General features: G+C 38.7%; 3 protein-coding genes and 1 non-coding gene across 4 annotated transcripts; 2 read left to right on the forward strand and 2 right to left on the reverse strand.

Annotated features, from left to right (window-relative positions):
- Positions 1-10,350: 10,350 nt before the first annotated feature.
- On the reverse strand, positions 10,351-55,263 carry LOC133814199 (uncharacterized). Its single transcript, XM_062247192.1, has 3 exons — positions 54,873-55,263; positions 10,945-11,387; positions 10,351-10,542 (listed from the first exon to the last, which is right to left on the reverse strand). The coding sequence occupies exons 1-3, from the start codon at positions 55,261-55,263 to the stop codon at positions 10,351-10,353; spliced, it is 1,026 nt and encodes a 341-aa protein (XP_062103176.1).
- Positions 55,264-58,885: 3,622 nt separating this feature from the next.
- LOC133820162 (small nucleolar RNA R71) lies at positions 58,886-58,992 on the reverse strand. The gene has a single exon (XR_009886591.1). It is a non-coding gene; the product is annotated as a small nucleolar RNA R71 (small nucleolar RNA).
- Positions 58,993-59,008: 16 nt separating this feature from the next.
- Positions 59,009-60,133, forward strand: LOC133814200 (uncharacterized). Its single transcript, XM_062247193.1, has one exon. The coding sequence runs from the start codon at positions 59,009-59,011 to the stop codon at positions 60,131-60,133; it is 1,125 nt and encodes a 374-aa protein (XP_062103177.1).
- A 17-nt stretch (positions 60,134-60,150) lies between these two features.
- LOC133814201 (uncharacterized) lies at positions 60,151-60,671 on the forward strand. Its single transcript, XM_062247194.1, has 2 exons — positions 60,151-60,262; positions 60,325-60,671. Exons 1-2 carry the CDS (start codon positions 60,151-60,153, stop codon positions 60,669-60,671), a joined length of 459 nt encoding a protein of 152 aa, XP_062103178.1.
- The last annotated feature ends 11,418 nt before the right edge of the window (positions 60,672-72,089 follow it).

Raw genomic sequence — 72,089 nt, forward strand, 5'->3', positions numbered from 1 at the left:
ACCAGAAATATTAATCAAACCTTATGTTATAATTAATACTCTTAAACTATAAGTTAAACTTATAAAATCTATAACTGTCGCTATGAGTGTCCAACTAATTCCCAGCTTGAACCGAAATCTACGGAATCTAACATACTACTAACTAATACTAACTACTACTACTATCTAGCTAGCTAAGTAAATATTCTGAGACTCTACAGAGCGAATAATTGTCTTTCTATTTTTTGATAAGTCTAACTTAAATAGAAAATATTTAAATTAAAAAAATAAATTCGTAACCAATTTACAATTTATCTTTTAATTAATTAATTATCTTATTAATAAAAATATCCAAAAACTAATTTTTGAATTTTCCATTTATTAATTAATTAAATAAATAAAATTGAAAAATCTATCCCTGAAAATTATGTAGAACACGCTACTGTGTGTGGTCGTGTACCATCCTATATTTTAGGGATATTTGATTTTTCTATTTTTATTTAATTATTTATTCAAACTACTTTGTCATATAAAAATCTAACAACCTCACAACTAATTCAAATTTGAATTAAATATCTTTTTAATTAATTATCAAATATAATTAATTATTTGAATAAATATCAATCTTTTAAATTCAAATCTAATTTGAACTTATCAGATTATAATCTCCCACTCAAATAAAGATATTTAATTAATTCTACCAATTAATTAAAACCAATAATAATTTCGAAATTTAATATTTAATTTATTATAATTTCAAAAATTAATTTAATTATTTAATATTGTTTACCCAAAAAACGGCTCCTGATGATGTGGAAAGATTGACCTACACGTGGCAGGCACATGGCAACTTTAAGAGAATGAATCATGTTTGATCATCGACCAGAGAGTTATTGATTTATCAAGCCTCACGCTTAGGTGCGACCAGTCTGGTCGCATACTTTCATTTATTTCCTTTTGGATATGAAATCTTGTAATATCTGCATTAATTATATTTTCTTTTATTACCATGATACACAAGTCTTAATTGTAATTAGGGCCCATCGACCCATGTAACCTTCTTGAGCCTATAAATGAGAATCAAAGGGGTCAATGGAGGGGACTTTTTTTTTTGGAACTTTTTATCTCTGTATCCTGAGAAAAGAATATAGTGTGATTTTCACCGACGTTGTACTCTTCCCAAGGCTTGTGAAACTTGTGAACCCTAGTTCATTGATCACGGTGTTGGGATTCAATATCAATAAGAACACTAAGTGGACGTAGGTCATTACCATCCAATTGGGGCCGAACCACTATAAATCGTTTGTGTTGTTTGCTTTCCATTTGATCTTTTCTTCTAGTTTTCGTCTCATTTTCCGTCGTTTATCTGAATCTATGTCGTTGACTAATTTGTGGGTCAACATTTTGGTGCTTTCATTGAGGGATTAATAAATCGCTTTAAGAAGATTAAATGGCAAAGACATCCAAGAAGACGGGGCAGACTGTGGGCGCAGCATCCACCCAGCCTCCTCCACCAAATGTGGCTGAAGATGAGCCGTAGTTGGATTTTGAAGAGGAAGAAATGGATTCTGAAACCCTGAGGCCAACGCTGAGTATGTTGCAAGAGGAGTTGGCAAATATGAGGGCTAATCAAGAGAATGCGGCTGAAATGTTGGCATTGCAACAGAGGGAAATCGAATGCCAGCGCCAAGAACTGAATGAGTGGTAGGCGGACATCGACCGTCGGTAGAGAGATGCCACTGCCACCCTAGATGCAGCCATTTAGTTGGCCCGGGGGCAAGCTACACCGACTTCTCAACCAGGTTAGCCGCCAAACGCACCACCACAATGGGCCCTAAACCTGAATCCTTCGCTTCAGCCGGCGAGCCCTCAAAGGCCGGAGCAACCACCTGCTGCTCAACAGGATATCCCAATTCAGGATCTTGAGTAGCAGCCACCTTCTCGCGCTGGTCGATATAATCCCCAGCGTCAAAGGAAGAATAGGGCCGGGCAGCCTCCGCGAAGCCCTAGACGCCCAATGGCTGATGAGCTAAATCCACCGAGCTGGGGGCAACATCCTTCTACTAATAGAAGGTACAACGAGTCAGGCTCTACAGTCAGGGGACCCCCACGACATGTTAATGCCCGAGGACCTATCGACCAACGCAGGCCTTATCCTAACGCTCGGGAGGTGCCAGCTTGAAGGGGGAACAACGCGACCAGCCGGTCGCACCATAGTCCGTCGTAGTTCAGGGATGGCTAAGACTATAATGAAGCTGACTCCAATTGAAGGAATGCTAGTCAAGGGCGAGAAGAAAGAGGTGGAGAAAGGAACCCCTGGACCAAGATAAAATAGGCCTGCGAGCCAGAACGCTGGGGGGCAGCCTAGGTAGCCTAACATCTTTGATCGGTTGGGCACTAGTGAGCAAAGACGCAGAGATGATGACCTAAGGGACGTGCTCAATGACAGGCGTGAAAGACACGATGAGTACGCTCCTCCAGCACCAGTCGTCCCAGTGATCCCAGATGCCGTACAGACCCAGATCAATGCATTAAACCAGGCTGTCCAGCAGCTGGTAGAGAGTCGGACATCCCACATCAAGTATGATCAGAGAAGAGGCACTCCATTCATACAAAGAATAGCTGTAGCAGAAACCCTCAACAAATTCAAGATGCCAGTATTGCCAAACTTCGATGGGTATGGGGACCCAGTATCTCACGTGAATAAGTTCGAGATACAAATGGACATCCAGAAGGTGTCAGATGATGCTTGCTATAGAATCTTTCCGACCACCGTATCTGATACTGCTCAAGAGTGGTTTTTTAAATTCCCTCATGCCAGCATAGTATCATGGGAAATGTTCGTGAGAGAATTCTACGGAAAATTCTACGCTGGTCATGTGCACCCAACTAAAGCCAATCAGCTGGTCAAGATACGTCAGAAGGAGGGAGAATCCTTAAAGGAGTATGCCCAGCGTTTCATGCGAGCAGCTGATGGGGCCAAAACGGTTGGCGATGAAGGGAAAATGATGGCCCTTACTGCTGGAGTACGATGCCATTCTCCCCTCTGGAACAACTTAAGAAAGAATGGGGTGAAGAGTACCCAGGAATTTCTTGATCGAGCAGATCGATACATTAAGCTCAAAGATGCAATTGCCAATGAGGGGAAGTCGCCGACGAAAGCCAAGGGACCAAAAGAAGATCCTGCTAAAGCCGCCAATGGGTCAGATAAACCCAATGGCAACGACAAAGGCAATGGGACAAGTAAAAACGGTGGAAAAAAGGCAAACGCTGAACCATCGACGTCCAAAAATAAGCGCCCTAAGGGCAACAGGCATGAGCCAAGGTTCACCAATTACACGACCCTTGTCGAGAGTAGAGCAGAGGGGTACCCGGCGACCAGCTCCAATGTCCCTTACAAGCGACCAACGCCAATAAGGAAGGATATCTCCAAGAGAGATACAACAAAGTTTTGTCATTTCCACAACAACTACGGTCATGACACTAATGAGTGTAACCAGTTGAAAGACAAGATTGAGTTCCTTATCAGATAGGGAAACCTGAGGAGATACATACGAGCCACTGGAGGTTCTCAGTGAGAGGCTCAAGGAGGCAACGAGCAGGCGCCTCTACGCCAACGCTCGCCACCTTTACAGCCAACTCCTGTGGCAGGTATGTTGCTAACCATCTGTGGTGACCCACACCTTGCAGGAGATAGTGGGAAGGCGAGGGAATGATACATTTGGACCTTACGCCACGGCCAAGACATCGAGATGCTAAATGTGGAGGAGTGAACTCCCAAGAAGGCTCGAACAGAGGAAGAACTAATAACTTTCTCCGAGATTGATGCTCAGCATGTCTGATTTCCTCACTCAGACCCCCTGGTCATGGATGTCCAGATAGCCAACATGATGGTCAAGAGGGTGTTAGTTGACACAGGGAGCTCAGTAAATATCTTATACAAGTCTTCATTAGAGAGAATAAAGATATTCGTGAAGGACCTAGAGCCCTGCAACCAAACTATTTATGGTTTTTCTGGCGAAGGGCTCGCGCCAACAGGATCGATTAGGCTTTCGGTTACAGTAGGAACTGCTCCCGTGAACAGGAAATTACTCACTACTTTTATAGTAGTTGATTGTCCTTCCGCGTACAATGCTGTAATTGGAAGGCCTATTCTAGTCGATCTGGGAGCTGTAACCTCGGTTTGGCACCTTGCCATGAAATTCCCAACTGACGCAGGGGTAGGATGCGTATTGGGAAACCAACGAGAAGCGAGGGAATGCTATAATTCCTTGATATCTAAGGCAAAGAGAGGTGGATTGAGGGAAGACACCAGGAAAGAGTTGCAGATGGCCAATGAAACACAAGCCCAATCAGGTGAGGACATCACCAAGTAGAGTGTTGCCCAAAGTGAGGATAGGGATTTGGATCCTCACTTTGGGGATTTTGAGGAAGAAGTAGGACTGATCGAGGACCTCAAAGAGGTCCAAATCGATGAGGCAGATCCGACCAGGGTTGTGAAAGTCGGTAAAAACTTAAAGACAACAATAAAGCAAAAGCTGGTGGAATTTTTGAAGAAAAACCAGGAAGTCTTTGCCTGGTCGCATAAAGACATGGTTGGGATTGACCCAGTAGTTACCAGCCATGTCCTGAATATAGATAAAAGCTTTCCACCGGTGCAATAGAAAAGAAGGCTGCTCGACAAAGACAGATCGAAGGCTCTAAAGGAAGAAGTCGAGAAGCTAAAGGAGAACGAATTCATCAGGGTAGCATTTTATCCATCGTGGGTCTCTAATTCCATACTAGTACCCAAGCTGAATGACAAGTGGAGAACATGCGTGGATTTCACATATCTTAATAAAGCCTGCCCGAAAGATTGTTTCCCTCTCCCATGGATCGACCAGCTGGTCGATGCCACTTCGGGGCACGAGATCCTATCATTTATGGATGCATATTCTGGATACAATCAGATCAGTATGCACCCACCTGACGAGGATCACACTAACTTTCGGACTGATACAGGGCTTTACTGTTACAAAGTAATGCCCTTCGGTTTGAAAAATGTTGGTGCAACTTACCAGCGACTAGTCAATCACATGTTGAAAGAGCTGATCAGAACAAACATGGAAGTATATGTTGATGACATGCTGATTAAGTCAAAAAAAGGCATAAGAACACGTAAGGGACTTGCAAGAGTGCTTCAACGTCTTGAAAAAAATATCAGATGAAGCTGAATCCCCTCAAGTGTTCTTTCAGAGTTGGATTAGGGAAATTCTTGGGATTTATAGTGAACTCACGAGGAATTGAAGGTAATCCTGAAACATCAAGGCCCTGGTCAACATGAAATCGCCAACAAAGATAAAAGATGTTCAAAGTTTAACTGGAAGGATTGCCGCTCTAAGTAGATTTATTTTCAAATCAATGGACAATTGTGTCCCATTTTTTAATCTACTTAGGGGGAATAATAAATTCGAGTAGACAGAGGAGTGCGAGTAGGCTTTCCAGGCTTTAAAGTCTCATATGTCGTAACCACCGATCCCATCAAAGCCGGTTGAAAAAGAAACTTTGTTCATCTATTTGGCGGTCACAGAATATGTTGCTAGTGTTGTCTTGGTAAGAGAGGAGGAAAATGTGCTAAAAGTTGTATATTATATAAGCAAAAGGCTAATGGGAGCAGAAATGCGGTATCCGCCCATCGAAAAATTAGCTTACTACTTAATCTTAGCCTCCAGAAAGCTACGGCCATACTTTCAAGCTCACCCCATCACAGTACTAACCGATCAGCCCCTACGACAAGTTTTGTAGAAGCTAGAAGCCGCTGGTCAATTATTGAAATGGGCGGTTGAACTTGGGCAGTTTGAAATTTCTTACCTACCACGAGCAGCAATAAAAGGACAAGCCCTAGCAGACTTTGTTGCAGAGCTCACTGGGCTTCCAGACAGCGAACAGACAGAAGAGCATGAGCCTCAAAGCCAAACTCCCTCTTAGCAGTTGTTTACAGACGATTCTTCTAATGAACGTCACGCTGGAGCCGGAGTGATTTTGGTAATGCCTGAAGGACATCGGTTCCATTACGCAATCAAATTTGAGTTCATGACATCCAACAATGAAGCCGAGTACGAAGCGCTGCTCACTGGTTTACAATTAGCCCTTGACATGAACATAAAGTCACTTGAAATCTATAGTGACTCCCAGTTGGTGGTTAATCAGATTGCTGGAGAGTATCAAGCCCGGGGGCTGAAGATGGTTACTTACTTGAACAAAGTAAAGGGTTTGTTGGCACAATTTGAAAGATATACTCTCCAGCAAGTACCTCGCGACCAAAATTCAAACGCTGATGCCTTGGCCAAGTTAGCGAGTGCAGAGGATGCAGACACGCTGAATATAGTGCATGTTGAACGGTTGTCCGCACCAAGCATCAGCACAGAAGAAACTTCTCTGGTAATTCAGGCGGAAAATACATGGATGGCACCTTTCATTGAGTACTTGGCGCATGGAGTGTTGCCGACGGACAAAAACAAAGCAAGGACCCTCCAGAGGCAGGCTGCTCGATTTATCCTGGTCGATGGAATTCTATACCGAAGGGGGTACTCAATGCCACTCCTAAGATGCGCTCAAAAGAAAAGGCCAAAGGATTAATGCGAGAGGTCCATGAAGGTTTCTGTGGAGATCACGCTGGGGGGCAGAGTTTATCAAAAAAGATCCTAAGGCAAGGATACTTCTGGCCTACAATGCATGAAGACTCAGTGGAATTTGTTCAAAAATGCGATAAGTGTCAAAGATTCTCCAAGATTCTGTGAGCAGCCCCCAACGAACTAAAGCAGATGCAAAGTCTGTGGCCTTTCGCAGTATGTTGAATAGACTTAATCGGGTCTTTGCCCACAGGAAAGGGCAGCGTCAAATATGCCGTGGTGGCTGTTGATTACTTCACGAAGTGGGCCGAAGCTAAGCCACTTGCAACCATAACGACCAAGAAAGTGCTGGATTTTGTGGTTAAGAACATAGTGTGTCGCTATGGATTACCAAGAAAAATTGTCTCAGACAACGACACTCAGTTTGATAGTGACCTCTTCACGGATTTTTGCGAACGACATGAAATTATCAAAAGCTTTTCTTCAGTAGCTCATCCACAGGCAAACTTACAAGTCGAGGCTGTCAATAAAACACTAAAAGATACTCTGAAGAAAAGGCTTGAAGAAGCAAAAAGGCCATGGCCAGAACAGTTGCTTGAAGTCCTCTGGTCGTATAGAACGCCGCATTGAATAGCAACATGTGATACTCCATTTTCCTTGGCTTATGGATACGAGGCTATGTTGCCTATTGAATTAGATCTGCCATCACATGGACAGATGGCATACGACCAGGACACTAATAGCCAATTATTAATGGAATCTTTGGATTTGGTCGATGAAAAGCGCGAGCAAGCCCAACTCCAAGTAGCAGCTTACCAGCAAAAGGTCGCCCGGTATTTCAACTCTAAAGTACGTGAAAGAAAATTTAATGTGGGAGATCTGGTACTTAGAAGAGTTTTCCTTAACACCCGCGATCAAGCTGCTGGAGTTCTTGGACCTAACTGGGAAGGACCATACCAAAGTCCTCCATCCAGGCACTTATTGTTAGGAGTATGTCCTAAAAGCATGTAAAAGACATTTATTATTTCGATGAATAAATAAATACAATGGTTTATTGTTGTTATATTTAGATTATTAAATTATTGTTTGAATAATTTTGTAAATATCAAAAAAATTCCATATTCATTATTGAGGATGTGATCTTATATTAGTACGAGAGAATTAAGATCACATGAATGAATAAAAATAGTCAACAACAACAAATTAAAGTTATGGAATTCTTTAATTGGGGTTGTAAGTATAGTTTGTTGAGTATCATGTTGATACAAATAATCTAGATTTGAATTATTGATGTGGTAAGACATCTCGGTAAGTGTGCTTTATATAATATGATTATATATGACATGGACTGATATGAATAACAGTCTTTATCCAAAAATCATTTAATAATAAATACTTGTAATTCATATCATAATTGATGATCATTTATAGATCAACCTAAATCCTGAGTGTTCATGAACTCCTGTTCATGTTTATTAAATCTTTTGATTCATTCATTAAGATCTCTTCATAGAATGAGGCTAATGACTTTTGTTTTGGAGATTTAATATCATGGATGGCTGGGAACATGTATCAACAATACAAAATCTAATCTTTCCTAACGGATTGTATATTAGTTCCCTTAAGGGTTAATTATGGAACTGAATGATTTTGAGCTCAAATCTATAATTAGATTATAGATTAATTATTCACTAGTGAATTAATGGTACTTAAGGAATAAGAAGTAAATTAGAAAGGTAAAATGGTAATTGTTCCATTCTAATTTATAAACTAATTAATTAGAGGGTTGAACTATTGAAAGATGGTTATATCAATGGGCGACTTAGAATAAGATTTCTGTAAAATTATATCTATAACATAAAGAGTGCAATTATGAATTTATAGTGGAGAAATATCATAATTAATAAATTAACTATTATAATTGAAGAGTTTAATTATTTAGTTACAATTTATTGGAGCTTAATGTTATAGGTCCATGGTCCCCGAAATGGCTCAAACAAACACTGACAAAGGTAAATACAAAAATGGGCAAAATGACTTATTTGATAAGTAAAATATTTTTCTATGCATTAAACATAATTATTGTATAATTATGTGTAATAAATTAATTGAGAATTAATTAATTATTTGATTTAACAAAAATATAATTAATTTTGAATTAATTTATTTTTTGGATTTTTGGTATTTAAATAATAAGAAAAAAATAGGGAACAATCACATGCCTTCCTTGGCATGTGGTACACGTGTAGCACAGTGCTCAGTCACTGTGCTACACACATGAGAAGCTCTTGGTAGTTTCTTGGTTCCACAATTTTAGTTATTTAAATATTAAATAAATAATGAGATATTGTAATATGATTAAAATATTATTATTTAATCAAAATCTGATAACTGATTAGTTATTTTCAAATTGTTTAAAATAACCAATATTTTATTTTTAATATATTGGATATATTAAATATAGGATATCAATTTTTTCGAACGATACTTTTCAGGGATAGAAAAGATATCGTGAAATCTATCTGAGAGAAAGAGAACAGTGATACAAGCATAGGTCATTATTCTTCACAAACTTAGGTCCAAACTTTATCAGATCTCATGTGTTGAGAATATCTGATAAATAGATTTTTCCTATTATTTTGTATAGCGAGCCCACACTCGTTCTTTGTGTGTTGAGAACATTTTGGAAGATCTTGGTGTGAGATCTCAAGGATTTTTTCCATACAAAAAGATAGCAGCAAGGAAGGACTTGAGGTAATTTTCTATTCATATCTTTGATTCAATATATATATATGTATGTGAAGAAGTAGATCTATAAAAACCAACACTTATAAGCTTGCCCGCTTAAATGGAGATCTCATTCCTCGCTATTGGAATGGAGAACACCTGCGCAAGTACTATCAATAAACAATTCTTCTTAAAGAATTGGCTTATTAATTTTACTTTTTACAAGTTTATGAACAAGGGTTAGTCAATCTTTTGACTGATCGCTTATAAGTGCAAGATCATATTTTTGATCACTCATGCAGACACGATTGTCCATCTATTACGAGAAATAAAAGGGACTGTGCATAGCCAGTCAATCTTGCCAATCATTGTATTTATTACAAGTATTTGCTCATTGCGTGTGTTGTTTTGCTATATAATCATTTTTTATATATCTCTATTACGAGCAGAAATGTTCGAACAGGTCTTGGTCAAGGCAAGTGACCAAGGACCTAAAGCTCCTCAATCACTTGGAGGGCATATAAGGTATCTAGTAAGCAAAGCATATCAACAGGTATGTAAACACACGAGCAAAATAAGTTAAAGCATACTACGGTACTTAGATTATTTTTCAAAATTTTGTTAAATCGAAACAAAGTGCTATGCTAAGTTTGATTATGCAAACAGATGTTATGATAAAATGCAAATATTATAATATCAACAGAGAAATCCTTTACACCGCGAGCAGTTACTGCTCAGATGTAATTGTCTGTTAAAAGGAATAGCTGCCCATGCAGCAATAAAAATATAAATTATTTCGACATCACATACCATAGTTCGTGTGTCTTAAACTACAAGTTAGAATTAAAGAAAAACAAGTAAAATTATGAAGTGGCAGGAGGATCCTGAAGAGTAAAATTACGGTCGACAGAGGCCCCAACTTCCTCTTCCTCGCCATCAATGCTCGTAGCCAAGGAGATTTCAGGGGAGGCTGGAACATTCGCTCTCTCCTCTTCTTCAAAGCGAGCAAGGCACTTGTTTATATGAGAATGCCTCAGGCGTTCGGAGAGATAGATGAAGTCAGCCTTGCGGTTATGCTTCCAGAATTGTAAAAGCAGTTGAAGGTGGCACCCTTATATCTCTCCAAATTGCTGGCATTGGTCTCCTCGAGCTCTTTTATGCACTCCTCCAGCCCCTCAGTCTCCTTTCTACTAATGACAAGGTCATCTTGGAGTTTAAAGGCTTCCTGGAAGTTAATTTTAGAAGACTCATTATACTTCTATTTCGTCTCTATGACCTTGGCCAAGGTTTCCTGATGCTGCTTCAACTCTTCGGTTAGTGTGGTTTTTTCCTCGAGTAAGACATCATTTTTCTTCTCAGCTACCTCAAGCTGCTCGGAGTATTTCACCTTGGCCACCTCATATTGCTCCTTATATTTTCCCTCAGCAACCTAGAACTCCTCACCGTGTCTTTCCTCGGACGCCTTAAGTTGCTCGCCAAGCTTCTTCTTATACTAAGCAGTCTGGGCTCCCGAGCGACGCCAGCTGGCGGTCATAGTCAGCATTCCCTGTGATCAAAGAAAAAGTTAAACTGCTGGCGAAAACTGACAAGATAAACAAATGAACCTCAGCAAGAAATGGAAACTTACACTGCCTATTTCATTCAGCGCACGGTTAATTATCTGGTCGACCTCCATGGAGTCGGTGCCAATGATGGCCTCTCGGCTGCGTCGATGCCTTGATATTTTTTTCATCCTATCCTTGGCTGAGCTAAGCACGATACTCATCAGGGCATCTCCTGTTTGATCAAGAGGTGCCTGGTCAACAGGTGCGAGAGGAGGTAATCGGTCGGCAGGTGCTGCATGAGGAGTCTGATCGACAGGAGCTGAGGGAGACGTCTGATCGAAGGGGGCCGGAGGAGGTGTGGTTTCCCGAGAAGGAACTGGCGCTGGAGGATCCCTAGTCCGAGCTTTTTTCGTCGGGGGGTTCTTGCTTCTCTCGCCTCGATGTGGCCTACTCCCTTTCTTCTTGCTCGAAGGAGCTGCAGGTACAACTTCACTGTAAAGCTCGAACAGATCTTCAGATGACATGGCTGCAAAATAGAAGCGAACAATCAGATAATGTGGATGGAGGTATCTACTAAATCAAGAAAATAAGTTCTTGGAAATTATAAGTAAAATACCCGAGCTACAACTACTAGTCGCTACACTATTTTCTGTACTACTGCTACACTCACTCTCTAGCTTGAAGAAGTTTGAATTTAAATTAGGAGTGTATTTAAAGTTGTCATCCCCGTCAAAGTTGTCGTCCCCGTGATATGCAACGACAGCTGTTCTTGGTCTTCAAGCAACTGGGCAAGCAAGTCGCCGTCGATCGACCTCTCACCTCCCCACGGGTCGTGCATGAAAATCTGTGAACAAAGAAGGGGAGATGAGAATCTACGACCAAAGTACCAAGAAAATGGAAAAGTTGGAATAACGTTGCTCGTGTATAAAACCTAAGCTTTTATATGACCAGCAGCATTCTAACGAAAACACTAAATCCTATACGAATAGTTTGGAAAATGGATTAAAAAGCAGAAGTGAAAAGTTTTTCAAGAAAAAAATTTCAACTCTGAAAGAGCGAGAAAAACCAAGTTTTTCTACATGTTTAAAAGTGGAATTTTTACTTCGATTTTACGCCCTAAATTAATAATCCTACCCCCCAAACCGATTCCTAAGCCTCATGTAGTGTTATTCCCTTATACTATCATGCTCGGACTTACGTACCCATTTACCCCAAAATAGTTTCTTTCAAGAAAATTCAAGAAATCAAGGTTCGAAATAGATATAGAATAGATATTGCATGGCATCTCAACGACTGAAAAATTCGAGAAACTTACTTGGATGATTGAAGTAAACCTCTGAGACGCTAAGTCAAGTGGATGGACGAAAGCTTCGCGGATAGTCAAGATCATCTAGGTTTCTGGATTTTCTACGCCTTGTTCTTCGGTTTTCTTAAGGAGAATGTGAAATGTAAAAAGTGATTTTGAAGGGTTATTTATATTGGTCGAGGTGCAATTACCTAGGTAATCATAAGGGGTAACTTTCCAAGGCATGGGTAAGTGTAATAGCCGTCAAACCATTTTTGGGAAACTGCAATGATATGATTGGTTGCCTTTTTCGAGAAGGTATGGACGGCTCTGACAGATTTGACAAGGCATATGAAAGGTCAGTTGTCTGAGTTTACTTTATGCTGGTCGTAGTAAAATAAACTTGGGGGGCAAATGTTTACCCAAAAAATGACTTCTGATGATGTGGCAAGATCGACCTACACGTGGCAACTTTAAGAGAATGAATCCTGTTCAACCTTCGACCAGAGAGTTATTGATTTATCAAGCCTCATGCTTAGGTGCGATCAGTCTGGTCGCATACTTTCATTTATTTCCTTTTGGATATGCAATCTTGCAATATTTGCATTAATTATATTTTCTTTTATTACCATGATACGCAAGTCTTAATTGTAATTAAGGCCCATCGGCCCATGTAACCTTCTTGAGCTTATAAATGAGAATCAAAGGGGTCAAGGGAGGAGACTTTTTTTTGGAACTTTTGATCTCTGTATCCTAAGAAAAGAATATAGTGTGATTTTCACCGACGTTGTAATCTTCCCAAGGCTTGTGAAACTCGTGAACCTTAGTTCATTGACCACAGTGTTGGGAGTCAATATCAATAAGAACACTAAGTGGACATAGGTCATTACCATCCAATTGGGGCCGAACCACTATAAATCGTTTGTGTCGTTTGCTTTCCATTTGATTTTTTCTTCTAGTTTTCGTTTCATTTTCTGTCGTTTATCTGACTCCGTGTTGTTGACTAATTTGTGGGTCAACAAATATAATTTCAAAAATTACAAAATAATTAAATATTAATTAATTTTGTTAATTACAACTAATTTTTAATTAATTAATTAATCACTATTATCATATAATTGCATATTTGGCCCGAAGAACAAATTTATTCTTAAATATGTCTTTCAACCATTTTTCCCTTTATATCAACTCTTGCCTTGAATAGTGTTGATAGAGCCGCTGTGGGGACCTATGGACCTATAATGCAAAGCTCCAATAAATTTGAGATTATTAATTAAACTCTTTAATTAAATAATCTTAATTTATTAATCTTATGATTATTCCACTATAAATATGAGACTGCACTCTTGTAATTATAGATATTTCATTTACTAAGTACTTTATAAAATAAAGCGTCCATTGATATAATCATTACATACAAATTAACCCTTTAATAATGGTTCATAATTAATCAGGAATAAAATACCCGTTTTACCTTTTTAATTATATATTGTTTCCTTAAGTACCATTGACTTTACTAGTGAATGTTAATTCGTAACTAAATTATGAATTTGAGCTCAATAACCTTTTCAGTTCCAAAAGTCAACCCTTAAGAGAACCATTATTCAATATCTTATGAGAAGGTATAGATTCCATTTCTGTATACTATGTCCCCAGCCATTTACATTAATGAGTTCTCAAAACAAAAGATTCTAGCCTGATCATTCTGACAAGCCTTAACGAGTGAATCAAAGAACTTATATAACATAAATAGGAGTTCATAGTAACTTCAGGATTAAGATCTATTTGTATATGATCATCAGTTGATATATTTAATTAATACTTCGAAACAGTATTTAACTAAGTATTAATAAACATATCTGGCCCAGTTCTATATATTCTCTAATATATAAAGTACCTCCACTAAAGTGTTCTACTACACTAGTGATCCGGATCTAGATCACATGTATTCATAATACTAGTGGACCATACTTGCAATAATTAATCTAAAGATTCCATAACTTTATTTTACTGCGAACGATTCAAGTTCATTTATCTCAAACACAATCCTCCCGTACCAATATGTGTTTGAGATCACATATATGAACTTAGGAATTTTTCTGATATTTACTTAATATTATCACAAAATAATATAGTCCATAAAATATATGCATAACAAATTCAATTTATTTATTTATTTCTTAAAACAATGTCTATTACATATGCTTTCAGGGCACAATTCTCAACTTATTAGTCATCTACCCCAGAGAGAGAGAGAGAGAGAGAGACTCATCAGTCATCTACTTAGAGTGCAGGACTCCATAATCATTTATTAGTACTTGCCTGCATGCGTGAATAGGGTTATGACTGCAGGCATACTTATTATGATTTGGTGGCATGTTATTGTCTGCTTATTAGCATGTTTGAGTTTTCTTGTTGAGCTTCGGCTCAAGGGTGCTATGTGGTGCAGGTAAGGGTAAAAGAAAGCTGGACCATTCTTGAGTTGGAGAGCTTACGTGACAATGTGTACATACGCGGCTGCTCGACCACCACAGCCGAAGGTTAAAGAGGAACTAGAGTTAAACCCTATTTTACCGCTTAGGTCGGTTGGTTGTAACTCTTTTATTGTAATTACCTTTAAAATATATTTTGGGATCTCAATGTAAATAGTAAATGTTTTAGTGAAACGTTGTATCTTTAACCAAAATATTTTTAACCCTACATCGTTAATCACATTTAGTTACACGATTATGGCCAAATGACTCGTTTAGCGAGTTTAGCACTGTTTAAAATGCACAGCAAACGGTCCCTGGGTAGTAAGGCGTTACATTTTATATAGAAGAGATATTTATATATATAATGTATTTCCCAAATTATTAATCATTCATTTGTCAATTCTCATCTATGTAAAACTACATCAAGAATAAATTATGGCGAATTTTAGAGTGCACCCCCAAAAAGATGTATCAGGGCACCTTATTTATGTTTTCAGCATGTAAATAATTATAATATTAATTTTTTTTAATATGACGGTGTACATTGTAATTATTTATAATATTTTGTACATTTTTTGAATTTTTTTTTAAAACTCTAAATAATATATCGTACTGAAAATATAACTCAAATAGTTTGTTGCACACATAACTTTTTCTTTTATATATGCGTGAGAAATAAATTATTATTTGCGGGATGTCCTAAATAATTATAATGTATACTGTCATATAAAAAAATTAGAACTATAACTCCTTAAGTGTCGAAAACATGAAAGGGGCACCGATATGTTCAATTTTAGGGGTGCACACTAAAATCCCCCGATATATATTACAAAGAAACAATTATTTATTTTAGTCTAATCATAATATTGGATATTGTGCTAAAACTAATACATGCAACCTCTATTATTGTGGAGATTAGTTTAATACCTAAGACCATCTTCAATGGGAGATATAAATCGTGTGATATATTTGACACAAAAAATCAATATATTATATATTTATCACAATTTTTTAGCATTATGCTTCAATGCACAATTGTAAAAATTGTTGTAAAATTTAATATTTTATTAATGCTAATTTGATATTTATTGAAAATATAAAAAAAGTAATCATTTTTCTTTATATTTTTTTTGTTGATAGTATATAATAATAATAAAATAATAAGGTAAGAAGTATAGCATTTAATGCAAATAGATTAACACAATACTAATTTAATAAATGGCATAAAAGTAAATAAAAAAGGTGTAGCATTTATGGTGATGCAAAATATGCACCATACTATATTGTGTGCCAAATTTGGCCCAACTTTTAGCATGTGCCAAATTTGGCACAATTTTTGGCACATCATTGGAGCAAGTTTTTTGTAAAATAAACTATATTTTAGCAATGCATCACCAATTTGACACTCCATTAAAGATGCTCTAATATTATTGTACGCCCTGATTTTCCCACGGGCTGATTAACGAGCTGAGATACAGCCTAATCATGACTACCACGTGGACATCCCCAATACCGGAGCTGCCATCGTGAGATCCTACCTCCTTAGCTCGAGGTAACCCAAGGGTTCGCCAAGATTGCTTAAGGACTGAGTCTGAATTCTGAAGGCCGTAGGTCGAGGTAAGCATCCAGCTCGTGGTGCGAGCTAGAGTTGGAGGCTGTGACCTTTTATGAAGTCAACCACGCAAGGTAAACGTGCATATATCAGACATCACGTGTCTGATATATCCCTGACTTCTCAAACACGCAACGCGAACGTACGTATTCAGACACCCACGACTAGGTTGGGCCGTGCGGCCCATTATCCCCTTACCTATTGATTTGACCACACTTATGTGTCAGGTTTAGGAATTAATCATGAATGTCACAGAGTTGACATGATGGGTAAGAAGGTCACGGGATGACCTTCTTACCAACTCTCAGGTGCCTTCTCCTATAAATATGGAGACCCTGGGAGTTATAAGGGGTTGGATTCTATATTGTAAGAAATACCCTGTAAAAGAATACCCAGTATATAGCAATAATACTGACTGGTGGAGTAGAAGGATTTTAACCTTTGAACCACCTAAAAAACGTATTTGGTGTCACCATCTCATTTCTAAGATCATTCATCTATTTCGGTTCAACATAAGCACTAATCCCTTCCTCTTTATTTTCTTAATTACCTGTTGGCGAAGAACTGCGTCAACAATTATCAATCTCTATCGTTTCACTAAATTGTTAAAGGTTAAATTGATAGTTTTTAATATATGATCATTATAACAAGATATGTGGACATTTTACTGTAGTGCACCAAATTTTTTTTTTAGATTATTTAAATTTTGTGCTTTATTTGATTTAAATGTTAAGTGTGATGAATTGTTTTATTTAAGTGTTGTTATTTTATTTAATTGTTTATTTGTTTTATTTGATTGTTTGTTATTTTATTTAATTGTTAGAAATGTTTTGGTTAATTAATTTAATAAGTGAATAATTGTGTAACATGTTATTTTACTATTAGTGTTACATTTTATTTAAGTGTGAAAAATGAGGTAATTATGTGAGCTATGGTGGAATGCACTAAGGTGCATGATAGATAGTAATGCACCCTAGTGATTTAGTGTGTGCTAGTGCGTGGTAGCATGGTGCACATGTGTAGATTTTCTACACATTTTATGTTTCCTTATTTTAGATTTTATTTAGGTTAATTTATTTATAAAAAAAAAAAGAAAAGAAAGGGGAAATGGGAAGTGGGCGTGTGACCTAGTGGGAATGGAATATTTCCTTAAGATGGTAAAAAAAAAAATCAAGACTTGAAGACCATGATCATTTGGGGATAGGCATGATCATATCTTATCCCTTTGTATCTTTTTGAAATAAAGAGAAATCAAAGAAAATAAAAGAGAAATGGAAACTTACCTTATTATTGTTTGGGGAGACTTTATGGGAGGATTTGTGATAAAGGGGCTATGAAAGGAGAGAAGAGCCATTGCTCTTGTGTGTGTGTGTGGCTGCCGTGACCTAGAGAGAGAGAGAGAGAGAGAGAGAGAGAGTGGCGTGTAGAGAGAGAGAGAGAGAGAGAGAGGAAGAAAGAAAGAAAGGAAGAAGGAAGGAGAAAGTGAAGAGGAACCCCCTAGAGTATGTCTTCTTGTTTTTCTCTTTGCATAATCTTTTTTTGATAATATGATTTTGATTTGTGTTATTTTCTTGTGTGTGTTTGGGTTCTTCCTCCTCCTCATGGTGGCTTTCCCATAAAAACCCTAGGCTTGAACAAGGGTGTGGAGTTTGGGGTATTGATCTTTTGTGTTCTTGATTTTTACAATCAAGAGAGGTAATGGTCTTTTCCTTAGCCTTATATTGTTTTTGGTGGGTTGTATATGAGGTTTTTGCTAATGGTGCTAATGGTTGATTTTGGTAGGATTGATGTATAGGATTTGGATTTTGTGAGAGTATGATTTGTGTTTAAGGGTTGTGATGTTGATTTTGCTATGCATAAAAAAAATTGTAATAATCTATGAATACTTGTATGGTGATTCCGGCCTAGGTGTACCCAAGGGTGTTCTTGATATGTTGTGTGATTTACAATATGTTTGATCCATGTTTTAGGATCTATGATATATGGGTAAGAGAATAAGTGGTAATCTTGATATTTTGATCATGAAATCTTGTTAGATGCATGTTATATTTTGAATGATTAAATTATAAGATGCATGAAAATAATGATAGAAATATGCTAGGTTAATATAAGACATATGTGAATATGGTGCTTATAAATTTACTATATGCTATTTTTATTGTTAATGTTTTGTTGGTTTTCATGGAATTGCAACAAATGATTTTAAAAGGATTCATGTGATTATGTTAGTAGAATCATGCATATTATAAGAGCATAATGAGATTTTAGGCATGAATGATTTTATGTAATTTTTGAGACAAAAGTTGAGTTTTACAAAGAATTAAGCTTGCTGTTTTTTTTCAAATAATTGGGTAAAAGTTGATAAAAAGATGAGTTGCATGCATAAATAATGTTCTTGATGAATATGTTAATTTTTATGAAATTAAAAGAGGATTTTAAGTCTCATGTTATGATATTTTACTCAATTAATATCCTACAGAATTTTTATTGAATTTTGAGAAAAAATGAGTTTATAAAATTGAATATGGTGATTTTAATGATAAAAAAATGGTTGCTGGAATTTTGTAATAAAATATGAAGTAAGTTTCACTAAAAATGAATTTGATTAATTTTTGGAATAAATTATTTTTCCTAAGTTATGGTAATATTGAAAAATGATATTTTAATGGTATGAAATGCATATTTTGATAAATAATGATTTTTCTTTATTTTGATTGAGAAAAATATTTAGACTCTATTTATTTGTGATTTTTGAATAAAATAAATAGCGGCTGAAAGTTTGTTTTAAAAATGTTAACAATTGTTATTAAATTGTCACATATGTATTTTTACTACTTAAAATAAACTAAGTCTTAAATAAATTAAATCAAAATGTATTTTTCCACACTTAAAATATATTTTTCACATCGTTTTTGTAACACAATAATAAAATACATTTTTCTAAAGAAACATGTTAAAATAGGTATTTTAATTAAACCCAAGCTTGTTGGTTAATTCTTGGTAAATTAATATTTATTAAATGAAAATGTCACATATTTTATTTTGAGCTAAAATAAAATAAAGTTTCGAGAAATTTAATCAACTTAGAAATTTTAAGAAAAATAAAGCATGTAATATGGCCATTGATTTTCAAACAATAGAAGCAAGAAATGTTGAGTTATCGTTTTTGAAAACGTCTTTATTACGCAACGTTCCCACGTATGCATGTTACATGCAAATCAACTTTTACGTCCAAAATCATGATTATTATTCAACTATGTAATTTTTATAAAGCAATCATGTTAGTAAAATGGGTAGAACGGGCATTATTCTTTTGGTGATAATTGCATGTTTTAGTGTAACTGTTATCATGAGTGCATGGCCCATGCACACATGAGTTGTATGGAAGGGCAAAATAGTAATTTTATGAACCTAAGAAACGTTATTTTGATTATGATATAGGCTCGTTGAAAGATTGTGAAATTCTTAGCTTGGACCTGAGGTAAGGAAGTTAGATAGATTTTTTTATGATTTTATGCTATGAATGGTAAGGCTGTTATATGAATGAACTGTTATGAAATTATGAATGCCTTAATATGATGATCTGTTGAATGTGATATGTGTATGGATGTTAGATACATCAAACAGAATGCGATGTTAGATACATCAAACAGATTTCGATGTCAGATACATCGAACGAGTTACTAAGGACATTGAGACGTGACTCCTAGGGCGGACGCGCCGAGGTTATTCAAGGACCAGTGATCTCCTGTTTACCTCATAGGGTGACATGGACAACTAGCGTTCCATGCTCATCATGTATGCTGTATGATTGTGATATGATGATATGTCACATTTATGTTATGATATGTTGGTATGTCACATTTATGTTATGATATGTTGATATGTCACATTTATGTTATGATATGATGATATGTCACATTTATGTTATGATATGTTGATATGTCACATTTATGTTATGATATGTTGATATGTCACATTTATGTTATGATATGTTGATATGTCACATTTATGTTATGATATGATGAAATGTTACGATTATGTTATGATATACCATGACGTTTTTAGATGAATGTTAGTGTTTGGTTGTTTGTTGTTTTTCTTACTTGCTTATTTGCTTGTACTTCCTTACTGGGCTTTTAGCTCACCCCTTTACTTTCCTTCCAGGTAGCAAATAGGTTTTCTCTATGGCACGCGTGGTGACGTGAGGAGTTCTTTCATCATGGGGTGCATGGCGTGGGGCAATCCTATGGACGATAAAACGATCAACGTAGAACGCCATTTAAATTATGTTTTGTTTTAAGGGACTTTTTCCTAAATTATCAGTGGGACTCTGTTATTTAACTTAATTGGTTTTTCTTTGAACTTTGCATAAAAACCTATGTTTTATTTTAAACTTATGGCGCCAACTTGCATGATTTTAAATAAGTTCCCCTGAGACTTTAATAATGGAACGGTATTCTTTTATAAGCTATGTTATGCGAATATTTTGTAAGTATTAGTCTAGGGCGTTCTTTACATTTACATCCCATTTTCATTGTTTTGTGTCGGTATTATCTAAAAAAAATAAGAATTTTGTAGTAAGTACCCAATAAATAAATAATATAACAAATATATATTAGCATTTTTAATATATGGTGTAAATTTTATGCTAAATTTAGCACAAGAAAGAAGACAATATTGTATTTGGTCCAATATTTATAATTATAGAAAAATACTGATAAAATAACCGATCGAGAAAAAGATTTAGTGGATGCAAACTAAGAATAATAATAATCGACATATGTCACACCATGGGCGTGCGACAACCGTGAGCGACGCCTTCTTCTCAGAGCGACAACCTAGGCGAACGACGACATATATGTAACTTGTTGGGTTTTATGCCCTTATAAAACCACATTTTTTATGTAATTCATTCATTATCAATAAAGTAGCAGAAATCATTTTGTTCAATCAAATTGTGTTGTTTACATGTTTTATTACATGATTAATTATTATTAATACAAACGTTTATAAAATCCCGAACAAATGTATAGTTACAATTATAGTGACTCGGTCACAGTGGATTATAATTGTAATTATATGTTCAAAAGTATTTTGTCCTAAGATTAAATCAGTACTCTGGATTTTTACTGATTGAGTAATCTACGATAAGATCTACTTTCACATCTGGTGTGATGCATATCCAGGACATTGACCAAGTAGATAAGATCAGATGTAGTAGATAAGACCAAGTAGATAAGATCAGATGTACTAGATAAGACCAAGTAGCTTGTAGTATTTTAGTTTTCATGGTTATTGGTTCAAGCCGGGATTTAGTTGGAATCATAAAAATAGTTATGGATTTTATAAGTTTAACCTATAGTTTAGAAATATTAATTTTAACATAAGGTTTGATTAATATAGCTAGTCCTAGAAATATTATCTATTATAACCTAAGGTTTAGATAGAATAATTAAGAACGCGACACTTGTCACATGCAAGGATTTAAGGATTTTAGATGAATAATTTAATAATTGATGAATCTAGAAGCTTTAGAATCTTCCAGCAGCTGTTAGGATCACGTTTTACTCAGTCAAAATTGTTTAAACAAATTCAAAATATGTTGAAATGTGCAAAAACCTGTTTGATATATCAGCATATGTCGATATATCGCAGCTATAGGGGTCAATATATCGCCTATGGATGATATGGAAAACACGCCGACTTTGCACGAACAAAACAACGAAGGCTCGGGACATAGGGGTAGGCGATATATCACCTAGGGGAGGGCGATATATCGACTCTTGGTGCCATTTTTGAAACTTTGTGGAATCGAATTAGAAATAGCCCTCAACAACTTAGATTTGCTCCTGAACGTTTTTGACCGAGTTCTGGGCATATGTTCAACAGATAATTCAAATTTATTAAATTTATATTCATTTATTTATTCTATTTAAAAGGGGTTAGTTTCACTCCTTGAACTCTATAAATGGTACCTTGCACTCATCCATTTCACTCATCATTCAAGCATTCTTCAGAGCCTCCAAGCTACTAAGTTTATTCTAGAGAGAAAACACTAGGGTTTTGGGAGTTAAAAGCTTTTCCAATCTAAGCTTTTCTAAACTCTTGGGAAGTAAGATAGAGTGATATTTCAGTATTGAGGGGTAGATCGGAGTTCTAGTCTATCCAAAGGTATTCTTATCCTCTGGTTAATTCATTATAGTTCTTCTATTTTCTTTCATTTTCTTTCAAATCCTAACTCATTATTATGGCTTTTGGTTAGGTGTTTAAGTTTATTGAAACTTAAGGTTTTCGGTAAGTTTCTATCTTGATGGTTTAGATCTCTTTTCATCTCCATTTCTTTAGAAACTCATGATTCTTACTGTTGGTTTTAGGAGTTTACAATCCCGTTCTTGTCACCAATACCTTGGTTTTTGGTAAGGAAAATATGTTAGATTATATGTGTTATGATATGTTTGTATGATATGTTATGTTATAGTGCTATGTTATATATGTATATGAATATGCTTTATTTTATTGTCACTTGGGTATTATAGTTTCTTAGATAGCAAATCAAATCCCAAGAATTTTTTATTATTATCGTAGATTATAGTTATGATTTACCCTACCTTGATTAGTAGACAGAGGACCTAGATGGGTTATCATATACTATTTTGTGATCTAACCTACATCGATTAGTAGACTGAGGACCTAGATGGTTTTATCACATGCTACGGTAATGATTTAATGGCCATTAATATTGTAGTCCTATGTTTATATGATATACGTTTTTACGTTATATGTTTTATAGTATATATTTTTAGTCTTATGTTTTATGTTATGTTTTAGTAGTTTTTCCTTGCTGGGTATTAGGCTCATTCTTTTTATTTTAGATGGTGCAGGAAAATAAGCTTGGAAGGTGGGACGAATTCCTGGCAGCTTTGGCATGTATATTGGGAGAGGACTGATTGAATGGACTGCTGGAAGATCAATGATGAAGTTATATTTTTTGAGTCTTTTCAATTTATGTATTTATTTTCCGCATTTAGTCTTTGAACAAGAAATTAAAGGTTTATATTTTCTTTATGTATTTATGTATTAAACAATGGGATCCCGCATTTTGGATTTTTATAATAAAGTTCTATTATTTTATGCATGTCTTCTCAAAATAGTAGTTATGTCTTAGTAGTTTTTAATGGTCCAAAGTCTTAGAATTAGTTGGGGCATTACATTTTGTTACATTGGACTGGACCGATATTGATTATTGACAAGATAAGTAAGTATCATTATTATCTAATCTAATCATATCACAATGTTGACCATAGGTCAATTCAATCTTAATTCTAAGTGATTAATATTCCGCTAATTGTATTATTCAAGTCTTTTGATTTGTTCGTTACCAGCTTACCCTACGGACTTGCTCATACTTACATATTGGATATTTGGTAGTATAATTGAGTTGGAGTATTTATCATAAATATGAAATCTATAGCTTCTGTTTAAGAAGTGAAATGATGATTTCCTTATAGCTTGGTTCAAGTGTTAAATGATAGAGTACTTATTTCTGTAATTAAATTTACAGAAAACATTTACAAGAAACTTAGTGGGAATTAAGGATAAAATATCGATGAGGGGTAAGACGGTAATTTGTGCCCGTCTCATTAGTAGATCATCTATAGAGGATTGAATGGTGGTTATGGTTATAACAATGGATAACGTATTTACATTTGGTGTAAAACGTTCTATGAATTCAAGAATGCAATTCTGAATCTATAGTGGAGTCACGAGGAATTAATAAGGTAGTGAGATTATTTGTTATAAATAAAATCATGGTAACTTATTGGAGCTTGAGTTCATGGATCTATGGTCCCCATGTCATCTCTTATCAAAATGAACCTAGTAGTCTTGAATAATTAATTTAATTATTAATTATAAAAATATCACATTGACTAGGTCAATGAAAATAAATAATGTTAAATTATTTATTGATATTCTGTGAGAAAAGAAATAGAAAAAACTTTAAGTTTTTTATTGCAAAGTCTCAAAAAGAGAGTATTTTAGCCAATTGGGAGAATTTTGTTAATATTGATAAATTGGTATTAATATTAATAAAATGAATTAAATAAATGTCAAAATTATAATTAGTTGATTTTGACAAGTATTTAATTAATTATAATTATTAAATAATTAAACAAAATGGGTAACTAAAATCTATTTTATGTCCTAGCTAATTGCCTATATATACTAGTGTTATAGAATGCATTAAAAAAGCTGAATTTGACAAGGTAAAAATTTACTACTAATATTATATATCTAGCCGCTCACTCTCTCTTAGTTTTCTCTCTAGGAAATCTCTTCTCTGTTGAGACTTGTCCACACAAACACTAGGTTGTTTTAGAGAAAGAATTTGAAGACTGTGGTTTTGTTTCAAAGTGATTTGGATTTCTTGCAATATTTAGCATTCAATAAGGACAAAAGGTTAGAGAATTCAAAGGGTGTAGTTATTGTTCTACTACGTATCTTGTAAGTACTTTAATGGTTTCATTATTGTATTTACGAATCTCTTTATGAAAATCACTTTTATGTATGTATTTATGTTTTTCTATTGTATGTTATTTTGTATAACAAGGAGCATGCATATAGACTTATATAAATGAGACTTTGATGAGCCGACTGCCCAACTCGGAACGGAAAACGACACAGGTGTACCCTTTCCTTCTCTTGCTCAACAAAGACGAATGTCAACATCATCATTAACGCCTTCAATCAAGAAAGAGGAATTAAAGTTGTCAAGAAAACATTTGTTCCCCCATAATGTCACTCTCTCTAAAACTAATAAGTCTTTAATCTCTTTTTAACTTTCTATTTTACTGTGTCGATTTCCTTTATTTGGTAAATGTTAGGGTTTTGGATATTTTTTTTTCACCATTTGAAGTGTTGATCTCTATTCATTAGACCTCTGAGCTGCATGCCCCTAATTTTGTTGTCATTTCTTTGTGGTTTCGGCGTTTTAGGTTTATGTATATATACATCTAAATGATTATTTTTAAGGGATAATTGTGGCAAAAGTACCCAAAGTTTGGGTTTTGTACGCGACATAGACCCAATGTTTATTTTTAGTGGCAAAAGTACCCATAGTACCAAAAAGTGTTATTCCGTTTGGTTCCGTTTGGTTTCCTCCGTTTGTGGCATCTGGGTGTACACGTGTACGCACCAGATAATTCAAAGTTTTATTTCTGTTTATCATAACTAAATTAAAAAATAAATAGAAATATAAATTAAAATAGTTAATTCTATTCCTCAATCAATGGCTTCTAAACCCATTCATCCCTGACCTATTCTCAAACTGTAGTGATGAAGCTCTCCCTTAAGCTCCAAGGCGACTGTCATGACCAGACCACCCTTCACCACCAGATCCCTTTGGTAACAGCTAAGGTACCCATCTCCATATTCAACCAACCATTCCTCACTTCCGTCTCCACCACCCCCACGGCGACAACCACCTCTTAGTCTCTCTCTCCTCCTTCTTCAAATTCGATCCTTCTCTTAAGTTCACATACTCTCCCACCTCCGCAACTTCCCCGCCTTTCTCTCTCTCCCTCAAGTTCGGTCTTGGTCTCTTCGGCTCCGCGGATGGCAGGAGCTAAAATTGGAGCCTTGTAGTGGCAAAAATGGGGTTGTAGGCGGTGATTCTGGCGAGGGTAAGTCTGGGGTTTACACTAATGGTGGAGTTGAGAGGTCTCTGTCTTGGAAGGAGCCTGAGAAAGATGGTGTTTTTTCTGGGATAGCTATAATGGCGAAGACTGAGTTGTAGTGGTCGTCGAAGGTAGTAGAGGGGTTTGGAGAAACCCAGTAATCTGGCATTTTTCTTCTTTTCATTAGTTCTTTGGTTAATTTTTTTTCTTTCTTGTTTTCCTTTGTTCTTGTTTACTGTTTAGCTAATTTCGTAGTCAAAATTTTGGGTATTTGAGTGGTTTTATTGGTGTTATTATGAGTATTGCTCTTAAAATTTTTGGGTATTGATTAAACATTAATGGTATTTTCTTCTTTAAATTTCTAGGTTAGTTGGTATTGAGTATGGATTGTACATGGTATTAAAATTTTTGGGTTTGTAATGTTCAAATTTCTGGGTTTGTAATGGGTATTGATTTTGGTATTGAACTGATGGCTGTGTTGATGTTCGTACATTAATAGATTTTGGTATTGGCTAAACTTTATGGGTTTATAATGAGTATCTAAATTTTTGGATTTGTAATGGATATTTTTCTAAAAACTGATTTAACCGTGGTTTGGGTACATTATCTACTGGAGGGCTTGCTTTGGGGTCGTGGGGAGGAAGAAGACAATGAGGGAGAGGGAGAGAGAGGTAGAATAGTTTTAGGGGTTTTAATTTTTTTTTTAAAGTTAAAATCAGTTATAAATTTTTATTTATTTATTTTTTAATGTATTTTTAATTTTGTTAATTTAATTATTTTAATTATTTTTTTTAAATTTAAATGTATTTTTAATTTTGATAAATAGAAATAAAACTTTGAATTATCTGGTGCGTACACGTGTACACCCAGAAGCCACAAACGGAGAAAACCAAACGGAATAACACTTTTTGGTACTATGGGTACTTTTGCCACAATTATCCATATTTTTAATGATTTCAAAATGTCAATTTGTTTGTGATTATATATATCTCTTTTATATAATAAGTGTGTAGATAACGGAAATTCTTAATTTTAATAATATTTTATTTTTTTAATATTAACTTTAACGAAATATTTTTATATTTAACAGAATATTATTATATTTAACGGTAGTTTGTAAACATCACTTAAACTTAAATAAAATAAAATAAATAATTAAAAAAATTAAAATATTATATTTTTGAGATATTTTACAATAATAATTATTTAAAAATAATAAATAATTAAACAAATTAAAATATGATATTTTTGAGATATTTTACAATGATAATTATTTAAAAATAATAAATAATTAAACAAATTAAAATATGATATTTTAAAATTTTTTACAATGATAATTATTTAAAAATAATAAAATCATACGTTTTATAACTTACATAAAATTTAATTAAACTTAAATTCACTTATTAAAATAATATCATATTAAACATATAATAGATTCTACTCTCAATTAGCAACAAATTATTTAAAAAAAAAAACTATCAAGAAACTTAAATTTAAAATCCACGTATAATATTTAATATTACATTAAACATATAATATATAATCTCTTGTTGTCACTCTCAAATTCAGAAAATAGAACAAATATAAACTTAAACAAAAGTAAATAAATTATTTAATTAAAACATGATGTTTATTTGAAATTTATATGACATTAATATAAATTTAATAAAAATAATTAATAAATTGTATAAATAAAACTACGTACACGTGAATTATATATTATTTGTATCTAGTATATATATATAAACGTGTACTTATGTAATCATATGTAATTCCTTTGTTTAATTCATGTATATTATAGTATTTTAAATTCATGATTTTTTTAAGAGGAAGCATACAATATTGTCAATAAATAATTAAGTTTTTCTATTAATTATTATGAGGGTATCGTGTTCGACAACGAGGAACAACAATTTGGATCACTTTGACATTAATGCTCCCTCTTTAAAGCCTACACCATTACCCTTTTATTGTCGCCATAAGACTCCTTCCATTCATTAAAAATTTAGCATCTTCTGAAGGATTTATCTATCAAAGTGGTTGCAATTACATAGATAATTTTTTTTTCCATCTTTTAATTAAGGGATATTTGCGGCATAAGTACCCAATGTTTGGGTTTTGTACGCAGCATAGACCCAATGTTTATTTTTAGTGGCAATAGTACCCAAAGTCAGTAAAAGTGTAATTCTGTCAGCCTCCTCCGTTAGGTCTCCGTTTCGTGATGACTGGAACAACACGTGTCACTCCGTGATTGGTCCAGCTCAATAATATTTTACAAATAATTATAATTTGGACCAATAAAAATGTGGCACGTGTCTGCCTAATCAGCTCATTAACAGACTTAACGGAGGAGACTGACGGAATTACATTTTTACTAACTTTGGGTACTATTGCCACTAAAACTAAACATTGGGTCTATGTCGCATACAAAACCCAAACATTGGGTACTTATGCCACAATTCTCATCCCTTAATTTCTATGCGTTCTCATTTAAATAAACAACTACATTTTTTATTGTTAAAAAAAACAACTGCATTTTTTAGTAGTTACATTTACACTTTTGAATAATAAACTATCTACTAGTTATTTTAATTTTAAATAAATTATTTGAAAATTTAGTTAATAAATAAATAAATTATTTGAATCGATGGATCTCTTGGTTATTTGAGAATAATTGTTAGTCACTTTTATTCTTTTTATTTCAATTTCATTAATAGTTTTGATAACTAATTTATTTTTTTATTGAGTTATTGGACTTTTGGGGACTTTAAAAGATATCTTTGCTCGAATACAACATTTACAACATATACATTTTTTTATTGTATTGTATTTCATTTTTATTGCAATGATAAAATTTAGTTTTTTTAAAAAAAAAATTTAATGTAGTATTTATATGTTGTTTTGTTTTGTAGGTTGCTTTATAGTTATACAAGTCGAATGTGTGGCCTTAATAGTAGCACTGAATTGGAGTATTTCTCTTGGTCTTTCTTTGTACATGTCGAGACAGATTGTTTGGTAGCTGTGACTGCTTTCTTTATAAGATCATAAATTTTCAATGACTTAGGGCCTTTGTTAGATGATATAACAAGTTTGTTGTCCAATTTTCTAGGAGTATCCCCGATTCATGGTTGTTGTACATCCAATTAAGTTGTTCATAGATTGGCAGTGCATACTCTTAGGGTGGATGATGTACTTGTTTAGCTAGAAAATTTCCCTTCTTTTTTTTTTCTAACAATTTAGATTTTTATGTTGTATGGAATTATGATATTTTTTCAATGAATACATTTCATTGCTACAAAAAAAAAATTATAATTATGCTTCAATTCATAATATGCAAATCGATTCATGATGTCAATAAATAATTAATGGTTATTTAATATTGGGTTAATTGTGGTATAAATATCTAATATTTCACGATAGTTACTTATAAATACCCAAACATGAAAATTGGTGGCAAAACTACCCAAAATGTCATATTGTGTAATTTCGTCACTACCCATTTTATCTCATCCATTATGTGATGACAAGGATACCACGTGTTGATCTTTCATTGGTCCAGAGCATAGTTTTTTTTAATTATTTAAATTATACCAAATTAACAACTACATTTATTAAATTAACTTTAAAAATTATATTTTAAACATAATTAAAATAAAACCGAAAGTCAAACTTAATTCATTGATTAATTAAAGTTTATCATCTTCATCATCTTCTTATAGAATTTCATCCGAAAAAAAGAGATCATCAACAAAATCAAATACACAAATTCATCATTTAACATTCAATCTAACAATCTCAAAATAAAAAACTTTCAATTCCAAATCAATTTCCAAATCAGTGTTTATGCAACTTCATACAAATAACATTTATTCAAATAAACAACAAATCAATCCCCAAATCCTAATATGATGAACAAAGACTCAAACCTCAGATATGATAAAGTAAAAAAAGAAACTCAAACCAACCTGTCTTAGCTCCTCTACCTGTCCCACCCCGACGACGACCATTGGACCTGTAGCTTTACTCTATTGTAGGTGTTGTTATATCTAGAGTGAAAGTCAAAGTCGAAAGAGTCATAGAAAGCTCCTCCATTCGTTGAAGTCCTAGGCAAGTTTTAAACCCAATGCCCAGCAGTAATCCACATCACCGACCTCGTCTTGTAGTCATGCCGCTGCTGGACCTGCACTCTACCGCCCAACAATTTGTTGGTAACACCCATGGAGCTCAAAATCTAGAAAAGAAGTAGAAGTGGTACTGATATTAATCTTCACTATCTACCAGATATAAACATCTCTTGTGTCTCTCTCTAACTTAAAACTAAAGTAAGAAAACCAAAAAACTTCACCATTCCATGTCATCGTGTGAGAGAGACCAAGCATTCACCACCATTCAGATGCACTGCCTGCCTTCATCTTCATCCAGCTCCTAAACCTCCCCCGACCTCCAGAAACCGTGAGCCAATATCCTTGTCGTGAAGAGGGAAAGATGAAGAAGATGGTGAAGGTGAAGGAGAGAAAGATAAAGAAGAATGCGAGGGAGTATCGGAGGAGAGAGAGGGGGAAAAGGAAGAAGAAAATGAAGGAGAGAAAGAGAGAGAGAGAGATTAGGTTATCAATTTTGATTTTTTTATCAATTATAATTGTTTATATTATTTAAAATATATTTGTAATTAATTTTTTATTTTCAAAATGAATTTAAATTATTTAAAAAAAAATTATGCTCTTGACCAATGAAGGATTGACATGTGGGATCCTTGTCATCACATAACACAGAAGTTAAATAAACTCGTGATGGATTATACAATATCAAATTTTCAGTAGTTTTGTCGCCAATTTTCGAGTTTGGGTATATATGAGTAAGTATCGTAAAAGATTGGATATTTGTGCCGCAATTAACTCTTTAATATTTATTGAGAATATACAAAAATTAATTTTTGTTTTTATTTTTTTAATGTCCAAGTTATGGACTCCAACATATTTTCTACAATTGTATATGCTTGAAAAGTTAGTCATTAATTTTAAATGATAAATTATAAAAAATTAGTGATAATATGATAAATAAAAAATGCAAAATTTTTTGTTATGCCAATTTTAGTTTTTTTTTTTTAATAAAGTAACTTCTATTAGAATAACCATTGATTAAACCCTAGTGATTTCCTGGTAATTGTATGAGCTAAAGTATTCAACTCTCTAGGAACATAAGAAACAACAACACTAGGGGTAGAAGACACAACTTTTAATCTCATCAATAACATCATTCAAAAGGGACAAATCATGGGAGGAACTTTTTAATTTATCAACTACAACTTTTAAATCTAATTAAAAAACAATAACTAGTAGTGCAACAACAAAACACCACTGAATAGTACGCAATAGAGCTTGAGCTTCTACTATTGAAGATGAGTTCCCAAAATGAGGGGAAGCACATCTAGCAACCACTTGTCCTTGACAGTTCCTCACAATTGCTCCAAAACCTAATTTATCACCTTTAGCATTAATAGCAGCATCTATATTAGCATTCAAACATCCTATAGGTGGTTGAATCTATTGAGTTGAAGCTCTAGAAACCTTGGCTTGATTGTGATAATTGTCCATGGATTGAGCTGCCTAATAGTCAATAAGAAATGATGAAACCCACATAGCAACATCTTTCAGAGGTCTAACCTGTAATGTCCTACTAATCCAAGACCGTTACACTATGTAATTAAAATAGTGCTTAACTCGCTAAACGAGTCATTTGGACTTAAAACATGTAATTGAAACTAACACAAGGTTTAGGTACTAAAATATTTGGTGAAATAGTAACCACTTCATTAAAAAAATGTTTTAAGATTTTACATGGGATCCCAAAAAGAGTTTATATTGTTACATATCCATAAAGAATACAAAAGGCCGACCTAAGTGGCAAAATTAGGGTTCAACCTTAGTTCCAACAAGTAATTTCAGTCGTGGCGGTCGAGCAGGCCACATATGTACACCCCGCCCTTGAAGCTCTCCAACTCATGGCTAGTCTAGCTTTTCCTTTCCTTTACCTGAACCATATAGAACTCGTGAGCTGAGGCTCAGCAAGAAAACATAACCATGCTTATAAGCAGTTAATCAACAGATTTCATAATCATAATTAGCATGCTTAGCAGTTATAACCATACTCAGACATGCATTTTATATAGATATGCGACTATAGAGACACACCAGGGCCCAATGCCCTATTCCATGTTAATTAGCCTTAGAGCTAGCCAAGCGTACCTCGCGCTTTATGTTTCAAGCGACCATAGGGTCGTACAAGCGTATATCACGCTTCTGGGTTGGCCAATCCACATCGGCCTACGTTCATCACGCTATTGCCGCCCTTGACTTATAAGCCGAGCTTTTCAATTAGATATAACAGATAAGCTCTCGACTTATAAGCCGAGCTTTTCAATCAGATATAACATATAAAAAGTCATCACTTAACACAGGTATGCACAACTCAATCAACATGTTTGATAAAACATTCTAAGCATGTTCAATAACTGGGGCTCAAGCCCTAACCACAGTCTAGGTTCAATTTTCTTACCTCAAGTCCCGAGCGAATAGCGTATGGCGACCCCAAGTGCGATTCTTTCCTCCCGTGCCTAACGGTATACCTTAGTCACAACCATAACAAGGAATAACTATCAAGAAATGAACCAATAAAGGCTTCTAGATCAAGTGCTAGCCTCCGAGACCTTGAATTCTACTAAACCGGGTAGTAGAACCATTCCCGAGCCCTTAGGTTTGGGTGCCCACAACCTAAAACCTGATTTTTCCACTTTTCCCTATTTGAGTCGCGACACACCCACAAAAGAGCCAAGGCGCCTGACTAGGCAGAGAGCCAGACTTGAAAATCCTCTGCTCTTGCACCGCTGATAACTCTTGAATAAAGAGTTATTTTTATACTTTTAAGCTTATAAATATAGAATTAGGTTGAGTGATGTTTGTGTATTATTGTTATTTTTTGTTAATTCCTTTCTTTTTTGTGTTCTTTGGTGTTCTTGTGTCCTTTTTGGTGTTTTAGAGATGAAAGTAGAAAAATAAGGAATTTATGCATGAATTGTTTAAAGAAAAATAATGAAAAGTGAATTGGCTCTAAGTAGTTTAATTTGTGCTGAAATGTTAGGTTTTGCTAGAGCAACATAAGTTTTGCTTGAGCATTTTCAGCATGATACAAAGAGGGAAATTCAGCATATGAAGGAGAGACACATGGCACCATTAATTGAGTTGGCAAGGAGTGATGAGGTGGCAAAAAATCAGAGAAAATGGACTGAATTTTGGAGTAATTTCTAGAAGAGAAAAGGAAACTCACGAGAGTGCAAGGAGGGCATTTTTGGGACATGAGGAAAAAGGGTTTTATTACCCTATCATCATAAAAAGAAAGGACAACCTCCATTATCCAATTCAGCCGAGAGAGAAGCACCAAGTACAAGAGAGGTCAGCCATACAAAGAAGGAAAGAGAAGAAGGAAGAAGAAGAAAAGATTGATTCCATCATCATTTTTTTGGCTATTTCTTCTCCCTTGTTATTTCTTTCCTATTTTCTTTTAGTATTTGGTGTTTGATTACTCATGGATAGATTTAATTTTGTATTTGTGTTTCTTGTTTTAGCTATGAACTAGATCTTTTGAGGCTTGGATTATTAATGAACTCTATGTCTTAATTCTAAATTTCTAGCACTTTATTTTGTTGGGGTTTTATGCCCTAATTAAAACCCAAATTCTTTGTAATCTCATTTTATTATCAATAAAAGAATAGAAATCATTTTTTGACTTTGTCAATCACTTTGCTCACATGTTTTATTTTCATGATTATTTTTTTAATATAAACTTCTATTAAATCCCGAGCATATAGCTAATCGTATTTATAGTGACGTAATCACAGTAGAATATAAATATGATTATATGTTCAAAATAAGTTAGTCCTAAGATTAGTCAGTGCACAGGATTTACACTGACTTGCCAATCTACGATATGATCTACTTACACATTGTAGTGTTATGTTCTTTCCAGAACATTAGCAAAGTAGATAAGATCATATGTATTTGTTACATCGGACATGACCGATATTGACATTTGATAAGATAAGTAAACATACCGTTATTATCTATTCTAGTCATAACATATAGTTGACCATAGGTCAATTCAATCTCAATTCTGTGTGGTTAGTATTCTAACTGATTGAACTATTTGAGCTCTTTGACTTGTTCGTTACCAGCTTACCCTACGGACTAGCCCATACTTACATCTTGGGAACTCGGTAGTATAATTGAGTGGGAGTGTTAGTCATAGATATGAACATCTATAGCTTCTGATGAAGAAGTGAAACGATGGTTTCCTTTTAGTTTGGTTCAAGGTGTTAAATGATAGAGATCTCATTTCAGTAATTAAATTATTTTATTGAAATATCATTTACAAGGAACTAAGTGTTTTAAGGATAAAATACAATGAGGGGTAAAACAGTATTTTAGTCCTATCTCATTGTAGACTGTCTATAGAGGATTGAGTGACAATTATGGTTGTAACAATGGATAATTAATAGCGTATCTATATTTGTTATAGAGCGTTCTATGAATTCAAGAGTGCAATTCCAAGTCTATAATGGAGTCACGAGAAATTAATAAGTTAGTAAATTTATTTGTTAGATTTCGGATAACTTATTGGAGCTTGATTTCATAGGCCCATGGTCCCCATTGTACCTTGGATAAAATCATCCAGATAGTCTTAATTAATTGATTTAATTATCAATTAGAATTATCAAAGTTGACCAGGTCAATTTTGGATAGTTTCACAGAGTTATGTAATTTTGAGAAGAAAAGAGAAATTATGGCAGATTTATTAATTAAGATAAATTGGTATCTAAATTAATAAATAAGTTTAAATCAAGGTTCAAATTATAAATAATTAATTTGATAAAGGATTTCAATAATTATTTAATTAATTAAATCAATAGAAAATAAGCCGGCCTTGATTTTAAGTCCAATGGGCTTATAATCAAATGGGAAATTTCACGGGCCTAAAGCCCATGATAATTTCAACCTAGGACTGTTAATTGGCTATTATTTTATTGATTTTTTCATTAAATTAAATGGCCTAATTGAGTCTATAAAAGGAGTGCTTAGAGAGAAGTCAAAACACAAGTTTGACAAGTCACAAATCAGATTTTCTGATAGGTTTTAGATTCTCTCTAAACACAAGTCCTTTTTTAAGCCTTTTTGTTATTTTCTCTTCTTCTCTCTGTTTCTATCTCATGTGTTAAGAATTGCCCACACTAGTCTAGGTGATTCTAAGGATACATTGGAAGACTGTGAAGAAATTAAAGGAACGGTTCAGTTTCTTGATAATACTCTGCGACAGAAAGGATACAAGAGTTAGAGAAACTAAAGGAAGGACTATTTCATTCCGCTGCGTATACTGTAAGTATTCTTATCTTTGTTTCTCTTTGAATTCAATTTTAGAAACATGTTCAAGGTTATCTCATATTAATTTGTTTAATATTAGATATACATGAAAATAAATAAAGATCCTGTATAAGTTTTCCCAACATATTTTAGCAATTTACCAATTATTCATTCAAATGTGTTTATCCATGATTTCTTGTTGTTGATTGGCCTCCAATGGAAATATATTGAGTTATATTTGTGCTAGGAAGTTTGAATATAATTGATAGATTTGTGAATAGCATAGGAATGTGTTATTTACCTTGTGTAACCATTATGAATTGATGCTTAAATTCTGGGTTCTTAACTTGATTAGCATAGGAGTATGTTAAATTAGGTGAAATAATTTATACCATAGGATTTGGAAAAGTTCTATGAGCTAAACTGGAATTCTTGTTAACTCTCTGTAATTTTGTTGCGACAAAATGTATAGGTCATGTGACATAGAGGGATTTAATAATTCAGGTTCATGTCAACCAATTGATTTTACCTCACTTTTAAATTAGCATTGCAGTTTATTTTTGAGCATTTTTAATTGATTCTAAGGAGTGTTAGTTTACAAAATCAAAACAACTTAATTTGGTTACTTTTGTAATTGTTTGGTAATTAATTTGTGCATTTAGTTTTAATTTACAATCCCTATGGAGACGATCTTGAATACTTATCACTTTATTACTTGTTTTGTGACTGTGTACACTTGCACATAATTGATCGAAAAATATCACAACAAGTTTTTGGCGTCGTTCTTGGGGATTGAAATTAGAATTTTGTGTAATATCAATTACTTTGCAATTTATTTTTCTTTGTTCGTTCCAACCTTTTTTGCTTGTTTTTATGTTTTCTCAGGTTATCTATTGTATGAACGAACAAGAAGACCTTGAACTAGCTCATTTTGCCTCGAGATTGAACATACATTTAGACGAAGACAAAGGGAACAACGGGCTCAAATCGCTTTAATATGGCTAAAGAGGTTGAAGGAGTTGAGGGTGCTAATAATATCGCTAATGTGATTGCTATGGCTAATGATAGAGAAAGATCCATAAGGGAGTATGTTGCCCCCATGTTCAATTAGCTCAATTTGGGCATTGTTAGGCCTGAAATTCAAGCACCCCAATTTGAGTTGAAGCCCGTGATGTTCCAAATGTTGCAGACAATGGGTCAATTTAGTGGGCTGCCTACAGAGGATCCTCATCTTCATCTTCGTTCATTTTTTGAGGTGAGCGATTCCTTTAAGTTGCAAGGCGTTACTTGTAAATGTTGAGTAATATCGAAAGAAATATTTGATATAGTGTTCATTCTTGAAGGCTTTGTATAGCAAGGTCCGATGTGCCTACGCTAGGGTGATAAGCTCAAGTGTCAAGATGCATAGACACATGCATCCAAGTATAAGTCTATAATGACCCACAAATCTAGACTATTTGGACCATTAACGAAACTATACATAAACTTACATTTTTACGAAAATACCATAATTTTATTGAGTAACTTGTAAAATAAGAGTTACTTACAAATAAATAGAATACTAAGAAGGATATGGGATCCCATTGTCTTTAAAAACAAAACATGATTTAAATGAAAAGAATTACATAAGAAATGCGGAAAATACATATAAAACCATAAAAAGGTAAAATGAGACTACATCCTCGAATCGAATAACGCTCGGATCCTTGACTCCATTCACCATCGATACACATCCTCTAAGCGTCACGAATCTTACCGCCTCTAAAGCTTATTTTCCTGCACATAAAACAAAAAGGAATGAGCCTAATGCCCAGCAAGGAAAATCTAACATAGTCATACACATAAATTTCATAATAGACGTAAAGACTTAACATAATACATATAACATACACTTATTATAATGGCCATTATTACTTGGGGTCCCATAGACTAAACAAGCATATGCCCATGGGATTAGTGGGGTCCTACTAGCTAAGTAGGTCATATGCCCATAACCCATTTGGGGTCTTGTTAGTCATATGGGTCATATGCCCAAGCCTACAAACATACATGCATCATATCATAACACATTTAACAACATAAAACATAAGATAACATAAGCATATAACATATTGATTCTAGCCTATTTTCCTTACCAAAGTTACCGGGATATGTGGACTGAGTTGGGACCTTTTGGAACACTCCTAATAACCATAATGAACAAGAGTGAGTTGAAAGAAGAAAGAGATGAAAAGGAAAATGGGAAGACTAAACCATTTGAGAATCATGCTTACCGAAACTTATGTGCTCAAGAACTTAGATTCCCTAACCAAAATGAAGATTAAGGTTAGAGATTGAGTAGAAGACTATGAGAAAGAAAATAACATAATACAGAAATGAACTAGAGTTTTGGTTACCTCAAAGACTTGAAAGACCAATCTACACCTCAACCGAAATACTATAGAACCTCACTTCCCAAAGTGTTTGATAAGCTTATGATGTTTAAGCTTATGATTTTCCCAAACCAGGTGTTTACACTCTCACACTCACTTAACACTAGCAGCTTCTGAACTTAGAGCAAAAGATGAATAATGGCTGGGTACTAGGTCCTATATATAGAGTTTGGGAATGAAAGTATCTTGATTTTACTTGAATAAAAATAATGGCTTTTTAGGTGAAAATCATTTAAATAATCGTTCAGCAGAGGCTGAAGACTCGTTCAAAAGATGTTGGACTGTTGAAGGAGTTCGAATGGCTGAAAGGAAATGAATTCAAAAGTGTTTGAATTTATGCTGGAGGAGGCGATATATCGCCCCCTATAGGCGATATATCGCCTGGACCATTGTTCCCGAGGCGACCGTGCATCGATTCGTGTTTTCCGTGTCTACGTGCTGCGATATATCGCCCCCTATAGCTACGATATATCGGCACACGCTGAATATTTAAACACGAAATTACACATCTTTAGCTAAGTTTGAATGGAGTAAACAGCCTTGACTAAGCCCTCAACGTATTAAAAGCTACTGACTGACCCTATAACATTCAAACTTTACTCCTTATTAAATTAAATCCTCAAAAATATTTAATCCTTAATCACCATTCATAACATGTGCTTAAAATCCTATTGGTTGATATCTAAACCTTATAATATAATAAATATAATCCTTAATATCAGTCACATTAATCAAACCTTAGGTTATACTTAATATTCTTAAACTATAGATTAAACTTAGAAAATCTACAAGTACTACTATGAGTGTCCAAATAATTCCCGGTCTGAACCAAAAATCCACAGTTACAAAGATAATACTAAACATACTATAATACTACTAAATAATTAGCTAAGTAAAGTTCTTGGACTCTACAATTCTCCCCTACTAAAAAGAATTTCGTCCTCGAAATTTACTTACCAAATAACTCCGGATACCGGCTCTGCATGTCCTCCTCCAACTCCCACGTTGCCTCGCGTTCAGAACTATTGCTCCATAGGACTTTGACTATAGGAAAGCTCTTGGACCGTAACTGCTTCATCCCTCTATCTAGGATGCTAACCGGTCGTTCCTCGTAACTTAAGTCTTTCTGGAGCGCTATGGTATCGTACTTGAGGACGTGAGATGGGTCTGACACATACTTGCGTAGCATCGAAATGTGGAAGACGTTGTGACTATCGGCTAGTGCAGGCGGTAGGGCTAGTCTATACGCTACTGGTCCCACTTTGTCCAATATCTCAAAAGGACCTATGAATCGGGGACTGAGCTTGCCTTTCTTCCCGAACCGCTTGACACCCTTCATAGGAGATATCTTCAGGAAGACTTGATCTCCAACTTGGAACTCCACATCGCGTCGCTTGGTATCCGCATAGCTTTTCTGACGGCTTTGAGCAGCAAGCATACGCTGTCTAATAAGCGCTACTGCTTCTTGAGCTTGTCTAACAACTTCGGGCCCTAGAAGTTGCCTTTCTCCTACCTCGTCCCAGTGCAACGGTGATCGGCACCTTCTTCCATATAGCAACTCATAAGGTGCCATTTCGATCGTCGACTTGTAGCTGTTGTTGTACGAGAACTCGATCAATGGTAAGTACTTATTCCACGATCCTCCGAAATCAAGTACACATGAGCGTAGCATATCCTCTAAAATCTGAATCGTACGTTCGGACTGCCCATCTGTCTGAGGATGGAAAGTTGTACTAAGACTTAACTTAGTACCCATGGCTTGCTGTAAGCTTCTCCAAAATCTTGACGTAAACACCGATCCTCTATCTGACACTATCGTCTTGGGGATTCCATGCAATTGTACAATCTCTTGGATGTAGATGTCTACATATTGGTCTGCCGTATATGAAGTCTTAACAGACAGGAAATGAGCCGACTTGGTTAGTCTATCTATTACTATCCAAGCGGAATCATGCTGCTTATTTTTCTTTGGCAGACCCGTCACGAAGTCCATGGCTATATCGTCCCACTTCCATTTCGGTATGCTAAGCGGTTGTAATAATCCTGCAGGCCGCTGATGCTCCGCCTTCACTTGCTGGCATACAAGACACTTAGATACATACTCCGCTATCTCCTTCTTCATCCCTGGCCACCAATAGACTGCCTTGATGTCATGAGTCATCTTGGTAAACCCTGGATGAACTGAGTACGGGGTATTGTGCGCTTCTTCTAGGATCGTCTTCTTAATACTTTGATCGTCTGGCACGCATACCCGATCCTTATATCTCAATAAACCTTGACTGGATATTGAGAAATCTGTAGTCTTGCTTTCTCTGACTGCATCTGTGTGTGCCGCTAGTGATTCGTCACGTTTCTGACAATTCCGTATGTCCTCTAGCAGATTCGATTGGATAGACAAGTTCGCCAGCTTGCCTATAACCACTTCTATTCCGGCACTGATAAGCTCCTGCTGTAGCGGCTTTTCAATTCTGGATAAGGCTGCTAAATTCCCATAGCTTTTTCGGCTGAGCGCATCGGCAACTACATTTTCCTTTCCCGGGTGGTATAGGATTTCGCAGTCGTAATCCTTTACTAACTCTAACCACCTGCGCTGCCTCATGTTGAGCTCCTTCTGCGTAAAGAAGTATTTTAAACTTTTGTGGTCCGTGTAAATCTCGCACCGTTCTCCGTAAAGATAATGGCGCCAGATTTTTAACGCAAAGACCACCGCTGCCAACTCCATATCGTGAGTTGGATAGCGTTGCTCATACTCCTTTAACTGACGTGAGGCATAGGCTATCACTTTGTCGTTTTGCATCAGCACGCATCCCAATCCTAGCTTTGATGCATCACAGTAGACAACGAACTTGTCGTTGGGTGTTGGGACACTAAGTACTGGTGTTGAGCAAAGCTTATCCTTAAGCAACTGGAAGCTTTCCTCACACTTATCATTCCAGTTAAACTTTTGTTGCTTCCGAGTCAGGTTGGTGAGTGGAGTGGCTATCTTAGAAAAGCCCTCTACAAACTTTCTATAGTATCCTGCTAGCCCTAAGAAGCTTCTTACTTCTGACGCGTTCTTCGGTCTAGGCCAATCCTTCACGGCCTCTACCTTCGATGGATCTACTGCAACTCCGTCTTTTGATATGATGTGCCCGAGGAACGCCACTTGTGAGAGCCAAAACTCGCATTTCTTGAACTTGGCGTAGAGTTTATGCTCCTTCAATCGCGTCAAAATCAACCTTAAGTGTCCCTCGTGCTCTACTTCGTTCTTGGAGTAAATTAAAATGTCGTCGATAAACACAACGACGAATTTATCCAAGTAGTCTTTGAAGACCCTATTCATTAAATCCATAAACGCGGCTGGTGCGTTAGTAAGACCAAAAGACATAACCAAGAACTCGTAATGTCCATAATGAGTCCTAAAGGCTGTCTTAGGAATATCTTCTCCCTTTACCTTGAGCTGATGATACCCGGACCGTAAATCGATCTTAGAAAATACAGTCGCGCCTCGGAGTTGATCAAACAAATCATCAATCCGAGGTAGCGGGTATTTGTTCTTAATTGTTACTTTATTCAGCTCACGGTAGTCTATGCACATCCGCATACTCCCGTCCTTCTTCTTCACGAATAGTACCGGAGCTCCCCATGGTGAATGGCTTGGCCTAATGAAACCCAAGTCTAGGAGTTCTTGTAGCTGCGTCTTTAACTCCTTGAGTTCCGTAGGTGCCATCCGGTATGGTGCCTTAGAGATAGGCTCGGTGCCTGGTACTAATTCTATCGTGAAGTCTATTTCTCGAGTTGGTGGCAATCCTGGCAAGTCATCGGGGAAAACTTCTGGAAAATCTTGTATAATCCGAACATCTCCAACCTTAAGCGGCGTCTCCCTTTCCACGTTCGTTATGCTGGCTAAGAATGCTTGGCATCCTTTCTCCATCATTCTCTGAGCTTTGAGAGATGACACTAACGGGGTGCGCAATCCTGAAGCTTGTCCCATGAAGCATCGTCTCTGGCCGTCAGGAGTCTCGAACATTACCTTCTTGCATCTGCAGTCGATCGTTGCGCCATGCCGTACTAGCCAATCCATGCCTAGGATTACGTCAAAGTCCTTGATCACCAGATCTATCAGGTCTCCTTCTAGTTCTATGTCCTCAATCTTGATCGATACGCCTCGTACTATTCGTGATGATAGAACTACTTTGCCCGAAGGCAACTCAGTTACAAATCTAGTTCTAAATCTTTCACTAGGTTTGTCTAGTTTTTCTATCATTCCTAACGAAATATATGAATGAGTGGCACCCGAATCAAATAATACATGACATAAGTTATTGAGGATAGAAACCTGACCTGTGACCACCTTGTTGCTAGCATCCGCCTCTCCTTGGGTTAAAGCAAAAACCCGAGCAGGAACCATCTTTTCGTCCTTCTTCCCTTCTGGCTTTTGCTGAGGACAATCTCTTTTACGATGCCCTTCTTGACCACAGTTGAAACACTCCTTAGTGTTGGCGCGACATTCTCCAGGATGCTTCTTCTGACATTTGGCACATGGCGGGAATTCCACGTAGCCCGACCTATTTCCCCCATTATTTGGTCGTGCCCTTTTATTGTTGTCCGATTGCTTGTTGTCAGGATGCCTTCTCTTCTATCCGTTACCGTTGTTGTTGGACTGACTGTTGCTGGACTGATTGTTGTTCCGACTGGCCTGAGGTTGGCTCTGCTGTCTAGGTTCCGTCTTGCTGGCTTCTTCTTTGCTTACATTGGCCTGCAGCCTTTCTACTTCGATTGCCGTCTCAAGAACGTCGGCATATGTAGTGTTTCCCGGATTTGCTAGCTTCACCCCCATCTCGATCTTCGGGCGAAGTCCTCTAACAAACTTGTTCACCCTCAGATAGTCGGTTGGAACCAACTCTGCTGTGAACTTGGCTAAGCGGTCGAACTGACGAGCATATTCCGCCACTGTTAAAGTACCTTGCTTCAGATTGGTGAACTCCTCAACCCTCGTAGCGAGTACAGCCGAGTTGTAGTACTTTTTGTGGAACAGCTCCACAAATCGGGTCCACGTCATGGTGGCAGCATCATGGGATTGTTGGACCAAGTCCCACCATATCCTGGCATCTTTCTTGAGCAAAGATGAGACGCAGGATATGTGGTCTGCATTACTTAGGTTCATGTGGGCTAGAATCGGCTCCACGTTCCTTAGCCACTCTTCTGCCTTAAAGGGGTCTGTAGTCCCTTCGAAGTTTGGAGCGTGCTGTTTGCGGAACCTTTCGTACACTGGCTCCAGGTGCTGTACTGGATACGACGCATAATTCGTCATAGGCCATCCCCCATACGGACCAACTTATTGGGGTGCTGGGGCCATTTGCTGGGGCCATTTGCTGTGGCTGCGGCTGCGGCTGAGGCTGAGATTGAGCCTGTTGGCGTTGTTGCTGCAGAAGTTCCTCGACTTGATGTCACAGTCTGGCAATCTCCGCAGTGTTGTCAGCTGGCTGTGCCGGTGCGTTGCGGCGAGCAGTAGCACGCACTCCCCTTCGGCGAACTGTTGGAACTGCATTGGTCGCTGGAACATCGTTAGCGGCGTTTCCGTTGGTGCGTGCAGATCTTCGGAGAGACATCGTAGCAGAGTTCTAACAGTTGAAAGAAACATGTTAGAACTTTTCCTAATAGGCTCTAAGGCAAAAACTTACTCTAAAACAAACATATCTCGGACCTATTTATTATGACTTCTTAAGAAAAATTATGTAAGTCTTTATTTATTATTAGAGTGGGTTTCTATACTTAGAAAAACAAGTCATCTTTATTTTCTAAGTGTGTTTCTAATCATCCTATATGACTTAATTCTCAGGCTCGAAACTTATCTTTGTTCCAAAGTTAACCATATTGAGGGAGGGCTGGGATCAGTAAAATCGTTCCCACTACTAAGGCCCCCTAACTCTCAATAAGGAAACCAGGTTCATTGATTTGTATCCACCCTCACCGAACTCAGTCATTATTCATTTTATTTAGTATTTATTATGATTGCAAAAAAGAAAAAAATCAAACTCACACATGATATTCAAATAGCATGTTTATTCATTTGGAAAAACAATTTCACTTATTACAATCAAAAGTAAATAAAACAAACACTAAAAACTTCTAATCTAAAAATCGGGATCTTCTACATCCGATCCGTCATCTAACATATCATCATCTATTGCCTCATAGTCATCATTATCATGAGCATCAAAATGCCCTCCAGGAAGGTTGGTGAGAATCCTCTGTTTTTGCTCATTTGTGAATTGAAACTCAAATTTGGCGGTGAACCTAACTAAGAGGAAATAGTATCTCATCGCTAATGGTAGTTCATCCTCATCATTCATATCTTCCCATATCTCTTCTAAGGCTGCTATTACAGAATGAAAATCCTTAAACAACCTAATTACTAATACATATTGTTTCGTTGATCTTAACATTATTTGCTTAGCCTCTTGAAGGCCACCTATCTCTTGGTGAAACAAAAGCAACCTTCGAGTGATCCTTTCTAGGGCTCCTACGGTGTTTCTTGGCTCCCTTATTCTTTTTAAGGCCTTAATGGCTCGGATGTCTTGGTAGGTTAAAGCTCCGTTCATTCTTAACTGAAACATGAACACTAAAGTTGTTAGCTATACACATAAGTAACATAACTAGTAACTTAAACACTTACTTGGCGGTCAGATTCGGAGCTTTGAGCGTGTGTATCGAGGAGAACTTCATGCAAAGGAACCGTTGCTTTGATACCAACTGTAATGACCCACTAATCTAGACTATTTGGACCATTAACGAAACTATACATAAACTTACATTTTTACGAAAATACCATAATTTTATTGAGTAACTTGTAAAATAAGAGTTACTTACAAATAAATAGAATACTAAGAAGGATATGGGATCCCATTGTCTTTAAAAACAAAACATGATTTAAATGAAAAGAATTACATAAGAAATGCGGAAAATACATATAAAACCATAAAAAGGTAAAATGAGACTACATCCTCGAATCGAATAACGCTCGGATCCTTGACTCCATTCACCATCGATACACATCTTCTAAGCGTCACGAATCTTACCGCCTCTAAAGCTTATTTTCCTGCACATAAAACAAAAAGGAATGAGCCTAATGCCCAGCAAGGAAAATCTAACATAGTCATACACATAAATTTCATAATAGACGTAAAGACTTAACATAATACATATAACATACACTTATTATAATGGCCATTATTACTTGGGGTCCCATAGACTAAACAAGCATATGCCCATGGGATTAGTGGGGTCCTACTAGCTAAGTAGGTCATATGCCCATAACCCATTTGGGGTCTTGTTAGTCATATGGGTCATATGCCCAAGCCTACAAACATACATGCATCATATCATAACACATTTAACAACATAAAACATAAGATAACATAAGCATATAACATATTGATTCTAGCCTATTTTCCTTACCAAAGTTACCGGGATATGTGGACTGAGTTGGGACCTTTTGGAACACTCCTAATAACCATAATGAACAAGAGTGAGTTGAAAGAAGAAAGAGATGAAAAGGAAAATGGGAAGACTAAACCATTTGAGAATCATGCTTACCGAAACTTATGTGCTCAAGAACTTAGATTCCCTAACCAAAATGAAGATTAAGGTTAGAGATTGAGTAGAAGACTATGAGAAAGAAAATAACATAATACAGAAATGAACTAGAGTTTTGGTTACCTCAAAGACTTGAAAGACCAATCTACACCTCAACCGAAATACTATAGAACCTCACTTCCCAAAGTGTTTGATAAGCTTATGATGTTTAAGCTTATGATTTTCCCAAACCAGGTGTTTACACTCTCACACTCACTTAACACTAGCAGCTTCTGAACTTAGAGCAAAAGGTGAATAATGGCTGGGTACTAGGTCCTATTTATAGAGTTTGGGAATGAAAGTATCTTGATTTTACTTGAATAAAAATAATGGCTTTTTAGGTGAAAATCATTTGAATAATCGTTCAGCAGAGGCTGAAGACTCGTTCAAAAGATGCTGGACTGTTGAAGGAGTTTGAATGGCTGAAAGGAAATGAATTCAAAAGTGTTTGAATTTATGCTGGAGGAGGCGATATATCGCCCCCTATAGGCGATATATCGCCTGGACCATTGTTCCCGAGGCGACCGTGCATCGATTCGTGTTTTCCGTATCTACGTGCTGCGATATATCGCCCCCTATAGCTGCGATATATCGGCACACGCTGAATATTTAAACACGAAATTACACATTTTTAGCTAAGTTTGAATGGAGTAAACAACCTTGACTAAGCCCTCAACGTATTAAAAGCTGCTGACTGACCCTATAACATTCAAACTTTACTCCTTATTAAATTAAATCCTCAAAAATCTTTAATCCTTAATCACCATTCATAACATGTGCTTAAAATCCTATTGGTTGATGTCTAAACCTTATAATATAATAAATATAATCCTTAATATTAGTCACATTAATCAAACCTTAGGTTATACTTAATATTCTTAAACTATAGATTAAACTTAGAAAATCTACAAGTACTACTATGAGTGTCCAAATAATTCCCGGTCTGAACCAAAAATCCACAGTTACAAAGATAATACTAAACATACTATAATACTACTAAATAATTAGCTAAGTAAAGTTCTTGGACTCTACAAAGTCTTCAAGGGCTATCATGTGAGGAACTCGCCATGTAAGGCTACCCTATGCCTCGCTATGCGAGGCTGCCTTGTGCTGCGCCGTGCGAGGCTCCCACGCGCACCCTAGTACCCGAACACAGGTACCCTGAGGCACCACCCTCGCTATGCGGGGTTCAAGGCTAGCTTCCCGCGCACCGCGTCTACGCGAAGCATCGCACCTAGCCTCTGTGTGATCACCATAGGCCAGCCTCGCTATGTGAGGCACCCTCACTATGCGAGGGTGCAACCTCACTACTTCTCACGGGTCCCGCGCCCATAGATGCATGCGTCCGCACCATAGGCCAGCCTCACTATGTGAGGGACCCTCGCTATGCGAGGGTGCAGCCTCGCTATGCGAGGGTGCAGCCTCGCTACTTCTCACGGGTCCCGCGCCCATAGGCGCATGCGTCTGCACCTTAGGCCAGCCTCGCTATGCCAGGCACCCTCGCTATCCGAGGATGCAGCCTCGCTACATCTCACGTGTACACCTTGTCCTGCCAAAAACACCCCCGCGCTTTGGTTTCTCATGACATGTAAAGTTTGGAGCCTCCTCGATATATGTACGAGGAACGCTTGGAAACACCAAACGGGTATGTCAAATAATCATTAGGCGCAAAACATGAATTGATGAGGATGACTGGGTACAAGGTACATACACTGATATAGGATGTATGATCATGATGAGGTCAGAGGCATGGCCCTGTCATCCGCGTCTGACGAGTAGTGGTGGTACGAACTTGTCCGGGGAGTGGAGGCACTACCTGAGCACTCCCGGCAATATTCCAAAGTCCATAGTACGATGTCCTGCACCACTACTTTGGCATTGTCAGGGTAGACACCACTATGTCCTGAGCCACTACCCTGACCCTATACCTGCATACGTCCATGTCCCCTGGGACCTACTTGTATTAGGGGCCAATAGAGCCCACCTATAAATAGGTTTCGACCCCTCAGGTTAAGGGGTTGGAAAACTGATTGTATGGGGAGACGTTTAAGAAATATATGATCTTTGTTCCATTATAGTTCTATATTTTCTGTTGATTCAAGTTCTTTCCATCTTATTCTTAGCTATCTTTAGTAGAATAATCTGAGTTTTCTAACATTAAATCGTTGACGAGTTCTTACCATCAACAGTTTGGTGTCGTTTGTGGGAAGAAATGCCAAGACATTCTAAACGACTGAGAGAGCCACGAGAGGTGAAGGTCCACCTTGATGGAGATCAGCTGAAGGCCTCCATGAAGAACCCTCCTCTACCTAGAGATATGGAGGCCCCAAAGGAACCCGAGGTTCATGAAGTTGAGAGGGAGGCCTCATCCCCGGCCGTCCCTCCAGATGAGAATCATCCAAGGTCAACAGCTGCCCCTGCAAAATATGTCGGCGAGTTCCAGCCCCCAAGGCCGCCACAGGTGCCAAACTCCGGCCAGCAGGATCTGGGCCCATCGATGCACAGACCTGACAAGCATCCCCGGGTCCATTCCGTGAGCTTGAGTTCTAGGTCTTGATTCTATGAAGAGGAGATACGTGAACTGCACCGCAAGAACCTAAGGCTTGAAACCACCTTAGAGAACATGCAAGAGGTGTTGAATGGCCTGTTGCAAGGGAAGTCAAACATATCTCTCCCTAAGAAAAAATGAGAGAGGTCAAGAGGAGGCAGAGACCACAGTCCCAGTAGACGATGGGAGGACTCGACTCTCCACCAGTAATACCCCCCGAGCGAAGCAGCACGAACGTCCTGGACCACCGAAGCAGCCTTCGAGGCCAGAGCAGAAGAACAACGCTGGCCCTCATAACGACGTCGAAGTCACCTCAAGGAGGACACCCTCAGATCTATGAGAGGAACTCAACAAGAAAAGGGCGGATAAAAGGACTACACCTCCTATAGCGCCCTGGGAAGGAAAAGGAAAGGGATATGCAAGCCCGTCCACGTTGAGAGACTCCTTGAAAAAGGGGAGACAAGACCTAGACACAGAGATGAGGAGCCTACGGAGCAAGATCATCACCGCATCTGGAGGACAAGCCGTTAAGGATGAGTTCGACCATGAATCACCCTTCGTTAAGGAGATCCAAGCCATCCCGTTCCCAGCTAACTTCAAGGAGCCTCATATGACCCCCTATGAAGGAAACACAGATCCTAAGTACCATCTGGACACGTTTAACGACCTGATGAGGTTAAGGGGGATCAGTAGCGAAGCCAGGTGCCATTGCTTTGCTATCACATTGAAAGGACCTGTGTACAAATGGTTCAAGAGACTTCGACCAGGGTCCATCAGGTCTTGGGAGCAGTTTTCTAATGAATTTCTCCAACAGCATCACGCCATGCGTGATTACACAATGCCGGGCACCAGCCTCGCCAACGTGAAGCAGGGAAAAAATGAGAGTCTAAAGGGCTACATCCACAGGTTTAACATGGAGGCAGCCAAAGTAGGGAGCTTGACCCGCAAGGAGTTGAAAATGGCCATCACAGCTGGAGTGCGTCCGGGAAGCAAGTTATGGGATAATATGCTCAAAAAGTAAGTCACTAACCTAGATGACTTCTACGAGAGGGTACAAAAGTACATTCGTGTGGAGGATGGCCATGTGAACTTAAAGGCAGGAAAAAGTGAGTCCCATGTAAAGCCCCTAGTCAATGAAGGGTCGAATGGAGCGAAGAAGAAGAGGGCGTATGAAGGGTCAAGAGATGATCAACATAGAAGGTCCAAATGCGGAAGCGACCAAAGGCAAACGACTTACACCTTCTACACGAGCCTAACGGACACCAGAGAGCATATCTACCTCACAAATGAGGACCGAGTTCCCTTCAAAAGGCCCTCACCGATGAGAAAAGACCGGTCCAAGAGGAACCCTAGGAAATACTATCAGTATCGCAAGAATATCGTCCATACCATGGTAGAATGTACCCATTTGAAGGAAGAAATTGAAGAGCTCATCCGAAGGGGGCACCTAGGACGATACGTCAGAAGGGAGAAGCAGAAATTGGAGGACGTGCCGGTGATACCTTAGACACAAGGAGGAGCCCCAGAGATACAAGGAGAAGTGAGAATGATCTATGGAGGTCCGGGGTTTGGGGGAGAGTCCAGGAAGGGTCGAGACAGGTACGCTAGAGAAGCCAGACGGAGTCCACCACCGCGTGTCATGAGTTTGGAGCAGCGACCCCCGAAAAGCTTTAAGGGAGAAAATGACTCAATCACTTTCACAGAGGAGGATGCACGAGGGGTGCACTTTCCCCATAATGATCCTTTGGTGTTGACAGTTCAGTTGGCCAACATTCGGGTGCATCGGGTCCTCGTATACAACGGAAGTTCCGTGGATATCTTATATCGCCCCACCTTGGAGAAGATGGGTTTGGGTGTCAGACACTTGAAACTCTGTCAATCCTCCTTATACGGATTCACGGGGGACTCGATACAACCCTTAGGGGTGATCAAGTTGGCACTCACCATGGGAGAACAACCCAGACAGACCACAATCATGGAAAACTTCGTCGTAGTAGATTGTGCTTCAGCTTTCAATGCGGTATTGGGGAGACCATCCCTAAGATAATTGAAAGCGATCACTTCAATATATCACCTCGTCGTTAAGTTCCCAACTCCTGGTGGAGTAGCGAGTATGAAAGGAGAACAAAGAGAGGCAAGGGAGTGTTATAACACCTCCCTTCGCATGTCTGTGAAACCGCGAGAACCGATGGAGATGGTGGTACATGGGGGCGCAAACCCGCAGGAACTAGACCCTAGAATCATGGAGGAGCCAGGGGTTGAGGAGATAGAGAAAATCATGGTGATGGAAGAGCCATTGTGAAAGTTGAAGGTGGGAAAAAGCCTTCAGAGCGACGTGAAGGAGAAGTTGGTAACGTTTTTGAAGGACAATCTGGATGTATTTTCTTGGAGTCATGAAGACATGGTGGGAATAGATCCAGCCATCATGTTCCACCATTTGAATATCGCCTCGAGGCAAGGACCGTTAGGCAGAAAAGATGAGCGCTTGACCCAGAGAGGTACGCAGCCTTAAAGGAGGAGGTGGACAAGTTGAAGGCCAATGGGTTCATCCGCGAATCCTTCTATCCTATATGGGTGTCGAAACCGGTTCTAGTACCGAAACCGAATGGAAAATGGAGGACTTACATTGACTTCTCAAACCTCAACGAGGCTTGTCCTAAGGACAGTTTTCTGCTTCCAAGGATAGATCAACTGGTGGATGCAACGGCCGGGCACGAGTTACTGAGCTTTATGGATGCCTACTCTGGATACAACAAGAAACCTATGAACCCAGCCGGCGAAGTGCATACGTCATTTATAACGGATAAAGGACTCTACTGTTATAAGGTGATGCCTTTCGGATTAAAGACGCGGGTGCCACCTATTAGAGACTGGTGAACAAAATGTTTGCTAACCAGATAGGGAGGAACATGGAGGTATACGTTGACGATATGCTGGTGAAGACCAAAAATGTCGCAGAACTCAACAAAGACCTAGGAGAGATGTTTGGCACACTCAGGAAGTACCGAATGAAGTTGAATCCACTCAAGTGCACTTTCGGTGTATCCTTGGGAAAGTTCTTGGGTTTCATGGTCAACTCCAGAGGCATCGAAGCTAATCCTGATAAGATAAATGCCCTAATAGAAATGAGCCCACCCAAGAACAAAAAGGAGGTGCAATGTCTAATAGGACGGGTGGCATCCCTTAATAGATTCATCTCAAGGTCTACTAACAAGTGCCTCCCCTTCTTCAATATCCTAAAAGGGAGCAAAAAGTTTGATTGGGATGAAGAATATGAGGATGCTTTTATCAAGCTGAAGGAACACTTAGGGAAGCCACCCTTGTTGGCAAAACCTGAAAGGGGCGAAAGGCTATACTTATACTTGGCAGTATTCGAGCATGCCATAAGTGCTGCTCTGGTTAAAGGAGAGAAGAAACACCAGTAACCCATGTATTACGTCAGTAAACGGTTAGTATATGCGAAGAATCGATACCTGAAGACAGAGAAGTTGGCATACGCGTTAGTTGTGGCTTCAAGGAAGTTGAGGCCCTATTTCCATGCCCATGCAATCGAAGTACTCACTAGCAGCCCTTTAAGGCAAGTCTTGCATAAACCTGAAACCTCGGGAGACTGATGAAGTGGTCGATCGAGTTAAGTCAATTCGACATCGCTTATACCCCAAGGACCTCCATTAATGGGCAAGTGCTCGCAGATTTCATAGTGGAATTCACCTATCGACCAAATGGAGGAGGAGATGAAGAAGAAGGACAGTCAGTCATAGAAGGAGAGCCAAGGAGTTCTGAAGAATGGAGCCTGCATGTGGATGGAGCATCCAACGAAGGAGGATCTGGAGCAGGTATCGTGATGACTAGATCCGAAGGACACAGGATGCACTACGTGATACAGTTTGGATTCGAAGCCTCAAACAATGATGCGGAATACAAAGCGCTTCTAGCAGGGTTGCGGTTGGCCCAGGGGCTAAAGGTAACGCATCTACACATCTTTAGTGAGTCACAGTTGGTGGTATTCCAGGTGAAGGGTGAGTATCAAGCGAGGGGTCCCAAGATGGCTACATACTTGGAAAGGGCAAGAGGCTATTTGGGGCAGTTGGTGGAGTATAGCATAGAGAAAATCCTGAGAGAGATGAGTACCCATGTTGATGCCCTCGCGAAGCTGGCTTCCACTAAAGATGGGGATATCCTTGAATCAGTACCTGTGGAATACTTACCAAGGCCAAGCATCGTTAATTCAGACGTTCACATGGTCAGCATCCCAAAGGAGTCATGGGCTGACTCGATTATAAGCTACCTGAAGGATGGAGTTGTGCCAACAGACAAGAGGGAGGCTCGGAGGCTAGTGTATAAGGCAGCCCGATACACCTTGGTAGACGGGATCTTATACAAGAGGGGATTTTCTATGCCACTCTTGCGATGTGTTGATAAGGAAGAGGCTGTGAAGGTACTGTATGAAATACATGAGGGTGAATGCGGCAACCATGTGAGTGGACCATCCACAGCTCGAAAAGCCATGAGGCAAGGGTACTACTGGCCCTCCATGGAGAGAGATGCAAATGACTTGGCAAGGAAATGTGACAAATGCCAGAGGCACGCAAACTATTCCCGAAAACCCTCGAATGAGTTAACTAGCATGACTAGCCCTTGGCCCTTTGCTATCTGGGGGGATAGACCTGATTGGCACCCTTCCCCCAGGTAGAGGTGGAACAAAGTACACGGTAGTATCCATAGATTACTTCACCAAGTGGGTTGAAGCGGAACCTCTAGTAAAGATAACGGCCAAGCATATCACACCTTTGTAAACAAATTCATTGTCTGCAGATATGGAGTGTCCTACAAAATTATTTTTGACAACGGCACCCAGTTTGAAGGGTAAACGTTTGAGGAGTACTATAGGGAAAGATGGATAAGGAGAAGTTTCTCGCCTGTTGTGCATCCACAGGCCAATGGGCAGGTGGAGGCCATTAACAAAGTCCTTAAGAAGAACTTAAAAACAAAGCTAGAGAAGATGAAAGAGGCTTGGGTCGAGGAGCTACCTAATGTGCTTTGGGCCTACAGAACCACACCGCGCACAACCACTGGAGAGACCCCTTTCTCCTTAGCATATGGATGTGAGGCTGTCCTCCCGATTGAGATGAAGGTTAACTCCTATATGATACATGCATACGAGGACCAGGTCAACCATGTAGCAATGGCCGAAAGCTTAGACATGCTAGAAGAAAGAAGGGAAAAGGCGCAAATGAGAGTGGCGGTATACCAGCAGCGGGCAGCAAGGTACTACAACTCGAGGGTGCAAGAGAGAACATTTAGAGTAGGAGACCTAGTGTTAAGAAAAGTACTCCCCAACACGCGAGACCCGGGGGCGGGGGTACTTGGGGCGAACTGGGAAGGGCCCTACCAAGTCGCTCAATACATACCACCAAACACCTATAAGCTGGCGCGCATGGATGACACCGTCATACCTCGAGCATGGAATGCGAAACACCTCAGGAAGTACTACCAGTAAGACTTCCACATCCAATGCAAACAATATTTGTGTTTAGTTTGTTGCATGATATGTTAACTTAGTAGACAAGAATCAAAGAGGTTGCCTAGATAACCTCCCAAGTAGATGTAAAATTTTCATATATATCGTTGTAACATGCCTACTATGAATGAAATTGTTCACAACTTCGCATGTTATTTTTATTCTCTATGCGAGCATCAACCAAAGTGCCTGCTGAAATAAATTTCACCAAGCACTCGGGGGGTAGGATAGGAGGCACGAGTATAAAAAAAAAATCTCTTATATTCAAAAGGATTAGCTACCCTTATGAATATCAAGGGAATAGTTTAAAAGGATGACCTCCAACCAAAGGCCGACACCCCAAGGGGTGAGGCTGTAAGGAAGGAATCTCCCAATAAGTCTAGAACGGCCATTAAGCCGGCTAGCCAAAAAGGGTCCTACAAGAGACCCTTGAAGAAATAGTACTATATATAATGACGAGAAGGACGCTTCTCGCAAAAAGTAACAAGCGCGCGTAAAGAATATAAAAGGACCCCAAGAGCCCAATGGGTTAACATGTCCTTACAAGTATAATCAAGGTGCACTAGAAAGATTATCATCATCAGATCAAGGAAGAGATATGTAATCCACAAATAATAATAATAATAATAAGAGGGACTTACCAAAGTCCCTTAAGTTTGATGAACACAAAAAAAAGGAGAGAAAGGGGAAATAATGTGAGGGATTACATAGCAACAACATACATAGGCCAAATACAAAGAAACCTACAAATTTCCATCCTGACCCTTCCACTCAGAAATCTTCTCAACTCCATAATCTCCAAAGGGAGACAGGTCAACGGTGGGGTTGGTCCTCCATACAGCGTGCAGCATGTGCTCGACTATGCGATTCTCAGCATTCACAAGCTCAGCCTTGAGCACAATAATCCTCTCGTTTAAAGTATGGATGGTAGCCTCCAGCTGGATGTTTGTGTGAGAGGTTGATGCAGCCTGGGCTAAAGCGACGTCCCTCTGGAAAATCGCCTCGGTCAGTTGACTTGACAAGACATCCTTTGCTGCCTCGACCATCGATAGGTTCCCCAATGCCTCCTCGAGCTCGTGTTGTAACCATTGGGTCAATGAGGAGTTTGAGGCGATCAGTCGATGACTCAAGATAGAAGCCTAAGTAAGGGCAAGGACATAGAATAAAGCCTCGAGGGTCAGGCAATATCAAAACAAAATGAAAACAAAAAAATATATATCATAAATGAATAAATCGAGTATCTCGACAAATACCTGCAAGGAGGCTCACATATAGGCATCTTCTAGCTCAGCGTCGGGGACATTGTGCAAAGTTCCCCACTCGCCTTTGGGAAAGTTTCTCAGATGATGGCTCATGGCTTCCCCATACTGGCTTGCCAAAGGATGATCTTCGGAAGCAGAAACATAAGCTTGACCGGGGGAGATGCGTGTACCTGCCGAGGCACGTTTTGGCAGGGATGGGGACCGAGAAGGTCCTGATCCATCCGCAGTGGAGCAGGGAGTAGAAGAGCGCGGAGTCATCTCCTTAGGTAAAGAGACGCCTGAAGACGCCCGCCTAGAACGCCTCCCCGAGGGTAGAGGAGCCTCAGCAAAAGAAGGAATGACGAAATTCCTCTTAGGAACAGAGGGGCGGGGGACAGGGGCATCGAAGGCAAACTCACCACCAAGGATCGACGGTGGCATCCGAGAGGTAACACCGCCAGTATGTCTGTCATCAGCCACGCCCTTAGCCCTGCCGGCAAAAGAGTGCAAGCATGAGTAGTTCTCATATACCACTGTCTCCTCAACATCCATATGATCACCCGAAGGGTAGAAATAGTCCATATCGGCTACCTCATCATAATTTCCTTCATCGTGGCCGTAGAGCCACGGATCAGCAGGTTCAAATGAGGTGGGGCATGGACCCGCAGGTTCAGGTGAGGCGGGGCGTGGATCCGTAGATTCAGATGAGGCAGGGCATGGGCTCGCGGATTTAGAGGAAATAGAGCATAGAGAGACAGTTTGGTCCAGGGTTAGAAACCTGTACAAGTGAAGGTTGCTCTCTGTTAAAAGGGTGCAGGCTTGTTTGCATTCACCCGGCAAGGCCAGGATTTTTATCACTCGGTCGCAAGCCAACGGTTTCAAGGTGGATCCAACGACCCCTAAGGGACCTGCCATCAAAAGAAAAGAAATAACTATAGTTAGGAAAACCATAGAAGAAAAGCCGAGTAAAAAGAGAAACCTTTCATGTATGAAATCAAGGTGAAAATTTTCTTACTTAGGGTGTTGAAGCTAGTGTGTCGGGTGTGCACACTATAAGTGAAGAAGCAGTCTGTCTTCCACGAGCCCCTATTCGAAATGGAGCCCTCCACGAGGGAATTCCCTTTATGGGCCATGACTTTCTGGAGCTGGTAGAACCCAGGAGCAGATGTATTCGCCCTAAGGGTGTGAAAGTAATGAACCTCGCTCATGGAAGGCCCTCTGGAATGCACCTGATGGTTCAACACATATAGGCTGCTAAGAATCACCCAAGAGTTGGGGGACAATTGTAGGGGCACCAGTTCAAAGTAGTTAAGCACTTTGACAAAAAAAAGGGTGAAGTGGCAGAGCCCCACCAGATCTGATTATGGAATCGTTGGAGGCCACAAACCCTTCTGGCGGCTCAGATGCGTGTTCATTACGCTTTGGGATGACGAACTTGAGATTTGATGCTAAGTGATGAGCCTTTAGCATGTTGGCCAATTTAGTGGTGGTAAGGCTGGACCTGCCCATTTCTTCGGAAGTGTCAGAGGTTCTCTTCGGCATCTCAGGTACTTGGACAAAGATAGGCAGTTTATGAGCTATAGAATTTCTAAGGATCCTGGAAGACCCCTCACATGTCCTATATCTACCAGCACTTTGCTTGACCCTAGGGCGTAAGACTGGGGGCAAGGGAGGAAGCGTGGGTGGGATCATAGAAAGAAACCCTGGTTCAACCGATTCACGTCTACCGCCTTCGAAGAAGGGACCCCTATGACCGAGAGACTCGTCACCACAAAAGGAAAAAGGCTCAAGGTCTGAGGTAGGACATTCTCCAGAGGTAGAGCGTCCGCACACCCCCACGGTTAGATGGTCTATGAACGTCGGCCTTCGAGTCGGAGGATGACAACTCAACGAATTCAACATTGGATGGACCTTCGGGACATCGCCTAGACGCCATGGACCAGCTAAGACTCAAGAGCGTATATGCGTAAGGGTAACCCTATATCTACAACATGAATGTGAGGGGTATAAGAAAAGGGCCTATGCATATGTACTTGAAAGGCCATACGAAAAGAGAATGACAAACTCTGAAGAATGAGTGTCGTACAGCCAGTAATCCTACCCCCGCGTAATAGATATAAAAAAAGGGGCATGTGCATCATTGGAGGAAGGAGGCATACCTGGAGGTATATATATGAAGCCGAAGGTGTGCAAGGATAGACTTATGGAGGCGTAAGGTCAGTTGAGCGATAAGCGAGGGCAATACCGTAGGAGCAAGAGAATGCCTAGCGTCACCGCAATGCTAGCCCGATAAAAAAGAACAAAAGAATTAGGAAAAATAATAATAAAAAAAAAAGAGAAGGCGAAGGAAGGAGGATGAATAAATGAAATGGAAGGAAAATTACCTCAAGAATGTTTTTGTGGTGGATGGAACCTTTGAGCTCTTGAAAGTGGTTTGGAGGGAATACCACTAGGCTAGGCAAGTTTTGGTGTGGAGAAATGACTTCAAGCCTTGGGGTATTTATAAGGAAAGTCAAGGCCCCCTAGACATTGGATTCAAGTCCATATGAATGGTGGAGATCAAGAGTGTGGGTAGCCTTGGGATCTGCGATTGAGAATGATTGGCCCTTATGCAATCTTAGGGACATTCATGGATCCCCCAAAAGTTAGATGGTTTTTGTGTTTCTTTGGACATTATAAAGAAACACAACTTCAAAACTCACTTTGTGTTTCTTCAAGCAACATTGGATAGCGCTCCAAGGTTGAGTCCACCAAAACTGGTCGTACATAGCAAACAAAAGAAGAAGAAAAAAAAAAGTCTACAAGCACACTTGAAAGTGTACTTATAGATTCGGGGGCAAGTGTAAATGTTGAGTAATATCCAAGAAATATTTGATATAGTGTTCATTCTTGAAGGCTTTGTATAGCAAGGTCCAATGTGCCTACGCTAGGTTTATAAGCTCAAGTGTCGAGATGCATAGACACATGCATCCAAGTATAAGTCTTCAAGGGCTATCATGTGAGGAACTCGCCATGTAAGGCTACCCTATGCCTCGCTATGCGAGGCTGCCTTGTGCCGCGCCGTGCGAGGCTCCCATGCGCACCCTAGTACCTGAACACAGGTACCCCGAGGCACCACCCTCACTATGCGAGGTTCAAGGCTAGCTTCCCGCGCACCGCTTCTACGCGAAGCATCGCACCTAGCCTCTGTGTGATCACCATAGGCCAGCCTCGCTATGCGAGGGTGCAGCCTCGCTACTTCTCACAGGTCCCACGCCCATAGACGCATGCATCTGCACCATAGGCCAACCTCGCTATGTGAGGGTGCAGCCTCGTTACTTCTCAAATGTCCCGTGCCCATAGGTGCACGCATCTGCACCTTAGGCCAGCCTCGCTATGCGAGGATGCAGCCTCGCTACATCTCATGTGTACACCTTGTCCCGCCACAAACACCCCCGCGCTTTGGTTTCTCATGACATGTAAAGTTTGGAGCCTCATCGATATATGTACGAGGAACGCTTGGAAACACCAAACGGGTATGTCAAATAATCATTAGGCGCCAAACATGAATTGATGAGGACGACTGGGTACAAGGTACGTACACTAATATAGGATGTAAGATTAAGAAGTGGTCAGAGGCGTGGCCCTGTCATCCGCGTCTGACGAGTAGTGGCGATACGAACTTGTACGGAGAGTGGAGACACTACCTGAGCACCCTTGACAATATTCCAGAGTCCACAATACAATTTCCTGCACCACTACTTTGGCATTGTCAGGGTAGACACCACTATGTTCTGAGCCACTACCCTGACCCTATACCTGCATACATCCATGTCCCCTGGGACCTATTTGTTTCAGGGACCTACTTATAAATAGGTTTCGACCCCTCAGGTTAAGGGGTTGGAAAACGGATTGTATGGGGAGACGTTTAAGAAATATATGATCTTTGTTCCATTATAGTTCTGTATTTTATGTTGATTCAAGTTCTTTCCATCTTATTCTTAGCTATCTTTAGTAGAATAATCTGATTTTTCTAACCTTAAATCATTGATGAGTTCTTACCGTCAACATTACTGAAGATGCCTTGAGGTTGAAGTTGTTTCCTTTTTCTCTAAGGGACAGAGCTAAAGCTTGGCTCAATACACTTCCTTCTGACTCAGTGACTACATGGCATGAGTTAGCTGATAAATTTTTGATGAAGTACTTTCCTCCAACGAAAAATGCTAAGTTTTGGAACGAGATTATTTATTTTCAATAGTTGGAGGATAAGTCAGTATTTGACGCTTGGGAGAGGTTCAAGGAGTTATGGAGGAAGTGCTCACATCATGGCATCCCACATTGCATTCAAATGGAGACTTTTTATAATGGTCTCAATGCCTCAACACGCATGGTTTTTGATGCTTCGGCAAATGGGGCTATTATTTCTAAGTCCTACAATGAAGCATATAAGATTTTGGAGCATATTGCCAACAATAATTACCAATGGTCTAATGCTAGAGCCTCAATGGGAATGAAAGTAGTGGGTATTCATGAGGTAGATGCTTTGACAGCTTTGACTACTCAAGTTTCATCTATGACCAACCTTGTAAAGGCCATGAGTATGGGGGGTAATTTACAACCAGCTCCTATGGCCCAAGTAGCGGATGTGTTGTGTGTATATTGTGGAGGAGGGCACACATTTGATAGTTGTCCTTCTAATCTCGCTTTGGTTTGTTACTTGGGGAATCACAATGACAACCGCAACAATCCATATTCCAACTCTTACAATCTGGGTTGGAGGAATCATCCCAACTTTTCTTGGGGAGGTCAAGGGGCTATTTCAAGTGGTGCAGCCACTCCAAACAAGCCTACTTATCCACCAAGTTTTTATCAACAACAACAACCAAGAGCTCAACCTCCTCCTCCAAAAGTTTCTCAAACAAGCTTTTTGGAGAATTTGATGAAAGAGTATATGGCTAAGAATGATGTAGTGATTCAGAGTCAAGCAGGATCTTTGAGGAACCTAGAGATTCAAATGGGACAGCTTGCCAATGAGTTGACGAATAGACCACAAGGAACCTTGCCTAGTGATACCAAAAATCCAAGGAGAGTTTGCAATGAGCACTGCAAAGCGATCACTTTGAGGAATGGTATAAATCTGGAGTTGAATGTGGAAAAATCTAAGAGCATAAGTGAGCCCACTTCAATCCAAAGTAATGTGAAAAAGGGAGAAAGAGTTGGAATTTCGAATATGTCAAAAGTTGATTCTGAAGAAAATGTTGCAGCAATTCCTCCGCAAAATGCATCAGAGAAGCTAATTAGCAAGCCACCTCCACCATTTCCTCAACGATTTCAAAAGCAGCAGCAAGATAGCCAATTCTGGAGATTTCTAGATGTTTTGAAGCAACTCCACATCAACATACCTCTGGTGGAAGCTTTGGAACAAATACCCAACTATGTGAAGTTTTTGAATGATATTTTGACAAAGAAATAAGGCTTGGTGAATTTGAAATGGTAGCTTTGATTGAGGGTTATAGTGCTATTTTGAAGAATAAAATTCCTCCAAAGTTGAAGGATCCGGGAAGTTTCATAATTCCAGTTTCTATTGGGGGACGAGAAGTTGGTAAAGCTCTTTGTGATTTGGGAGCTAGTATTAATTTGATGCCTATGTCAATTTTTAAGAAGTTGGGAATTGGAGAAGCAAGGCCAACTTAGTCACTTTGCAATTAGCTGACAATTCTATGGTACATCCGGAGGGAAAGATTGAAGACGTCCTAGTACAAGTTGACAAGTTCATTTTTCCAGCAGATTTAATCATTCTTGACTATGAGGAAGATAGGGAGGTTCCAATCATTTTAGGGAGACCATTCCTTGCCACCGGGAGGACTTTGATAGATGTTGAAAAAGGAGAGCTCACCATTCAAGCTCAAGAAGAACAAGTAACATTCAAGGTTTTTAATCCAATAAGCTTTCCTAATGAAATTAAGGCTTGTTTATCCATAAGTGCTTCCAACCCCAAGATGCATGAATAGCATAGCAAGGGAGTGAGGGAAAAGGTCCCTGTAACACCCTAAACTCCAGGGACCGTTACGGTGTGCCTTGTAAACAGTGCTAAACTCGCTAATCGAGTCATTTGGCCAAAAACGTGTACTAAGTATGATTAGCGGTTTAGGGATTAAAAATTTTGGTTAAGATGTAACGTTTCATTAGAACGTTTAATATATATGTTGGGATCCCAAAATTATAATTTCAGAGTCTATTACAAGAAAATATTTACAACAGGTCGTTCTATGCGGCAAAACAGGGTTTAACCTAGTTCCCCTTTAAACCTCGGCCGTGGCGGACGAGCAACTACATATGTACACGTCATCACCTAAGCTCTCCAACTCAAGGATGGTCCAATTTTCTTTTGTCTTTACCTGCACCACATAGCACCCGTGAGCCGAAGCCCAGCAAGAAAACACAATATAACATGATATAATATCAACAGTGATTGTATTAATTATTCAGGACCAACAGTCCAAACAAATAGGTGACTATCACCAAAAGTCACAAATATGGGGACAACACCCTTTAGCCATGTGACGATAGGATCACCAGGGCTTAACAGATAGGTGAGCATCTCACTAGATTTAGCAGGATAGGTGCATGGTGATTAGTCACCAACATAACCTTCCTCCTAACACTAGAGTCATAACTATGGAACATCGTTCCCTAGCCATGTGACAAACAGTCACCGGGGCCATATGCCCTGGCTCTGAATAACTAGTCTCAGACTAGCCAAGCGCTTATAATTTTCATTGACCTTCCGGTCGGTCCAGCTTTAATACCCCATATGAGTCATTCAATGTTGATATCGATTAGATCTAATCTTCATTTGGCTCGGCGTTCACAACGCTATGCCATTTCTGACTCTTAGGTCAGTAAAACACGACCAGTGTTCAACTCATTGTGAACTTGACTAATAAATCCCAGTCTCACAGATGGATCTAACACCATTGCCGATTCTGACTAATAAGTCAGTGCCACACACAAGTAAGCCATGCCACCAAACATGTATCACATATCCAATATTCATAACAAGGTATTCAGCATGCTTACCTACCAAGTACTAGTACAATTAGGACTATGCACAAACACAGAGGCTCAAGCTCTAAACGATATCATACTCAGTATATAAAGCATGTCCTAATCACATGTTTCTTGTGCATCATATGCATTATATTCAACAATCCAACATGCACCCATAATAGCCATGCATGTCATACTTAATAATCAACCAACATGCATCAAGAATAGCCATGCATGTCACATTTACACAGGGTGCAGTTTTCTTACCTTTGGTCCAAGCACAGGTTACCAATAAACGAGCCACAAGCACGACCCTGATTCCAAGCCCCTAGTGAAAACCTAGTCACAACCATAATATAAAACCTCATCAAAAGGAGTAAATAAATACTTCCAAGCCCAACCCAAGCCTCCGGGACAACAAATCCCACTCAACTAGGTAGTGGGATCGATCCCAGGCCCTTAGAGTTAAGTTCCCATGCTCAAAACATTAATTTGCCCAAAAATGACAACAAGCGCCGCGGCCCTCCCGGCAAGCGCCGCAGCCCTTAGGAAAAACAGAACCTCCACCTGTGTTCTTAAAGCATGGGCCGCGGCGCCCAAGAACAAGGCCACGACCCTTAGGCAAAACAGAACCTCCACCTGTTTCTTCAAGCATGGGCCGTGACGCCCAAGAACAGGGCCACGACCCTACCTCGAACCAGCCATTTTTCCTCGTTTTCAACCTTTTAAAACCTCCCGAAAGCATATCCAAACATTTCCAAACTCAAAAATCAAAGTTCCCAAACATCCCCATCATCCAAAACCAACAAAACCCAAGTCCCAAATCACCCAAAAACTCATCAAAACACAAAGTCTAATTCAAGCTTAAAAACTTTAAAAACTTATAACTTAAAACTTGAATTACCTCTGATTGAGTTGTTTCCAACTAAATCCTCCGGCTAATAAGCTTCTAATTTTCCTTAGGATTGATATGCCTCAATCCTCGCTTGAATCCGAGTCCTAGAACTCAAGTTATCTTTGAAAACGCGATTGGGAGACGAAAAGGAAACTTTTAAGGAGAGAGAACGTACAGAACGTTCTTTTTATTTCTTAAAAGGTTACTTCAAGCTTAAGTAGCTTCCAATAAAATCTAATGCTCGGGGTCCCGAAAACACCCCCGGGGATATTATAGTCAAAACTTCCAAAATTTCCCCCTGATCTTACTAACTCCCAATTTATCACCAAATATTAATTCCCATTATCTAATAACCTGGTAATGCTCTAAATACCCCTTGACTTACTCCAAGTCAAGCTTAAATCCCGTTGTGACTTTCCCACTAGCTTACCCCCTAGGATCGTCTTGTGCTGGGTAACCCTGGCATAACCAAATAATAACAAAGCACCACGCCCATTTCACATATATGCCAAAAATGCCCGAAATGGCCAAAATATGAAAATCACCCCATTAATCACAAATGGGTTCACATGCATATTTAATACACCTAAACATGCATATTATCATTAAATATCATAATAAAGCAATTATGGCCCTCCCGACCTCCTAATCAAGGTCCTAAACCTTATTAGGAAATTTGGGGCACTACAGTCCCTTTTGACGAAATTGAGAAAGATGGCGAGCCATGGAAAAGTAAGGGAAAAAGACAATCCCATCCTCAAAAGCTACTGAAGAAGAAGAAAAAGAAAAAGAAACATGGTTAAAACCTCAGTCACAAATTTTTGAAGTTGGGCAACGAGTATTTTTCTCAAACTCTCTAATGAAAGCAAATCATGGGCAGCTGAAATCAAGGTGTGATGGTGTGTTCTTAGTGATCAAAGTGTATCCCAATGGTGTGGTGGAATTACAAAATCAAAACAACTTAATTTGGTTACTTTTGTAATTGTTTGGTAATTAATTTGTGCATTTAGTTTTAATTTGCAATCCCTGTGGAGACAATCTTGAATACTTATCACTTTATTACTTGTTTTGTGACTGTGTACACTTGCACATAATTGATCAAAAAATATCACAACAGTCGCGGAGCTAAGGCAGTTCGAGGCAGGGGCATGCAGGTCGCGGTGCTTCAAGAACAGTGTTGCGGTGGGATCCTGCGAACCTAGAATCCAGCGATTTTAGAAATCGCAAATCCTCTCAAATCAATCCTAAACTCGATTTTTACCCAATTTCAACCACCTGAATCACACCATCAATACATAACACACAATAACCTACATCCCCAAACCTCCAAAACACACTCAACACCAAAATTCCAAGGTTCCTCCAAAAGCATAAAAAAAAAACTTAAGCTTAAAAAAACTTAATGAACTAGATTATCTCTTGATTCCTTGCAACATATTCAAATCCTTCTAACTGCTAGTACTCTGAATGGCTTCCAATTTCCCAATCAAGCTTACTTCCAAGTTTTAGAATCAAGAATCCTTCCCAAAATCAAGTAAGCTCAATACATAAGAGAGAAAGAGAGACAGAGTCAGATACAGAGAGACATAGAGAGAGAATAACGAGAGAGGGAGAGTGTTATGTTTTAACTTTGCTTTTGAGTTAATATACTCAGCTATCTTAAGTTAAACCAATGGTCCAAAAGACCAAAATGCCCCCACTTAAAACTTTCCTCTCAAAGCCCACTAAGGGCAAAATCTACATTTTAACTCTCTAATTCCCCCATAAACTCAAAATTACCAATTTTTTCCATCCTACACCAAATACCACTATTTTCCTAAAATACGACTCATAGTCCAATGAGTCCCGGAAACTCACCAAATTACCAAAATACCCTTTGGCTCACCCCGAGCCGGGTATTAAGCCTCGTTGTAACTCTACCACTATCTTGCTCAAAAGGACTGACTCATGCCGAATATCTCAAATATATCCACATAATAATGTGATCTCAATCGTATAATACAATATAATCACAATTATACCCCTAGCGGGTCAAAATTACAAATATGCCCCTTTAAATAAAAGCGGGCCTGTTACACACATTTAATACATTTAAACTTGCAAAATCAGTCATATCATAATATAACTCATGCAATTCACATAATCACATACATATTCAATTAAATCACATAATAACACATAATATTTCAATAATACCCTCTTGGCCCCCTAATTAAGACACTAAGTCTTATTAGGAACTTTGGGATGTTACATAACCAGTTCCTGAAAACTAAAGAGTTACGATAATTCCAAATAGCCCATAATAAGCACAAAAAACTTTTAAAAACCGAAGTAGAAAAATTATTAAAAGCAAACAAAATAAAATTAGAGAAGTCTAAATTCAACTGCTCTTGAAAAAACTTGATGAAGGCAGAATTTTTCCAAATTTTCTGAGCTCTGGAACAAAACAGAAGAGCATGGGAAACCGTTTCAACACTGTTCCTACATAAAGAGCTAAAAAAGAAGGAATGATGCTTAACTTTTGGAGAAATTTTCATATGGCAGAGTGTTATCCCAAAAATTTGAAAAGAATGACGTGGCAGTAAAATTGGCACATGGCATGAGTTAGTGGGGTGATCTGGCTTAGCAATGGCCCAATACATCAGTTAAGAAATTGGACAGATAGTTAAGCCAAATACATCCGACCGAAGAGAATATTTGGTCTAAGGGTTGCTTGGCTCGGACCTTAGTTTAAGGACCCTAATAATTGATTTGGAGCCCAAGTCCAAGAAGTTGAAGGGGAGGTTTTGATTTTGGTTCAAAGGATAAAAGCAATAGGTCCGATCGGACCTAAGCTTAGGGGACCTCTTGTTAAGTTTGGCTCGAATGAGTTCAAAGAGAATGACCAAGGCTCAAGTTTTACTCAAGGGGAAAGCCACATAATGGTCGATCGGGTATGTTGTGGAAGAGGTACACTTGGGCTTGAACGAGGTGAGAAGGAGGAAAAGTATACCTCGGACCACCTTGGTTCGAGGAGGAGATGTTGAGGTCCGATCGGGCTTTGGTTGAAAAGGAGAGGCTCGGACCATTTTGGTCCGAGGAGAAGGGGACTATGTCCGATCGGACATACTCATAGGAGAGGTACCTTGGACCATTTTGGTCCAAGGAGATGATATGTAAAAGGTGGCTTGGACCACCTTGGTCCGAGGAGAAAGGTCCAAGGTCCGATCGGACCTTGGTTGAACAAAGAAGGCTCGGACCATTTTGGTCCGAGGAGAGGAGCATTGTGTCCGATCGGACATGATGCCTATGGGGGATGCCTTGGACCATCTTGGTCCGAGGAGGTGTCATGAAGAGATGGCTCGGACCACCTTGGTCCGAGGAGGAGAGTACAAGGTCCGATCGGACCTTGATTGAAGGTAAAGGGCTCGGGCTTGACCGAGTGAGATGCCAAAAAGGGTGGTTCAAACCACCTTAAGCCAAGGAGAGACCCATTGTGTCCGATCGGACACAATGAAGGGGTATACCTTGAATTTGCCCGAAGTAAGAATCAAAGTAAGTATCCTCGGACCACCTTGGTCCGAGGAGAGCCAAATGTACATGACCTTTGGCCCGAGGAGAGCCATGCACATACCACCTTTGACTTACGAAAGGCTTGAAGAGTAATCAACATCCATGAGAGACTACGTCAAACTGCCCGAAACTACTTCAGTGAGAATTGGTCTAAGCATCCGGGAATCTCTCACTCTTCACTAGAATTTAGGGATCAGTTGTATTTTTAACATTTATTTTGTAATATAAATATAAGGTAAATAATGAAATATCCCTATCTAAAGGGGATATCAGTTGAGAATCCCAGGTCTATAAATAGAGAGTTGGGAGGATCGTAAAGGGACTTTTGGAAAAATCAAGAGTTAACCTGTGTTCTAGAGAGAGAAAGTGTTTTCCCTGAGAGAACCCCTTTTTGTATTCTGGAATATTTTACACTGAAGAAACTCAGTTGACACTGTTCATCTGATCTTGAGTGTGAATACAATAATAAAATCTCTAAGTGGATTAGGCTATTACCGATCATCGGGGCTGAACCACTATAAAATCTCGTGTTATTTACTTTCATTGATAAAAATTGTTTGTTGTCGTTTATAATTCTCTTGAAGGCTTGTCGTAGTTGACGTTCTTACATCGTTGGCTAAATTCATAGTCAACACAGAGAGAATTCCACCATTTCATAGAAGTTTGGGAATTAGAAAAGGTGGGAATATCAACAGTTGAGAAGACCAAGTGATAACCATATTTAACAGTATAATGTTCTGACGAAGTAAAATTCCAAATCATACAATCAAGTTTTGAAGGCCTTGTTAATGAAATAGAAAGGATAGCTCTAACTAAATCATCAAGAAAATAAAAAGTGAGTTTTCTTATATCCCAACTACCCGAATATTTAATAAAAAAAGAAACAAGATTAGAAGGAGGAGGTGAAGTAGATTTGAAATATATATCTAAAATTAGGGATCCAATAGTCATGGAGAATATTTACAGACTGGCCATTACCAATTTTCCATATCAAACATTTTTTAAATAGGTGCCTTCCCCACAATAAACTTTGTCAGGTAAAAGAGGGAGCATTGCCCTTGAAAAAGTAGAACATCTAAAATACCGAGCTTTAAGAAGTCTAGCTAAAAGAGAATTGGGGAATTGAAAAATACCCCCACCAGAATTTTTCCATAAGAGACTTAATTTTCTGACAAAGCTTTATTGGAAGTCTAAAGCATGACATTGCATAAGTATGGATTGCCTGAATGACATCTTCCTCCCCAGCTCTAGAAAAACATCCTTGATTCCAAGAATTTAGAAAGGAAAAGATCTTATCCTAAATAAAATCAAAATATTGAATCTTAGATCTACTAAAATATTGAGGCAAACCTAGGAACTTACTAATAAAATGCTTAATATCAAGTCCTAAATCATCTAAAAATAACCTAGAAAGAGAATGAGAAGTTTTGGGAGAGAATAAAATATAAGATTTAGAAAATTAACAGCCTGACCAGTAGCACAGTGATAAACTTCTAGAGCATATTTAATAGCAAAGAAAGAATTAGAATCAACACTAGAAAAAAGAAGACTGTCATTTGCAAACAAGAGATGCGAAACAGAAGTAGTCGTTCTGTAATGTCCCGAATTTGCTAATAAGGCTTAATGCCTTGATTAGCATGTCGGGAGGGCAATAATTGATTTAATTATGTTATTATGTGGACTAAATGATTATGTGATTAGAAATGCATGTTTAATTTAATTAAATATGCATGTGGACACATTCTGGTTAATAGGGGCATAATTGTAATTTTGGCCCGTTGAGGGCATAAATGCGAATTATATGTGTGTTTGTTTGATACCACAAGATTTTGGTGATATAATTGTGATATGTGATCCAAGACGGTCCTAGGGAGCGAAATAGCGAAATAGTCCCAACGGGGTCGAATACCTGCCTCATAGTTAGCCTAGGGGTATTTTAGGAACATGGTATGTGTTCGGGATTTACCAGGTAACGGGTAGTGATTTAGCTATCATTTGGGTATGTCAGGGTTAAATGGGGAATTATAGGAACACTCGAGGAAATAACGGGATGTGGAAAATGATGGGATTGCCCTTGGTGGCATTAAAGAGTTAAGGATAGACTTAGGGGCATTTTTGGACTTAGGCAGCTGAGGATAGAGTCAACCAATACTCTAGAACTAAGGAGAAACAGGAAAAACATAACCCCTCAGGCTTATCTCTCTCTCTCCCACATTCTCTTTCTCTTTCTTTCTTCCCTTTGGTGTATGTGGGAACCTTGAGGAACTCTTTCAAAAATTGGCTGAAGCTTGATGGAATTGAAGGACTGGAGGTTTAAAGTGCTTGGGAATTAGCTTAGGATTGAATTCTCAGTGAGGTAAGGGTTTCAATTTGATATTTTTTCTGTTGAATTCTGTTATGATCCAAAAGTTTGCATGAGGGTTGAACTCTAGATTGGTTTTGAGTTTTGGTGAGGATATGGAATAATTTCTAGGGCTGTTGTGATGCTTAGGTTGTGTGGATGAGACTTCTAGACTTAATTCTAGGTTTAGATGTTGTTTGGAGTGTGATTTAGTGGTTTAGGCTCGGGGAAAAACACAGAAAAATGCTGGAGTTTCTGGGTTTCGGGGGCTCGAGCCACGACCCTGTTTCTCAAGCGTCGCGGCCTACACGAACTGAGAGGCTTGGGGGCCTCAGATTTTTGCCCAGGCGCCGCAGTGCAGGTTGAGGTGTGCCGTGGCTCATGTCCCTTTGATGAGAGCCCAAGGCTCTGACAGTGGCACGCTGCGACCCTTAAGGGCTGGGTTGCGACTCAAATAGACAATGTTGGCCAATTGAAGGTCTCAAGACCCAAATGTTAAGGCTCGAGAAGGATTCTACTACCTTGTTTAGTAGAATTCAAGGTCCCGAAGGCTAGTATTTTAATATATAATTCGTAATGGGCTATGTATTGATGGATATCTATTTATTAATGCGTTGTGACTAGGTTTTACGTCAAGGCTCGGGTTTAGGGGATCGTGCAAGGGGTCGCGTTAACCACTTAGTTCGGGACAGAGGTAAGAAAACTATTTTTTCCTGTAGAGCTGGGCATGGCCCAATTATCTGTTTTTAAGTGTTTTATATGAATGTGCATGATTGTGAATAAATAGTGAAGGCCGGCGTTAAGCACGCTGAGTGCAGGCCACTAGGGCGAGACCCTCTAAGGGTGTTGTATCCACCCGCTCGGTGAAGACTGCGAACCTAAGGCTTGGTAAAGTATCTAGGTCGGCATAGGCCGCTATATGTTTAATTTGTTGTCAGTTTAAAGTGTACATTATTGGATTGATTTTGATATGTTATGCGTTGAGTTTTCTTGCTGGGCATCAGCTCACGGGTGCTCTATAGTGTAGGTAAGGGCAAGGGAAAGGTCAACCAACCATGAGTTGGAGAGCGTGGAGCGGCGTGTACATGTTCGGCCTACCTGGCTACCACGACCAGGGTTGTTTGAGGAATTCACTGTAGATGCCTGATTTTGTCGCTTAGGTCAACTGTATTCACATTTTTTTAGTTGTAATTCATTTTTAAACAGTATTTTGGGATCCCAAATGTATAACTTTTACAATTTAAATGAATGTCTAAATCTTTAATAGTTAATGTTATCAAGAAGGTTGCATAAGATTCCTAGCAAACATAGTGGATACCTCTAGGATTTTTTCAGTTGGACCGGATAAGACCATATTAGTATGGGAGTTTCCAGATGTATTCCCAGCAGACTTGCCAGTGTTGCCACCACACCGAGAGATCAAGTTCACCGTAGAGTTTGTGCTAGGGGCGAAGCCAGTATCTAGGACACCTTATAGAATGGCTCCAGCAGAGTTGAAGGAACTGAAAATTCAGTTGCAGGAGTTACTGGATCTAGGATTCATCATACCCAGTTTTTCGCCATGGGGTGCTCTAGTGTTGTTCGTTATTAAGAAGGATGGGTCCTTAAAGATGTGCATTGACTACAAAGAGTTGAACAAATTGACCATTAAGAATAAGTACCTACTGCCCAGGATCGACGACTTGTTTGACTAGCTACAGGGAAAGATAGTGTTCTCCAAGATTGACCTTTGGTCCGGCTACCACCAATTAAGGATTAGAGAGGAGGATATACCAAAGACCGCATTCTGCATGAGGTATGGACATTATGAATTTTTGGTCATGTCCTTTGGATTAACCAATGCCTCGACATCCTTTATGGACTTGATGAATAGGGTCTTCAGGGATTATTTGGATAAGTTTGTGATTATATTCATCGATGATATACTGGTGTACTCCTAGTTAGATACAAAGCACGAGTAACATCTTCGTTTGGTACTACATCGGTTGATAGAACATAGGTTGTATGCTAAGTTCAGAAAATGTGAGTCTTGGTTACCCAAAGTAACATTTCTGGGCCACACCGTGAGTAAGGAGGGGATTTTGGTGGACCCAAGCAATGGAGGCGGTGAGACATTGGCCCAGACCGAGCAGTGTATCAGAGGTTAGGAGTGTCTTGGGATTAGCAGTAACTATCGATGGTTAGTTGAGGGGTTCTTCAGAATAGCCACACCATTGACTGAGCTGACGCGTAAGAAGACCAAGTATGTTTGGACAGATAGATGTGAGAACAGTTTCAAGGAGTTGAAGCGGCGACTGATCACCGCTCCGATATTGAGCCTTCCATCAGACAGTGAGAAGTTTGTAGTCTACTTTGATGCATCGAGGCAGGGTTTGGGGTGTGTATCGATGCAATCTGGAAAGGTGAAAGCCTACTTGTCGAGACACCTGAAGGAGTATGAGTAGAGATATCCCAATCACGATCTGGAATTTGCAGCGGTGGTATTTGCACTAAAGGTTTGGAGGCATTATCTGTATGGGGATAAATATGAAATATACACCGACCATAAGATTTTAAAGTATTTCTTTACCCAGAAGGATCTGAATATGAGCCAAAGGCGTTGGTTGGAATTGGTAAAGGACTACGACTGTGACATTTTGTACCATCCTAGGAAGGCCAATGTGGTGGTCGATGCATTGAGTCGGAAAGGCCCAAAGCAATTATTTAGTTCGAGGCAGATATTAGAGAGGTTAGTTGAAGAGATGACCAGAGCAGGAATTGAATTGGTAGTTGGTCAGCTAGCCAATATCACTATTCAGTACACGCTCCTTGAGAGGATCAAGGAAGCGCAAAAGAAGGATCCACAGATGAAGAAGCACAGGGAGGATGTCTTGGCTGGAGTGGCTAAGGAATTTTCTATTTCAGAGGAGGGTTTACTGATGTACAATGGTCGGATTTGCATTTTGAAGGATTCCAGTATCAGGCGAGAAATTCTAGATGAGTCTCATACTACTCTCTATTCCTTACATCCGGGTCCGACGAAAATTTACCAAGACTTGAGAAATTTGTATTGATGGCCGGGGATGACACTAGGATGTAGTGGATTATGTGGCCAAGTGTTTGACCTGTCAGCAGGTGAAGGCTGAACATCAAAGGCCAGCGGGGTTGCTGTAGCCTTTATGTAACGTCCCAAATTACCTAATAAGACTTAGGGCCTTGATTAAGGGGCCAGGATGACAAATTATGGAAACTATGTGATTATGAGTTATATTATGATATAACTTGATATGCATGTTTAGGTGTATTAAATATACATGTGAGCCCGTTTTTGGTTAAAAGGGAAATTTTCATACTTTGGCCCATTATGGGTATATTTGGCATATATGTGATATATGTGTGAGAGCACATTATTGTGTGATATATTTGGGTTACTCGGCACGAGACGATCCTATACAATAGTGATATGGTACCCACAGATGTGGCTCTGAAGAAGCGATTTATCCAGGGATTAAATTCTAGAATAGCTCAAGGCATTAGAATTTCCCCAGTACATAAGATCTCTACCTATGCTCAGGTGGTAGGGAAGGCTCTTGTTGTGGAGGGCACAAGAAA

Source organism: Humulus lupulus, chromosome 2 (assembly GCF_963169125.1).
Source record: "Humulus lupulus chromosome 2, drHumLupu1.1, whole genome shotgun sequence".
Classification (NCBI taxonomy): domain Eukaryota; kingdom Viridiplantae; phylum Streptophyta; class Magnoliopsida; order Rosales; family Cannabaceae; genus Humulus; species Humulus lupulus.

Bases quoted from the DNA above. Each gene is read 5' to 3' on its own strand.
- LOC133814200 (XM_062247193.1), top strand. From the start codon at position 59,009: ATGGAGACTTTTTATAATGGTCTCAATGCCTCAACACGCATGGTTTTT.
- LOC133814201 (XM_062247194.1), top strand. From the start codon at position 60,151: ATGGTAGCTTTGATTGAGGGTTATAGTGCTATTTTGAAGAATAAAATT. The intron at 60,263-60,324 runs GTAAAGCTCTTT...ATTTTTAAGAAG, and splicing joins TATTGGGGGACGAGAAGTTG to TTGGGAATTGGAGAAGCAAG.
- LOC133814199 (XM_062247192.1), bottom strand. From the start codon at position 55,263: ATGGACTATTTCTACCCTTCGGGTGATCATATGGATGTTGAGGAGACA. The intron at 11,388-54,872 runs GTACACGCATCT...TCTATTTTGCAG, and splicing joins GCCAAAACGTGCCTCGGCAG to CCATGTCATCTGAAGATCTG. The intron at 10,543-10,944 runs GTAAGTTTCCAT...ATTAACTTCCAG, and splicing joins CGCTGAATGAAATAGGCAGT to GAAGCCTTTAAACTCCAAGA.